Source organism: Lithobates pipiens, unplaced genomic scaffold, assembly GCF_037356315.1.
Source record: "Lithobates pipiens isolate NorthernLeopardFrog02 unplaced genomic scaffold, aLitPip1_a1.2 Scaffold_3, whole genome shotgun sequence".
Classification (NCBI taxonomy): Eukaryota; Metazoa; Chordata; class Amphibia; order Anura; family Ranidae; genus Lithobates; species Lithobates pipiens.
The window spans coordinates 24,553,330-24,625,418 of record NW_027507790.1 but is presented as its reverse complement, the minus strand read 5'-3'; positions in this window follow the sequence as shown (position 1 = coordinate 24,625,418).

The window sequence follows — 72,089 nt, the reverse complement described above, 5'->3', positions numbered from 1 at the left end:
GCGCTTTGAATGACAATTGCGCGGTCATGCTATACTGTACCCAAATGAAATTTTTATCATTTTTTTCCCACAAATAGAGCTTTCTTTTGGTGGTATTTGATCACCTCTGCGGTTTTTATTTTTTGCTAAACAAATAAAAAAATACCGAAAATTTTTTAAAAAAAAAAAGTTTTTTTTTGTTTCAGTTTCAAAACTTTGTAAATAAGTAAATTTTCTCCTTCACTGATGGGCACTGATGGAGTGGCACTGATGAGGTGGCATTGATGGACACTGATATGTGGCACTGATAGGCGGTACTGATGGGCACTGATAGGCGGCACTGATGGGTGGCACTGATGGGCAACATGGATGGGCACTGATGGGTGGCACAAATTGGCACTGATAGCTGGCATGGATGGGCTTGGATGGGCATGGATAGGCGGCACAGGTGGGCATGGGTAGGCGGCACAGGTGGGCATGGGTAGGCGGTGCAGGTGGGCATGGATGGGCACTGATAGGTGGCATGGATGGGCACTGATAGGCGGCACGGATGGGAACTGATAGGCGGCATTGTATTATAATATACTGTACTAATGGATGCCAATCAGTGCCAAACAATATTGCATGCCAATCAGTGATGCCCATTGTGGGCACTGATTGCCATCCATTATGGGCACTGATTGGCATCCATTGTGGCACTGACTGGAATCCCTGGTGGTCTAGGGTGGCATACCTTATCCTGGGCATCCCTGGTGGTCTAGTGGCGTCCCTGGTGGTCCAGTGTGGGCATCCTCGGGGGGGGGGGCTGTGCTGATAATTGATCAGCACAGGCCCCCCCTGTCAGAGGAGCAGCCGATTGGCTCTCCTCTACTCGCGTCTGACAGACGCGAGTGAGGAAAAGCCGATCACCGGCTCTTCCTATTTACACTGTGATCAGCCGTGATTGGACACGGCTGATCACGTGGTAAAGAGTCTCCGTCGGAGACTCTTTACCGAGATTGTAGTTGCAGGGTGTCAGACTGACACCCCGCAACAACGATCGCCGCGATGCACGCCCCTGGGGGCGCGCAGCGGCTCATAATCCTGAGGACGTCATATGACGGCCGATCAGGATTATGAAACCACTTTGCCGCCGTCAATTTGTAATAGGGCGGGCGGCAAGTGGTTAAGCCTATGGCTCTAATCAGGTGCTTCAAAAACACCCCCCGCCACTGTAATTCAGAGGCCCAAAAAGGGGCCGGACACCTAAATATGGGGGTGTCAGTGGTGGCCATAGATAGATTCATGCTATGCATGAAGCTATCCATTGGTCATAGAGGGGGTGGCTGGAGAGAGGGGTCGGTGCCTGTGCGCCCTTATGGATGCACCGCCACTGTTAAACGCATGCATATACATGCACACTCACATGCATACATATGCATACATACATGCACACTCACATACATGCATACACACATGCATGCACACACACAAAGTAGATAGTCTTATAAAAAAATGGCAGTCCTTTACCTTAGCTCTTCCTACCGGGTACTGCACTGTAGGGGGAGACAAAGAGCACAGAACACAATGCTTTCACTAGGTTAATGTGAGAAGCTCCCTGCACAGCGCCGATTACAGTTTGGAATGGGCTGAGTATCGGTGAGCTCGTCTCAGCCGCCCCTGCCGTTCCTCCTATCGAAGAGTACAGGGGGCCCTCAAGGGCCCCCTGCAGCAAGGGGCCCGGCGCCATGGTGATCTCAGCGACCCCTATAATTCCGCCACTGTAGCATAATTATTAACTGACCAACCGTGCTATAGCCAAATGACAGCTACAGCATGGTCCACCAGTTCTAGGAGGCCGTCATATGATGACCTCCCACGGCGCGCTCTGTGATCACGGTGTTGAGGTAAAGAGCCAATCAGTGGCTCTTTACCACGTGATCAGCTCTGTGCAATCACAGCTGATCATGATGTAAACAGAAGCTGGTTATCGGCTTTCCTTTCCTCACACTGATAGCATGAGGAAGGGAGAAGAGAGCCGATAACTGGCTTCTCTCAAAGGGACCTGTACACTGATAATTAGGGCACTAATTATCAGTGCAGTCCCAACAGTGCCGACCAGTGCTGCCAATCTGTGCCCCATCAGTGCCACCTATCAGTGCCCATCTGTGCCACCTCATCATTGCCCAATAATGTAGCCTATCAGTTACACCTCATCAGTGCCTATTAGTATAGCCTATCAGTGCCCCATCAGTGAAGGAGGAAAATTAACCGTTTGAAATATTTTATAGCAAACTATGAAAGTTTTTTTTTTTATTATTTATTTTATTTCTGATCTTTTTTCATTCATTTAGCAAAAAACAAAACAAAAACAGTGGTAATTAACCACTTGGGTACCGCGCTATTGCAAAATGACGGCAATAGCGCGGACCCACATTTTCGGGACTACGTCTATTGACGTAGTCCCGGTTACGAGCGGCCTGCGCGCCCCCTGAGGGGCGCGCGCGGCGCGCTCTGTGATCGGCGAGTCCGTGAGACTCGACTGATCACCGATCCGTGTAAGGGGTCGATCCCGACCCCTTATCACGTGATCAGCTGTCAGCCAATGACAGCTGATCATGTGATAAAACGGAGCCGGTAATCGGCTAGTATTCCTCCTCGCGCTGACAGCGCGAGGAGAAAAAAAAAAAGCCGATCGCCGGCGGCCGTGTTCGGGACATCAGTCCCGATCACGGCCAGCAATTTAAACGGACACCTGCCCCCTGCCAGTGCCCACCTGCCACCCGCAGTGCCATCCTGAAATAAAGTAAGTGCCCCCCTGTCAGTGCCACCCAGCAGTGCCCATAGTGCCCACAGTGCCACCCAGCAGTGCCCACAGTGCCACCCAGCAGTGCCCACAGTGCCACCCAGCAGTGCCACCCACAGTGCCACCCAAAATCTGCCTCAAAGGTGCTGCACCCCAGTGCCGCCCATCAGTGCCCAGCAGTGCCGCCCATCAGTGCCCAGCAGTGCCGCCCATCAGTGCCCAGCAGTGCCACCTATCAGAGCCACCTATCAGTGCCACCTATCAGTGCCCATCAGTCCCATCTATCTGTGGTACCTATCAGTGCCCATCCGTGCCACCCATCCGTGCCACTTATCCGTGCCACCCATCCGTGCCATCTTATCTGTGCCCATCTTTGCCCATCAGTGCCGCCTTATCTGTGCCCATCGGTGCCGCCTTATCTGTGCCTATTAGTGCCGCCTTAACTATGCCTATCAGTGCCCACCAGTGCAGCCTATCAGTGCCCACCAATGCAGCCCATCAGTGCCCACCAATGCAGCCCATCAGTGCCCACCAATGCAGCCCATCAGTGCCCACCAATGCAGCCTATCAGTGCCGCCTAATCAGCGCACTTCAATGAAGGAGAAAAATGACCCGTTTGCAAAATTTTATAACAAACTATTAAAACATGATTTTTTTTTTTTTTTTTTTGCATCTTTTTTTGTTTGTTTAGCAAAAAATAAAACTCCGAGCTGTAACTAAATACCACCAAAAGAAAGCTCTATTTGTGGGAAAAAAATGATAAAAATTTCATTTGGGTACAGTGTTGTATGACCGCGCAATTGTCATTCAAAGTGCATCAGCGCTGAAAGCTGAAAATTGGTCTGGGACTGAGGGGGGTTTAAGTGCCCAGTAAGCAAGTGGTTAAATACCACCAAAGGAAAGCCTTATTTGTGTGAAAAAAATGATAACAATGTTTGTTTGGGTACAGTGTTGCATGATCGCACAATTTTCATTCAAGGTGCAACCGAAAGCTGAAAAGTGGCCTGGACGGGGGTAAAGTGCTCAGTAGGCAAGTGGTTAGTGTGGAAATGTGGAATGTATGTTCCTTGTTAAAGAACATTATTTTTATCAATTTGTTATGGGTAAAGTTCTGCTTTAAATAAACAGCATTACACTATTGGACCTGCCTTTGTCTATCTTTGTAAAAACAAGGAACAGAGGGAGCGCCTACCTTGTGATAGCTTTATTTATATTAAAAAGACAGTTAATGCAAATAAAGCTATCACAAAGATAATGGAAAATTTATATCAAATACTTACCGTAATTTTCCTTTCCTGATGGACTCCATGGCAGCCTATGTATGGGTTAATCCCCGCCTCTCATACCTCATAGGACCCCACTCCCATAAATCTTTGCTTCTAGCCAGAGACTGTGTTCCGTAACTTAGCCTACTCCAGCAAACGGGAGGGAACTCCTGCTGCCATGGAGTCCATCAGGAAAGGAAAATTATGGTAAGTATTTGATATAAATTTTCCATTTTCCTGACAGACTCCATGGCAGCCTACGTATGGGAAATAACTAGCCATACACACCCGGGTGGGCAATTGCTGGACAAAGAAAAAAAGGTTTAATTGGCACCGTCAACAGATAAGATATTCAAACCAAAATTAACCGAAGACAAGGACGCTGGTTCTACACAATAGTGCGTCATAAATGTATTGATTGACGACCATGAAGCCGCTTTACAAATCCCTTCTGGAGAAACGTGACGGGCAGCCGCCCAGGATGTAGAAACGCTCCTAGTAGAATGAGCTGTCACCGCTTCTGGAGGAGCCAAGCCCCTAGCCTTATAAGCCCCTTGGATGGCCTGAACGATCCAAGCTGCAATAGTTCTGGAAGAAGCACGTAAACCCTTATTCTTTCCGTAGAAAAGGATGAACAGATGATCAGATTTCCGGAAAGGAGCTGTGGCTTTCAAATATTGTTTCAAAGCGTCCCCAACATCCAAAGGATGAATACCAGAATCTTCAGAGGCCTGAAAGATTGGAAGCACAATCTCCTGATTTTCATGAAAAACAGGTGACACCTTCGGATTGGACCCTAACATAGGGATCAAAACTGCTCGATCAGGGAAGAAAGTGAGAAACGGCTCCTTGCTAGTGATGGCCGAACGGTTCGCCCGGCGGTCGTTTCGCGGCGAATTTCCGACTTTCGCCGTCCGCGGGTTCGAACGCCTTTTTCCGTCGTTCGCCCCGGCGGACTTACGTGTTTAATGTATACAAGAACTTTAACCTTTCGTGACACGTTTATCATGTGTTACAGGACAACCAATTGAGACATGACAGCTCATGGACACTTGGACATTCCCCCTAACCTATAAATACACCCGATCCGGTGGCCATTTTACATTCTTTCTTCTGTCACTGTAGGGAAAGGATCCTGTGTGGAGTAGGGACAGAGAAAACGCTAGCTATTTGGTACACAAAAGTTCTTTTCAGGACTGGTATAGGTGTTAGGTCAGCAGCCTGAGTTTCTTTTGTCAGTTTAGATAAAGGGACAGAGCGCTGTATGCTGCTATTTTAGGGACAGCTCAGCCAGATTAGTCTTTCTTCATCATCATCATCATCATCATCATTAGCTGTTACTATCAGGTCCACAAAAGAGCTGTTCCAGCTAATCGTTCCAGCCTACTCTTTTTTGCCAATTTGTATAGGGACAGGCAGGAAGCAGTGTGTCAGGCAGTGAGGATAATTTTAAAGACTTGCTGTTACTATTAGTTCCACAAAGGTTCTTTTCAGGACTGGTATCAGTGGTACGGTAATAGGCTTGTACACGTATAATATTCTTTCTTCCAAATATAGAAAGAATATTATACTTGACTGCTGCCCTTCTGCTGCAGTCTGCTAATCATTCACAACTCACTTGTTCCACAAAGCTCTTTATCAGGACTGGTAACTTGGTCTGTCTAGGGTGCTACGGTACATAGGCTTGGGTGCGGTACAGTCTGCTGTTCTGTAAGGACCGCTATCGGTCCACAATACATAGGGTTGCCGTGCACTACTGCTGACCGCTGCCCTATACTGCAGCAGTCCTTCATTGGTATAGGGACTGACGTACAGTCTGCTAATCACTAACACACAACCTGCTTGGTCCACAAAAGTTCTTATAAGGACTGGTAACTTGGTATAGGGTGCTACGGTACATAGGCCTGAGTGCGTTACAGTCTGCTGTTCTGTAAGGACCGCTATCGGTCCACAATACATAGGGTTGCCGTGCACTACTGCTGACCGCTGCCCTATACTGCAGCAGTCCTTCATTGGTATAGGGACTGACGTACAGTCTGCTAATCACTAACACACAACCTGCTTGGTCCACAAAAGTTCTTATAAGGACTGGTAACTTGGTATAGGGTGCTACGGTACATAGGCCTGAGTGCGTTACAGTCTGCTGTTCTGTAAGGACCGCTATCGGTCCACAATACATAGGGTTGCCGTGCACTACTGCTGACCGCTGCCCTATACTGCAGCAGTCCTTCAGCGGTATAGGGACTGACGCACAGTCTGCTAAACACTAACACACAACCTGCTTGGTCCACAAAAGTTTTTATAAGGACTGGTAACTTGGTATAGGGTGCTACGGTACATAGGCCTGAGTGCAGTACAGTCTGCTGTTCTGTAAGGACCGCTATCGGTCCACAATACATAGGGTTGCCGTGCACTACTGCTGACCGCTGCCCTATACTGCAGCAGTCCTTCATTGGTATAGGGACTGACGTACAGTCTGCTAATCACTAACACACAACCTGCTTGGTCCACAAAAGTTCTTATAAGGACTGGTAACTTGGTATAGGGTGCTACGGTACATAGGCCTGAGTGCGTTACAGTCTGCTGTTCTGTAAGGACCGCTATCGGTCCACAATACATAGGGTTGCCGTGCACTACTGCTGACCGCTGCCCTATACTGCAGCAGTCCTTCATTGGTATAGGGACTGACGTACAGTCTGCTAATCACTAACACACAACCTGCTTGGTCCACAAAAGTTCTTATAAGGACTGGTAACTTGGTATAGGGTGCTACGGTACATAGGCCTGAGTGCGTTACAGTCTGCTGTTCTGTAAGGACCGCTATCGGTCCACAATACATAGGGTTGCCGTGCACTACTGCTGACCGCTGCCCTATACTGCAGCAGTCCTTCAGCGGTATAGGGACTGACGCACAGTCTGCTAAACACTAACACACAACCTGCTTGGTCCACAAAAGTTTTTATAAGGACTGGTAACTTGGTATAGGGTGCTACGGTACATAGGCCTGAGTGCAGTACAGTCTGCTGTTCTGTAAGGACCGCTATAGGTCCACAATACATAGGGTTGCCGTGCACTACTGCTGACCGCTGCCCTATACTGCAGCAGTCCTTCATTGGTATAGGGACTGACGTACAGTCTGCTAATCACTAACACACAACCTGCTTGGTCCACAAAAGTTCTTATAAGGACTGGTAACTTGGTATAGGGTGCTACGGTACATAGGCCTGAGTGCGTTACAGTCTGCTGTTCTGTAAGGACCGCTATCGGTCCACAATACATAGGGTTGCCGTGCACTACTGCTGACCGCTGCCCTATACTGCAGCAGTCCTTCATTGGTATAGGGACTGACGTACAGTCTGCTAATCACTAACACACAACCTGCTTGGTCCACAAAAGTTCTTATAAGGACTGGTAACTTGGTATAGGGTGCTACGGTACATAGGCCTGAGTGCGTTACAGTCTGCTGTTCTGTAAGGACCGCTATCGGTCCACAATACATAGGGTTGCCGTGCACTACTGCTGACCGCTGCCCTATACTGCAGCAGTCCTTCATTGGTATAGGGACTGACGTACAGTCTGCTAATCACTAACACACAACCTGCTTGGTCCACAAAAGTTCTTATAAGGACTGGTAACTTGGTATAGGGTGCTACGGTACATAGGCCTGAGTGCGTTACAGTCTGCTGTTCTGTAAGGACCGCTATCGGTCCACAATACATAGGGTTGCCGTGCACTACTGCTGACCGCTGCCCTATACTGCAGCAGTCCTTCAGCGGTATAGGGACTGACGCACAGTCTGCTAAACACTAACACACAACCTGCTTGGTCCACAAAAGTTTTTATAAGGACTGGTAACTTGGTATAGGGTGCTACGGTACATAGGCCTGAGTGCAGTACAGTCTGCTGTTCTGTAAGGACCGCTATCGGTCCACAATACATAGGGTTGCCGTGCACTACTGCTGACCGCTGCCCTATACTGCAGCAGTCCTTCATTGGTATAGGGACTGACGTACAGTCTGCTAATCACTAACACACAACCTGCTTGGTCCACAAAAGTTCTTATAAGGACTGGTAACTTGGTATAGGGTGCTACGGTACATAGGCCTGAGTGCGTTACAGTCTGCTGTTCTGTAAGGACCGCTATCGGTCCACAATACATAGGGTTGCCGTGCACTACTGCTGACCGCTGCCCTATACTGCAGCAGTCCTTCATTGGTATAGGGACTGACGTACAGTCTGCTAATCACTAACACACAACCTGCTTGGTCCACAAAAGTTCTTATAAGGACTGGTAACTTGGTATAGGGTGCTACGGTACATAGGCCTGAGTGCGTTACAGTCTGCTGTTCTGTAAGGACCGCTATCGGTCCACAATACATAGGGTTGCCGTGCACTACTGCTGACCGCTGCCCTATACTGCAGCAGTCCTTCATTGGTATAGGGACTGACGTACAGTCTGCTAATCACTAACACACAACCTGCTTGTTCCACAAAAGTTCTTATAAGGACTGGTAACTTGGTATAGGGTGCTACGGTACATAGGCTTGAGTGCGGTACAGTCTGCTGTTCTGTAAGGACCGCTATCGGTCCACAATAGATAGGGTTGACGTGCACCACTGCTGACCGCTGCCCTATACTGCAGCAGTCCTTCAGCGGTATAGGGACTGACGTACAGTCTGCTAAACACTAATACACAACCTGCTTGGTCCACAAAAGTTCTTATAAGGACTGGTAACTTGGTATAGGGTGCTACGGTACATAGGCTTGAGTGCGGTACAGTCTGCTGTTCTGTAAGGACCGCTATAGGTCCACAATAGATAGGGTTGACGTGCACCACTGCTGACCGCTGCCCTATACTGCAGCAGTCCTTCAGCGGTATAGGGACTGACGTACAGTCTGCTAAACACTAATACACAACCTGCTTGGTCCACAAAAGTTCTTATAAGGACTGGTAACTTGGTATAGGGTGCTACGGTACATAGGCTTGAGTGCGGTACAGTCTGCTGTTCTGTAAGGACCGCTATAGGTCCACAATAGATAGGGTTGACGTGCACCACTGCTGACCGCTCACCTATACTGCAGCAGTCCTTCAGCGGTATAGGGACTAAGAGTTTTGTCACAGGGTCATTTAAAAAATGACATGCAGAGGAAGAGGCAGGCCCTTCCGCAGGGGTGGTAGGGGTAGGGCAGGAGCAACAGGCTTGAGCCAAAGTGGGAAGTTGCAGAAGGTGCGTTCAATTACTTTAAAGGATGCACCAGACTTGGTTGAGTGGCTCGCTCAGCCTTACTCTTCTGCACCCTCCTCATCCTCTCGATCTGCACCCTCTTCTTCACTCTCTGCTATGTGCACCCCCAAAGACACTACCACCAACAACACGACCACCACCACCACCACCACATACCTTCCGCTTGAGTCACTGGAATTATTTTCCGATCCATATCAAGAGGACATTTCTGATGCGCAGCCACTCTTGGTATTGGATCAGGAAGAGGAGGTAGCAACAAGCGCTACTCAGCAGTCTGACGCCAGTACCCAGATCAGCCCAAGGAGGAGGTTGGTCCCCGGTGTTGCTGCCTACTCTACTTATAGCGGTGGGGAAGGTGACGTTGATGATGACGTGTCTAGTGATGTCACGTGGGTGCCCACAAGAGAGGAAGAGGAGGGGAGTTCAGAGGGAGATATGGACCAGCAGATAGGGAGGAGAAGCAGCAATGACTTACATTGCACAGCAGGGACAAAGCAGACTGCAAATGTATCAGGAGCGAGTCATCGACCATGTACGGTCACATCTGGCGCTCCCAGGACACCGGCACATGGCTCCGCAGTGTGGGCTTTTTTTAACGTGTCCGCTGCTGACAATAGCGTTGCCATCTGCAATCTTTGCAGTCAACGCGTTAGTCGCGGTAAGCCCAATACTCACCTAGGGACGACCGCCTTAAGAAGGCACATGAGCAGCCATCACCGAGCCCAGTGGGAGCAACGGAACACACAAAGCCACACTGCAGGCTCTCACCGTCCAGCCTCGTCTTCTACTTCTCCTTCTCCTCTCTCCTCACAATTGTCCTCCACTCCACCTTCCATCACGCCAAGCTCACATTTTTCTGCAAAAAGGCAGGCTTCCGTGGGCCTAATGTTTGAGCGTAAAAAAATGATGACGCCGGATAACCCTCTTGCCCAACGGTTGGCGGCTGGCTTGTCAGAACTCATAGCCCGCCAACTACTGCCATATAAACTGGTGGACTCGGAGGCCTTTCGCAAATTTGTGGCCATTGGAACACCACAATGGAAGGTCCCAGGAAGGAAGTATTTCTCAGAGAAGGGCATCCCAGAGCTATATGGCCATGTTCAGCGGCAAGTGAATGTATCTCTGGCACACAGTGTCGGTGCCAAGATACATCTGACCACAGACACGTGGTCTAGCAAACACGGGCAGGGAAGGTATATCAGTTTTACTGCCCACTGGGTGAACCTTCTGACGGCCGTCAAGCATGTAACCCGTGGCACCCGTGTAGATTTGGTTTTACCGCCACGGATTGCATGCAGGCCTGACTCTTCTTCTCCTCCTCCTACTCCATCCTCCTCCCTCTCCTCCTCAGCTGCCTCCTCCTTTTCCGCTGCTAGCGTCTCTTCCACTGCACCGCCCAAGCTCCCCAGAACCTATTCCACATGCCAGGTGAGACGTTGCCATGCCGTGCTGCGTCTGTTGTGCCTGGAAGCAAAGAGCCACACTGGCCCGGCACTCCTTTCAGCTTTGCGTTCACAGGCAGATGAGTGGCTAACACCGCTCAATTTGACAGTTGGTAAAGTGGTGTGTGACAACGGTGCCAATCTGCTTAGCGCATTGAAACAGGGCAAAATCACGCACGTGCCGTGCATGGCACACGTCTTAAACTTGGTCGTGCAGCGATTCCTTGTCAAATACCCTGGGGTCCAGGACATCTTGCGGCAGGCAAGGAAAATCTCGGCCCATTTCAGAAGATCTTACACGGCCATGGCTCGCCTTGCTGACATTCAGCGGCGACACCATCTGCCGGTCAGACGTCTTATTTGCGATTGCCCGACGCGATGGAACTCAACCTTCTATATGCTTGATAGGCTGCTCCAGCAGAAACGTGCAGTTAACGTCTACCTGTATGAACTCTGCGAAAGAAACGGTTCTGGGGAGCTGGGTTTTTTTTCACCGCGCCAGTGGCTGCTCATGCGCGACACATGCAGACTTCTGCGGCCATTTGAGGAGATCACCAAACTGGTCAGTCGCAGCCATGGCGCCATCAGTGACATGGTACCTTATGCCTTCTTTCTGGAGCGTGCATTGCGTCGTGTCATTGATCAGGCTGTGGAGGAGCAGGAGCGGGAAGATGAGGAAGTCGCAATGCTGGATGAATTCCCAGGGGGGGCTACTCTATCTGAGACAAGTCAACAACAGGAGTCTGATGAGGAGTCAGAGGAGGATGGTGCCGGGGCGGATGAGCAGGAGCAAGAAGAGCATGCTTTAAACCTTTCTGGGATCCCTGTTGTGCGAGGATGGGGAGAGGAGAATGAAGAGGACGACATTATCCTGGATGATGAGCAGGAGCCAGGCCACCACACCGCTTCCACTTTAGTGCAAATGGGGGCCTTCATGCTCCAGTGTTTTAATAGGGACCCCCGTATAAAAAGCATGAGGGTCAAGGACCAGTACTGGGTGGCAACGTACTTAGACCCCCGGTACAAACACAAAATGGCGGAAATGTTACCGCCGTCGCAGAGGGCTGTCAGAATGCAGCACTTCCAGGCCTTGCTTCGAGAAATGCTGCATTCTGCTTTTGCGTGCGCTGGCAGAGGAGCAATTCCCACTCCCAGAGAAGGATTTGCGGGTACCAATCCAACAGCGCCTGCAAGAAGAGGCCGGTTTGAAGATGTGTTGGTGACTTCGGATATGAGGTCATTCTTTCAGCCGACCCATCGACAGGTGTCATCCGGATCCAGCATCAGGGAACGCCTAGACCGTCAGGTGTCCGACTACATTGGGTTAACGGCCGATGTGGACGCTCTGAGGAGTGATGAACCCCTAGACTACTGGGTGGGCAGGCTTGACCTCTGGCCAGAGCTTGCCCAATTTGCAATCGAACTGTTGGCTTGCCCCTCATCCAGTGTCCTGTCCGAAAGGACGTTCAGCGCAGCAGGGGGGATTGTGACCGATAAGCGTACTCGCCTAGCTCACCACAGTGTTAACTACCTCACATTTCTAAAAATGAATGAGGCATGGATCTCGGAGGAATTCAACACATGTGATCAGTAGACCATGTATATGTCTATAAACAATTTTTGGAATCAAGCACACAGACCTTCTTAATTCATTTGGCTCACTTCCCTGACCCAAAAAAGCACACCGTACTATATGCCCCTACCCTCCTCTTTGAAGAGGTTGAGCGGTGTCATATTTCTACTGGGGCTGCTTATTATGAGGGGTTCCCACCATCCCTGTGCTGTGCTGACTTCCTCCTGGGTGTTCTTATTATGAGGGGCTCCCACCATCCCTGTGCTGTGCTGACTTCCTCCTGGGGGTTCTTATTATGAGGGGATCACACCATCCCTGTGCTGTGCTGACTTCCTCCTGGGGCTGCTTACGGTGCTGCTGTCAGCGCTGTATGTCACGGAGCTGCTGTCAGCGCTGTATGTCACGGAGCTGCTGTCAGCGCTGTATGTCACGGAGCTGCTGTCAGCGCTGTATGTCACGGAGCTGCTGTCAGCGCTGTATGTCACGGAGCTGCTGTCAGCGCTGTATGTCACGGAGCTGCTGTCAGCGCTGTATGTCACGGAGCTGCTGTCAGCGCTGTATGTCACGGAGCTGCTGTCAGCGCTGTATGTCACGGAGCTGCTGTCAGCGCTGTATGTCACGGTGCTGCTGTCAGCGCTGTATGTCACGGAGCTGCTGTCAGCGCTGTATGTCACGGAGCTGCTGTCAGCGCTGTATGTCACGGAGCTGCTGTCAGCGCTGTATGTCACGGAGCTGCTGTCAGCGCTGTATGTCACGGAGCTGCTGTCAGCGCTGTATGTCACGGTGCTGCTGTCAGCGCTGTATGTCACGGAGCTGCTGTCAGCGCTGTATGTCACGGAGCTGCTGTCAGCGCTGTATGTCACGGAGCTGCTGTCAGCGCTGTATGTCACGGAGCTGCTGTCAGCGCTGTATGTCACGGAGCTGCTGTCAGCGCTGTATGTCACGGTGCTGATGTCAGTGCTCTGTATTACGGTGCTGCTGTCAGTGCTCTGTATCTCCTGCACCCTCTTGTTTGCCTACCCTGGTCCCTGACCTTCCCTCTCCTCCATTGCCTTCATTAGCTCCATAGTCCTGAATTGTCAGAACAATTTCCCAAATAAAAAAAAAATGCTTGTAGTTATCGATCCCAAATTCACCTCATACATGTATTATGCTATTGTCCAGGTGGTGGGACTACGTGCTACCCCCTAATAATTACCCCGTGGCCGCAAATTCGACCTAAAGGTTTGCGAAATTCGCCTCCCATTGAAGTCAATGGAGCCCGCGGCGAACGGTCGTTTTCGCGAACGTTTGTGCCCGTTCGCGTTTCGCGTTCGCGAAACGTCCCGTCGGAAGTTCGTCCATCACTACTCCTTGCAGCCCAGAGAACTGATCTCCGAAAACCCTCTTGGCTGACGTAATGGCTACTAAGAAGGCAGTTTTACAAGAAAGTTCTTTAATAGATACTTGATCCCCATGATGTAAATCTTTCTCTGAAAAGTAATCCAGGACAAAGGGGAGATCCCACTTAGAAAACCTTGGTTTCCTCTGAGGTCTGAGCCTCATTGCTCCCTTGAAGAACTGTTTTGTGAGAGGGTGCTTGGCTCAGGAGACACCTGAAAAGGCAGATATTGCGGAAAATTGGACCCGCAAGGAGCTCACCAATAAGGACAAGTCCAGGCCTGTCTGAAGAAAGCCAATAACATCCCTCATCTTCGGGTCTATACACGAACCGTTGGTTGTGGACACATAGTCTGCAAATTTTGACCAAATTCTCTGATAGACCCTGTTGGTACCTGGTCTTCTAGCATTCAGTAAAGTAGCGATTGCCGTGTCGGGACAACCTAACGCTTCCAGCCTTTCCCTCTCAAAAACCATGCCATCAGATGGAGCTGGGATGGACATGGGTGAAGAGTCATTCCCTGTGACAAGAGATCCGGTCTGGAGGGCAGAGGAACTGGGTCCTGGAAACTGAGCTGCCACAAGAGTGGGAACCACGGCCTGTTGGGCCAATATGGAAGAACCGCTATTACTTCGACCTTTTCCCACCTGAGCTTCGCCAGAAATCAGAGAATGATCGGAGTCGGGGGAAAGGCATAAGCCTTGTGGAATCTCCACTGGTCCTTCAGGGCATCCACCCCCAAGGCCTGAGGGCAACGACACCTCGTGTAATATTTCTCCAGTTTGAAATTGCACGGGGAGGCAAACAGGTCCACTTCCGGTAGGATCCCCAGAGACAGAATCCAATCGAATACCTCGCTGTGGAGAGACCATTCATTGTTGTCCAGGGAGAATCTTGAAAGAAAATCTGCCTGGACATTTTGAACTCCTGGGAGATAAACCGCCATCAGATCCCTCAGATTTGACTGGGCCCAGGACATAATCGGGCTTACTTCCCTCAGTAAAGAGAGACTGCGAGTACCCCCCTGTCTTTTGACGTAGGATACAGCTGTTGTATTGTCCATTCGAAGGAGAACTGAAGCTCCTGATGTCAGGTGAAGAAAGGTTTGCAGTGCTTGGAAGGCGGCTCGTAGTTCCAGCACGTTCGATACCACGCTCTGGGCAGGGAAATCCCAACTGCCTTGGGCTACTTCCGAGAGACAGAGAGCACCCCAACCTCTGCTGCTGGCATCCGTTGTCACTGTGACCCAGGAAACAGGTGCTATGGAATGACAATGAAGAAGATTTTTCCGCTGTAGCCACCAAGGGAGACTCTCCCGCATGGAAGGGGTTATCCGGACGAGATGATCTCGAGCCCTTGGATCCCACTGTTGGAGGAACCCTTTCTGAAAGGGATGCATCTTCCATTGTGCCCACTTCAACATAGGGGCTGTGGCTACCATAGTGCCGATTATCTTTTGACATTGAGAGACCCTGAGGAGAGAAGATGACATTGCAAGCCGAATCCTGTTTCGGATCACCGGAATTTTCTCCAGGGGTAAGGAGATGGTGCTCATTTCCGTATTGAACTGGGCTCCGAGAAAGATTAGAGACTGTGTTGGCTCTAGATGGCTCTTCTCCTTGTTCAGGAGCCAGCTGAACTCCGTTAGGGTAGAAATAACCTGTTCCCGATGAGACAACAGTTGCTCTTTGTCTTGAGAAAGTAGGAGCAGATCGTCCAGGTAGTGATGTAACCGGATGCGTCTGATCCTGATTAAAGCCACGACCGCCAGTAAGAGTTTTGAAAATACTCGTGGCGAAGTGGAGAGCCCAAACGGGAGACATGTAAACTGAAGATGCACCTGAACTACTGAAAACCTGAGGTACTTCTGGTAATCTTCTGCAATCGGTATGTGGAAATAGGCATCCTTGAGGTCTATTGAGATAAGCCAGTCGCCTGGTTGAATAGCCCGGCGTATTGTTAGTAGAGACTCCATTTTGTATTTTTCCTTTTTTATGAAGTAGTTTAGATGTGTCAGTTTGATGACCGGTCTCCAGGAGCCATTCTTTTTGAGGACCATGAAAAGAGGGGAGTAAACTCCTTGAAACCTTTCCTCGGCTGGAACCGTGATGGCGGCTCCTTGAGCCATCAATGATTCTGTGTATGATACGAGAATCTGTCTTTTTTCTTCTGAATGAGGAAGAACCGTTGGGATAAACTGGTGAATGGGTGGATTGTTGATGACCCATGAATGTCCTGGGGAGACCGTTTTGATGGTCCAGTAGTCCTGAATCGAGACTGCCCAGACGTGCTGAAAACAGAGTAAACGAGCCCCGACTTGCTCCGTCTGGACAGACCCCATATCAAAAGGACTTCGAAGCCTCCCGACCACCAGAAGAAGAGGCTTTTGAGGACTTTTGACCTGAAGGCTGGCTTCTTTTCCAGTTTTTCCTAAACTCGCGTCCAGGTCTGTAACGACGTGTGTCCCTAGCATGTTCCAGTTCTTGCCTGGGGAGAACTCTTCTCTGACCCATGAGGCGGCGATCCTGGGGCAGAAAACCCGATTTACCCCCGGTAGCATGGGTAATAGCTGAGTCAAGCTTGTTCCCAAAGAGGGAAGATCCCTCAAAAGGAATTTTACACCATGCCTGCTTAGAGGCAGGATCCGCAACCCATGGACGCAACCACAGGGCACGTTTTGCCGTGACCGAAGAGAGCATTACGCGAGCTACCAGACGAATTATGTCCAGGGATGCCTCCACCAGGAGGGTCGAGGCCATCTTCAGTTCATGCACTGGTGAGCTCTTGACCAGCTCTTCAGAAATGCTTCCTAAGGTCGTACCTATATCATCAGTCCATGATTCCATGGCCTTAGATAACGCAGCAAGGGCTAGGGCTGGTTTACAAGCCATGCCTGCAGTAATGTAGATGCGCTTGAGGTCCGTATCTATCTTCCTTTCCAGACCATCTTTAAAGGAAACGGAATCTTCCAGAGGGAGAGTAACATGCCTCACCAACCTCATCAAAGCGGCATCAATAAGAGGGGCCGACTCAAGATGTTTGACCTCATCGCTCTTGAAAGGATACATTTTTGCTACCTTAGAGATCAAGGAATTTTTCCTCTCAACCTTGTTCCCCTCATCAGAAATAATTTCACCAAGTTCTTCCAAAAAAGGAAAATTTGGGCGGTCTTTCTTGAGATGCTTGAAGTATTTCCTTTGCTTAGAGGGAGCTTCCACTGGTTCATCCCATTTTAAAGCATCTTTGACTGCTCTAACCAGGAACGGAACCTGAGAAAATTCAAAACCTGTGCCAGGTTCATCCGTCTCCACCTCGCTATCGGAGGATCCACTAATAGAAAGACTGTGATGAGAGGGGCCTGGAGCCTCAGGATCAACCACCTCAGTAACTAGGGCTGGGAGCGAAGGAGGATTGTAAGTATGGCTGGAATCCGACTTATTCATGGATTCTTGGATCACCTTCCTGAATAGACACATGCTGATCTTCAGATCCTCTTTCCTTCATAGCCCGAGAGTAACATAACTCGCAGAGAGATTTACCCTCTGGGACCTGAGTTTTACATCCCAGCAAGTCCTTTACACAGGACGGCTGGAATGGCGGTAAGAATGGTGTCCAGAACCAGACTTTGAGCCTTCCCTCCTATGTCTGGAGGATGATCCGGTATGTCTAGTGCTTGAAGACGAATTATGGCGTTGTGACCTAGATTTGTCACTATCACCGTGTGTCAAGACTTGAGATTCAGACCTAGAGGGGCTGAAAAAAGAGTATAAATGGTTAACTTGCTCCAGAAACCCAAATACAAACAGGCAGAGGGAAAAAAAATTCCATCCTACCTGTGGCATAAGGGTTGGCCACTAGGGGCCGGTGACACATCCATCGCAGCAGAGATTTAAATGGCTAAAACAAACACAATTCAAATAAGCATGTAAAAGGTAGGAACATAGAGAGAGCAATGATATGCACACTACCACACAATAATACTCCCCCCTCCCCCACCTTGAGCAGAAAAGCTACGAGCACAGGAAGTAGCTGCCTTGCTTGGAAACCTTCCAAAGCATAGCTGTCTCTGACAGCTATTTAAATCTGCCACCATGATGATGTCATTACGTTAGCAGCGCACCTGCGTTGTAACTACCGCCACTCCTACGGCGTCCGCGCGCATGCGCGACCGCCGCCATTTTGTCCCAACTGCGCACGCGCTAACCAAGCCTCGATCTCAGTCGAAGCCACGCAGCTGCGCAGAGAGAGCGAATAGCGGCGGACTGGAACGCAAAGCGTTCCAGCCGCCATGGCTACACCGGAGCAGGTAAAGACAAACAAACACACAAAAACAGGCTGCCATGAAAATGTTATACATCACCACACTGAAGCCAGCACAATCCATCCTGGGACTGGGAGGGTCGATACACTCTCTGCACGATCGGCACATTAATAAAGGGCCTCCCGCTAATAGCTAGGACGAATGGCCATGATGCAATCTGTCAACCAATGGATGACTTTAAGATCTTCACAGCATCGCTCTTCAGTGCCTGTGTCCTCCCTGCTAATAGCTGGGAAATATGGTCTCCGAAAATAACCGGCATCATCATCAACGTGCAAACCACCAGGATAGGATTAAAGCTTCCGACAGGTAAGAAAACACCTTGGTCCTAGGAGGAGGACAAAAAAGGAACACAATCTCTGGCTAGAAGCAAAGATTTATGGGAGTGGGGTCCTATGAGGTATGAGAGGCGGGGATTAACCCATACGTAGGCTGCCATGGAGTCTGTCAGGAAAATGCGATAGGTTGGTGCACCTTCTGTTCCTTGTTTTTGCAATATTTCCTTTGGGTTTTTCCGACCCTGGGGCAGCAAAGCCTGCACAATTAATGGGTCAGCTGAGGACTGTGGATTGTCTTTTGAAGGTGTTACACCACAGTTTCTCTTTGGAGATGCATCCTCGGTGATTGTTACTTGTTTGTTTTGGACTATATATATAAGGAATATAGGCTTATTGTGATTTTTTTTTTTACCAAAAATATGTAGAAAAATACATATTGGCCAGCATCGATGAAGACTTTTTTTTTTTTTTGGATATGTATGATAGCAGAAAGTAAAAAAAATTGTTATTTTTTTCTAAATTTTAACTTGTGGGGGAAAAAAGACCACCAATTTTGTTTGGGTACAACTGCAGAATTGCACAATTGTCAGTTAAAGCAACACAGTGCCATATCGCAAAAAATTGCCTGGTCATTAAGGGGATAAATCCTTCCAGGGCTGAAGTCGTTAAACAGTATTGAACTTTTATATTGAAAAGGTTATCTTCTGGTGAGTTTGACTTTGTTTTATCAATTGGTTAGTCAGGCATCAGAATCCTTTTGGCAATATGTAGTAGTGTATGTTTAAGGATCTGCTGCCCTCTACTGTCTGAATTTGTAAATAGCTTTTGTTTGTTAATTACCATAGATATAAGTGGTTACAGACAGGTACTTCCTGTCCCTTCTGGCTGGGTCAGAAAACCTCATTGGTGAACTGTGAGATTATATAAAGTGGAGTTTCCAGGAAGAAGACATACATAATTGAGCCACATGATTGTATACATGCAGAAGCTGCTGTTACTGTTGTATATCACCCAGGCCAGTAGCAGAGACTATTAGGTAAGAATTCCTATGTTCTAATAGTTTAACTACAGCTGCCCATATCTTCTTGAGTGTATATTTTAAATAAATCCTTGTGACAGACGTATCTCTGGTCTTTTGTTATTATCTCACATGTACACTGCCAGATAGCTAGGTCTGTACTACTGCATGTGTGTATTACCCAACTTCCAGTATATTAGTAGGTGAACCATTTTCTGGACTGGGATTATATTACTAGTTTTAGATTGGGGCTCAATAACCAGCATAGGCTAGAGCCCAGTTAGGCATCTGAAGGCCACTTATGGTAGTTAGAGGTCCAGTTTTATGACAGATTATACACTACTACGGACTAAGTGCAGGGTAGCCTGACTCTGAATTTCAGTGTTACACCACAGTTTCTCTTGGTGAAAAGCTACATTCCAGGCTGGTTGGACAACAGCTGGAAGGTCTTCTTATCACTGCAGATCTTGTCTTCAGATCTCTGATACAAGATGGACGATGCATCATGATCATACTCAGGGGCCCCTGCAACTGGAATTTGCTGCAACATTCATCCGGAGGTATATATATATTAATAACTATTTAAACCTAGGCATACCTATACCCTAAACCCAGGATATGTGCACAATTCCACCAGGACTTTTATTGGGCTTTTTGCTGATGATACCTGTTTGCACTTTTGATGTATAGTATGTACAATAAAATAATCTTTACTTGTAAAGATTGTATTATTTCCATATGGTCATGGATGTGGTGCATCATGTGCAGACAGGGCACGGGTATCATTTTTTGGGTGCTGACTTGCTATACAGCCAGATCATGCAGAAAAGGTGGAGAAGTGGCTAGCCAAGCCTTCACTGTCCTCCTCTGTCACTTAGGAGCAGGTTAGCTCACATTCTACTGAAACTTTAACTGCTTGCCGACCACTTCACGCCGATATACGTTGGCAGAAGGGCTCGTACAGGTAGAATCATATACCTGTTCATGGCACTTAAAGAGGTGGACTCTCAACATTCAGCTCACTGGGAACAGGTCCCGATGCTTGAGACAAACGTAAGTTCGTCTTGAACATCGGGTGTTTGTTCACAAACCAACTGAACATATGGGGTGTTCACCGTAAATTAGAGCACCGAGGAGCGCCCCATAATGCACTGTGTGATCACAGTGCATCGATGGCTGCTGATTGGCCAAAGCATGCAACTGACCTGCATGCTTTGGCCAATCACAGTGCGATCTTCTGTGAGAGCCATGATTGGCTAAAGGCAGGGTGCCTTTAGCCAATCATGGCTCAGGGGGCTAAGTCCATGCCTAGCACTATATAAGGCGGCCTTATTTAGTGTGACTAAAGTGTAGTGTGTGAACAAAATGAGCTGCGCTAAAAACAAATTAAAAATTAAAAATTAATCAAACACCTAAAACCTAATCAAAACCTATACAAGATAAGCATGAAAAACAATATTAAATAAACAAAAAATGTGATTAGTAAATAGTATACATGAATACTATCATATCATCATAGAGTGAATAAAGTGTATACTAGATCTGAAATGAAATTAGTATAAATAATATAGAAAACACCCACAATAATTAATGTAAATTGAAACAAAAATAATAATGTGTGCTAAATCTAAACGAATAATATTAACAAAAATAATATTCAAAAACCATAAAGAGTTCATATGTGATGAAGAAAAAAATAATTTTTTTAGTCCAAAAATATTATTGATTCTTCAAACTTGATATTAAGGTGCAAAAATATCCACAAATGCGTGTATGTAGAAAATATTCAAAACAATCCTCCACCAGTGAGAAGAGGGGCCGCTTACCAGAGCTTTAGATCCCAGTGTTAGTGAGATCAATAAGGCAACAGCACAGGGGTTTCTGGGTGAACCGTCACAGGCATCCCACCATCTACATCTCCAATACGAAGGCTCCAATACGAAGGCTCCAATCGAGGAACGAAGGTGTCGTAGATTGCTGACACCACGCTGTCTCTATCTCCAGTACGAAGCCTCCAGTCAGGGAACGAGGGTATCGTGGATCATATATAAAAGATCAAAGACACTCGCATAGCGTAAAACCACTTGGTTTAATAAAGTAGAATTTAAAAAATTTACACTCACATACGTAAAGAAAAAACGATCACATAATAAACGAGCCGGCCGGACTCGTGTGCCGCCCGCACTTCCTGGTTGGGCGTAGAACCCTCCGCGTTCTACGCCCAACCAGGAAGTGCGGGCGGCACACGAGTCCGGCCGGCTCGTTTTTTATGTGATCGTTTTTTCTTTACGTATGTGAGTGTAAATTTTTTAAATTCTACTTTATTAAACCAAGTGGTTTTACGCTATGCGAGTGTCTTTGATCTTTTATATATGATCCACGATACCCTCGTTCCCTGACTGGAGGCTTCGTACTGGAGATAGAGACAGCGTGGTGTCAGCAATCTACGACACCTTCGTTCCTCGATTGGAGCCTTCGTATTGGAGCCTTCGTATTGGAGATGTAGATGGTGGGATGCCTGTGACGGTTCACCCAGAAACCCCTGTGCTGTTGCCTTATTGATCTCACTAACACTGGGATCTAAAGCTCTGGTAAGCGGCCCCTCTTCTCACTGGTGGAGGATTGTTTTGAATATTTTCTACATACACGCATTTGTGGATATTTTTGCACCTTAATATCAAGTTTGAAGAATCAATAATATTTTTGGACTAAAAAAATTATTTTTTTCTTCATCACATATGAACTCTTTATGGTTTTTGAATATTATTTTTGTTAATATTATTCGTTTAGATTTAGCACACATTATTATTTTTGTTTCAATTTACATTAATTATTGTGGGTGTTTTCTATATTATTTATACTAATTTCATTTCAGATCTAGTATACACTTTATTCACTCTATGATGATATGATAGTATTCATGTATACTATTTACTAATCACATTTTTTGTTTATTTAATATTGTTTTTCATGCTTATCTTGTATAGGTTTTGATTAGGTTTTAGGTGTTTGATTAATTTTTAATTTTTAATTTGTTTTTAGCGCAGCTCATTTTGTTCACCTATTTAGTTTGATATCGGAGTATTACGATTAGGGTTGCTGCTTATAGGTTGCTTTCTTTTGTTGTTTGAGTAGCGCGGTTTACCCTTTGTACCGTGTAAAGTGTAGTGTGACATGGAAATTGACAGAATTAAAGCTAGATTAGACAGGTTAGTTAGTGGCATGCAGGCGGTTTTGTGTGTGTGTGTGTGTGTGTGTGTGTGCATATATTTTATACAGTTGTGCTCATAAGTTTACATACCCTAGCAGAATTTATGATTTCTTGGTCATTTTTCAGAGAATTTGAATGATAACACAAAAACTTTTCTTTCACTAATGGTTAGTGTTTGACTGAAGCCATATACAGGTAAATCAACTGTATTTACTCTTTTAAAATCATAATTGTAGTGCTCTCTACATTTAGGTAGGTGCTTAGTGATGTTTTTTTGACAGTATAGAATATAGAGACAGGTAAATTTAGCCAAGGCCCTGCTCTTTACTAGGCCTGGTTGTTTATTTAGGGATGGGAGTGTCAGAGTAGAAGAGGGTGTGACCGCCTACAGTTGAGCTCAGGGATACCTCCTCTGCTTGACAGTGGATTCTGCTGGAAAGAGAGGATGGGCTTAGACACCCATGTGAGAGAATTGACCAATGGTTAATTTATATGGTCAATGGGAGGTCTCTCATTAAAAAGTGGGGTTACATGCTCTGGGGAAGCCAGGAGTTTGAGGTCTGGAGGTTCAGGTCCAGAGGCCCGGGAGTTCAGAGATCCCGGAGCCTCTGGGTGGAGGCTTGAGGCCCGGGAGTTCAGAGATGCTGGAACCAGATAGCTGGAGGCGAGTCCAGAGAGGCCGAAGTCTGGCCCCTGGAGAAGAAGTCAGCATGAAGTGCTGGAGGAAGACCGGCGTCCCATGCGGGGATGTACCAGACAGCGAGGAGGAGGAGAAGGAAGTAGGAACTAAGTGGAAGGAGAAAACTAGGAATCGACTTTCTGTAAGTAGAACATGGACTGTTGATTAGGAGTAGGGATGAGCTTCGTGTTCGAGTCGAACATACGTTCGACTCGAACATCGGCTGTTCGCCCGTTCGGCAAAGTCCGAATGTTTTGGTCCGTTCGCGCCAAATTCGTGTGGCGCTCACGGCCCACAATGCACTGCGATGGCGCAGTGCATTGCTGGCTCATGATTGGCCAAGCATGCACTGTGACCCCGCATGCTTGGCCAATCGCAGCACCAGCAGCGAGGAGAGCCATGATTGGCCACAGGCAGGATGCCTGTGGCTAATCATAGCTCAGGCTGTGTAGTGCACGCCCCACACTATATAAGGCCGCCAGCACGGCGGCCTTGTGTAGTGTGTTGGCGTCTGAAGCAGTGGGTGTTCTGTGTACCTTCAACACAGTACACACCGATCGTTTTCTGCCGATTTTCGATCTTGCTGTTGTGTAGTGGTTGTTGTCTGCGTGCCCTGACCGCAATATACACCGCTATATTCACCTCACCTATATAGCTAGTGATCTATCTTTTATAATAGAGCTTGCAGTCAGTAGTGTTAGGAGCTAGTGCGTGCTGTCTGCGTGCTCTGTACCCAGTACATACCGCTATATCCACCTACATAGCTCTTCTCTATTTGAGCCCACTTGCCATCTGCAGGAGTTATTGGAAGTTGTGTGTGCCTCCAGCACAGCACAGTATACATCTGTATATACCCCTTTATCTCTGGTGTTCTATAATAAAGGCATCTGCAGGAGTTAGTGGGTGTTCTGCGTACCTTCAACACAGTACACACCGATCGTTTTCGGACGATTTTCGATCTTGCTGTTGTGTAGTGGTTGTTGTCTGCGTGCCCTGACCGCAGTATACACCGCTATATTCACCTCACCTATATAGCTAGTGATCTATCTTTTATAATAGAGCTTGCAGTCAGTAGTGTTAGGAGCTAGTGTGTGCTGTCTGCGTGCTCTGTACCCAGTACATACCGCTATATCCACCTATATAGCTCTTTTCTATTTGAGCCCACTTGCCATCTGCAGGAGTTATTGGAAGTTGTGTGTGCCTCCAGCACAGCACAGTATACATCTGTATATACCCCTTTATCTCTGGTGTTCTATAATAAAGGCATCTGCAGGAGTTAGTGGGTGGTCTGTGTACCTTCAACACAGTACACACCGATCGTTTTTGGACGATTTTCGATCTTGCTGTTGTGTAGTGGTTGTTGTCTGCGTGCCCTGACCGCAGTATACACCGCTATATTCACCTCACCTATATAGCTAGTGATCTATCTTTTATAATAGAGCTTGCAGTCAGTAGTGTTAGGAGCTAGTGCGTGCTGTCTGCGTGCTCTGTACCCAGTACATACCGCTATATCCACCTACATAGCTCTTCTCTATTTGAGCCCACTTGCCATTTGCAGGAGTTATTGGAAGTTGTGTGTGCCTCCAGCACAGCACAGTATACATCTGTATATACCCCTTTATCTCTAGTGTTCTATAATAAAGGCATCTGCAGGAGTTAGTGGGTGTTCTGTGTACCTTCAACACAGTACACACCGATCGTTTTCGGACGATTTTCGATCTTGCTGTTGTGTAGTGGTTGTTGGCTGCGTGCCCTGACCGCAGTATACACCGCTATATTCACCTCACCTATATAGCTAGTGATCTATCTTTTATAATAGAGCTTGCAGTCAGTAGTGTTAGGAGCTAGTGCGTGCTGTCTGCGTGCTCTGTACCCAGTACATACCGCTATATCCACCTACATAGCTCTTCTCTATTTGAGCCCACTTGCCATCTGCAGGAGTTATTGGAAGTTGTGTGTGCCTCCAGCACAGCACAGTATACATCTGTATATACCCCTTTATCTCTGGTGTTCTATAATAAAGGCATCTGCAGGAGTTAGTGGGTGTTCTGTGTACCTTCAACACAGTACACACCGATCGTTTTCGGACGATTTTCAATCTTGCTGTTGTGTAGTGGTTGTTGTCTGCGTGCCCTGACCGCAGTATACACCGCTATATTCACCTCACCTATATAGCTAGTGATCTATCTTTTATAATAGAGCTTGCAGTCAGTAGTGTTAGGAGCTTGTGCGTGCTGTCTGTGTGCTCTGTACCCAGTACATACCGCTATATCCACCTACATAGCTCTTCTCTATTTGAGACCGCTTGCCATCTGCAGGAGTTATTGGAAGTTGTGTGTCCCTCCAGCACAGCACAGTATACATCTGTATATACCCCTTTATCTCTGGTGTTCTATAATAAAGGCATCTGCAGGAGTTAGTGGGTGTTGTGTGCCTCTAGCACAATATACACTACCCAACTGCTTTTTTACCCACCTCCCTTCAGGCCATTACCATGTCTGGAAGGCCAGCAAGGAGAGGCAGACAGGCGCGAGCCGATAAAAGAGGGCAAGCAGGCTCTGTGTCTAGAGACAACAGTGCTGGTCATGGACGCGGTGCATTGTCATCAGCACGTGGCCATGGGACACGCTTGTCCTTCTTTTCGGCAGCTGGACATGTTGAGCCGCAACATGACAACGACTTGGTAGAGTGGATGACCAAGCCCTCTTCATCCTCCTCATCCTCTCTCACCCAGTCTCAGGGTACTAGCAAAGCAGCTGGCAACGTATCGTCTTCCCTCCTCTCAATGTCATCATCAGTGACTCCTTCCCTGGACCCACCACATCCTCCTGAGGAGTCTCCTGAACTCTTTGAGCACAGTGTTGGGTACATGCTCCAGGAGGATGCCCAGTGTTTTGTAGCCTCTGATGATGACACTCAGCTAGAGGAAGGTAGTAGCGTGAATGCAGAGAGAGGGGATGCTCAAGAAGGACAGCAATCTGGCAGTCATGTTCCACAAGCTGCAACATACTGCCAGGTTTGCTACAGCGATGAAGAGGGAGGGGATGATGAGGGCACTGACTCCACGTGGGTGCCTGGTAGGAGAGAGGAGGAGGAGGAGGAGGAGGCGCATGTCCAACGAGGCAGGATGCCCTCCGGGGGCCAGCTTAGGTGCAGCACACTGACTGAATCACACCGCAGAGCTCCGCCTGTGCAGGACGAGTGCATCAGATCGCACCGCTGCTATTTGCAACATATGTCTCAAGCGTATCTCGCGTGGCCAAAACATCAGCCGCTTGGGCACCACAGGCTTGACCAGACATATGTTGACCGGCCATGCAGCTCATTGGCAAGCGTACCTCAAAGACCCACACCAAAGAACAAAGCGGCCCTCTCCTTGCTCCTCATCAGCTGGCATCTCCAACCCCACTAGACCTTCAGTCCTCTCTGAAACCTGCTCTGAGAGGAATGAAGGTGTAGAATTAGGTGTGTCACAACCAAGTGCTTCCGGGCACTCTGCTAGCAGTACACCCATGTCCAATTATAGCAGGCAAATGTCCCTGCCCCAGCTGCTGGACCAGCGAAAGAAGTTCACTCCCAGCCATCCACATACCCAGCGGTTGAATGCTAGCTTGGCTAAATTGCTAGCACTTCCACTGCTGCCTTTTCAGTTGGTAGACTCGGCCCCCTTCCGTGAGTTTGTACAATGTGCGGTTCCTCAGTGGCAGGTCCCCAAACGCCACTTTTTCTCACGGAAGGCGATTCCGGCTCTCTACTGGCATGTGGAAGGCAATGTCCTTGCCTCGCATATTACCGCTGACTCATGGTCCAGCAGGCATGGACAGGGACGTTACCTGTCTTTCACAGCCCATTGGGTCACTCTTCTGGCAGCTGGGAAGGATGCAGGACAAGGTGCAGTAGTGTTGGAGGTTGTTCCGCCACCACGCCTCCAAAATGCTACTATTGGTTGTGACACACCTCTCTCCTCCACCCCCTCCTCTTCTTCTTCCTCCATGGCCTCTTCCAGTGCTCTGTCCTCAGAACCAGCGGTGCTCCGTAGGCGTTCCAGGGGCTACGCAAGTAAGCAGGCAAAACTATGCCATGCCCTGCTTGCGCTGGTTTGTTTGGGGGACAGGAGCCACACTGGGGCGGATGTTTTGTCAGCTCTGCAGGGGCAGGCCGAGAGGTGGTTGACACCACGCCAGCTTAAGCCAGGAATGGTGGTTTGCGACAATGGCACCAACCTCCTCTCCGCCCTCCGACAGGGACAACTGACCCATGTGCCCTGTGTAGCTCACGTCCTTAACCTGGTGGTGCAGCGGTTCTTGGGCAGGTACCCCGGCTTACAGGATGTCCTGAAGCAGGCCAGGAAAGTCTGTGTGCATTTCCGCCGATCATTTAATGCCTGTGCTCGGCTGGCTGAGCTCCAAAAGGAGTTGAACCTGCCCAAGAACCGCCTTATATGTGACATGCCCACCAGGTGGAACTCAACGTTGGCCATGCTGCAGCGGCTGCACACGCAGCAGAGGGCCATCAATGAGTACCTGTGCGACTACGGCACCAGGACAGGGTCAGGGGAGCTTGGATTTTTCTCACCACGCCAGTGGGGCATGATCAGGGATGCATGCACTGTCCTGTCACCGTTTGAGGAGGCCACAAGGATGGTGAGCAGTGACAGTGCATGCATCAGTGACACTGTACCTCTTGTCCACCTCTTGGAGCATACGCTGCGTGGAATAATGGACAGGGCACTTGAGGCAGAACAGAGGCAGGAAGAGGAGGACTTCCTTGCCTCTCAAGGCCCCCTTTATCCAGACAGTGTTCCTGCTGTGCCACCTATCACACAGGAAGAGGATGAGGAGGAGGAAGAGGAGGAGGAGGATGATTGTGTCAGCATGGAGGTGGAGGCTGGCACTCAGCATAAGCAGCAGCAGTCTTGTAGGGATGATTTACAGTCCCAAGAAACATGTGGACTTGTACGTGGCTGGGAGGAGGTAGCTGCGGATCATGTTGTCCTTAGTGACCCAGAGGACTCCGGACTGAATGCCTCAGCTAACCTACGCTGCATGGCCTCCCTGATCCTGCAAAGCCTGCGGAAGGATCCTCGTATTCTTCGGATCAAGGAGAGGGACCATTACTGGCTGGCCACTCTCCTTGATCCACGGTACAAGGGTAAGGTTGCCGACCTTATCTTGCCATCGCAGAGGGAGCAGAGGATGAGACATCTCCGGGAGGCCTTGTAGAAAGGTCTGTGCAACGCATTCCCAGAGACTGTGAAGTTACAAACTCCTGGTCCTGGACAACGTGTTGCTGAGGCATCGGTCAGAAGGAGCGGTGGAGAAGGTGGCCGTCTGACTGATGCTTTCAGACAATTTTTTAGTCCGCAGCCCCAAGGTATGATCAGTTCCAGCAACCATCGCCAGCATCTGATTTACATGGTGCAGGAATACCTAGGGGCAAGGTCAGACTTGGACACCTTTCCCACCGAAAATCCTCTGGCTTACTGGGTCTTGAGGATGGATCACTGGCCAGAGCTTGCACAGTATGCAATTGAGCTACTGGCCTGTCCAGCATCCAGCGTTCTTTCGGAACGCACATTCAGTGCTGCTGGTGGCTTTGTTACCGATCACAGGGTGCGGCTGTCTACCGAATCAGTTGATCGACTGACCTTCATCAAGATGAATCAGTCTTGGATCACCCACAGCTACCAAGCACCTGAAGCTGATGTAACCGAATAATTTTTTTTGAAATATCACATCCCTTCAAGACTGCCTATGCTGATGCTGAGTGACTGTCCTGTTATGTTGATTGTCTATCCTCTTCCTCCTCCGATGATATGTTGGAAGAACATTTCTGTTTCTGGGTGATGCCATCAGCCCAATTTTTCTGCCCCTGTTTAACAGGGGCGTTTAAGTACAATTTTTGAAGCAATGCTTTGCAGCAGGGCTAATTCCTGCAATAAAACAAGAGTATATGGGAGAGGTTGCAGTGTTGTGGCACCAGCACCAGTGCCTAAGGCCCAATTTTTCTGCCCCTGTTTAACAGGGGCGTTTAAGTACAATTTTTGATGCAATGCTTTGCAGCAGGGCTAATTCCTGCAATAAAACTAGAGCAGCTTTAAATGACGTTATTTCCGTTAAATGTAATTTTGTGCAGGGACTGTTCTAAACACGGGAAGCAGGTGGCACTTCACAGGCATACTACAGACACCCCCCAGGCACCATATTTAAAGGAATATTTCACTTTTTTTTCCCACTTTAATCGTCATTAAAATCAGTGCTCCCGCCATAACGGCCATTTTTAAAACTTTTTTTTGCATTGACCCATGTCACCTGGGGCAGGAGCCAGGTCCCCAAACCCTTTTTAGGACAGTATCTTGCATATTAGCCGTTAAAATTAGCACTTTTAATTTCGAACGTTCGAGTCCCATAAACTTCAATGGGGTTCTAACGTTCGTACGAATTTGGGGTCCGTTCGAAAGTTCTGGTGCAAACCGAACCGGGGGGTGTTCGACTCATCCCTAATTAGGAGAGAGCAATGGGAGTGCAACCCAGTAGAGCTACTCAGTAACTTCATACTGTGTATCCAAGGACCACAGTAGCAAGCACTTTCCAGGATTGAAGGAAGTTTGACAACACAAGTCATGGAAATAGGCAGTGTGGCCTGTGACTTTGAGGTCAACATCCACAGCATTATTCAGAGTGATGCTTATCTGTCCATATTGGGAGTGCTACATAGGAGAGACTTGCAACCAGGAAAGGATTGTTTTAAGGGACTTAATCAGCAAAAGCCACGGCCACAGATTAATACCCTTTTGACCTAAAACTGGGGTCAGATAGGGCATCTCATATACCCTATTTTACAGGCCACCGATTTATACCCAGAATAAAGCATTATAAAATTCAGTCTTGACTGTTTGGTGTTGTGTAATTGCATAGGGGATCTGAAGCGGAGCCATCTGACAAAAGGTAATGAACAAACTCAGCAGCCCCCATGGGGGTACCACTACATAATGAAAACAGAAACTACCCAAATGACCTTTATCAAAAGTTTACATACCCCAGTTCTTAATACCGTGTATTTCCCCTTTAACATCAATGACAGCTTGAAGTCTTTTGAAGAATTTGTGGATGAAGCTCTTTATCTTCTCAGATGGTAAAGCTGTCCAATCCTCTTTGCAAAAAGCCTCCATTTTCTGTAAATTCTTGGGCTGTCTTGTATGAACTGCACGTTTGAGATCTCCCCAGAGTGGCTCAATGATATTGAGGTCAGGAGACTGGGATAGCCAGTCCAGAACCTTCACCTTATTCTGTTGTAGTCAATGACAGGTCAACTTGGCCTTATGTTTTGGGTCATTGTCATGTTGGAGTAGGCCCGGACTGGGACAAAAAATAGGCCCGGGCAATTTAGACTGAGCAGCCAATTTTCCAGCAACCGCCCGTTTGCGAGGGCAGTTGGTGATGAGATAATCACGGAGTCAGTCCTCTGTAATTTAATGGGGGCACTGTGATATAAAGGGGACTGCAATGTAAATGAAACTGTAATGATTACAGTCCCCCTTTACAGTGCAGTTCCCTTTTCATCAAAATGCCCCTACCAATCACAGCCTTCCATTACAGTGCCCCTTGCAGTCATGCCCCCTAATTTTTCTCTGTAATCGCAGTGGCCCCTGTTACTGTCTGCCTCCCCTGCACAATCCTACCTTTGGCAGGGCAGAGGCAGGACTCAGCCTGCATGTCCTCTACCATCTCTCCCATCCCTCCAACGATGTCATCCTATAAGCAGAGTAGGGAGCTGAAGGAGCTGTAGATCAGGATTATATTAACAAACGGGTGATTACCTGCTTGTTGTTATTAAAAGACTCCCACTTTATTGAACCTGTATTACCATCGATTAGGTCTTTCTGCACCAAGGCTTTGTTCTCTTCTTTTTTCACCTATAATATTTTAGGTTTTCCCATTTTCTATTTTTCTTTTTTTTCTTATTCCGGTTTCTTACTCTTCGTGTTCTTTCATTTTTATCCTTTATTTTTTATTTCTCCTTTTTTTCCTTTTCTTTTATTATTATTTATATTTTTGTATTTATGTTTTATTTATTTTTTTCACACTTTATTTTTTATTACTTAGGTAATTTTCTTGTTTTTTTTTGTTTTGTTTTTTTAACGTTTATTTTCATACATTTTTCTCAGTTGTACCTTATCCTCTTAAATTGTCTCCTTTTCCCACTAATTTATTCCTTTTTTCCTATTTTCATTTCTCTATTATCTTTATCCTTTTTTTATTTTTCACTGTTATTTTTCTCTAATTTTCCTCTCCTTTTTCTGTTTCTTTTTTCCTTGTTTTTCCCCTTTCTTTTCATATATCCCCCCTTTTTTATATCTGTTCTTCTTCCTTCCTCCTCCTTTTCTTCCCCCTTTCTTATCTCCTTTTTGCCGCCATTCATTTTCATCTATTTACACTTTCCTAGTTTTTCTTAGTTTCTGTCAGTAAATTTTGTAAATGAATGTGGCACTAATGAAAAGGCACTGATATGTGGCACTGATGAGCACAGCATGGCACTTGTGGGCACTGATGGGTGGCACTAGTGGGCACTGATAGTCGGCACAGATAGGCAGCATGAATAGGCAGCACTGATGGGCATTGATGGACAGCACTGATAGTCAGCACTGATTGGCATCACTAATGGCCACTGATTGCTGACAGTGGTGGGCACTCATTGCTGGCACTAGTTGGCACTGTGGGGGCTTTATTGTAATCAGGGCACTGATGATCAGTGCCCTGATTAAATACCTAGATGTTCTCTGCCAGGAGATGCCGCTGATCGGCTCTCCTCTCCTAACACTGTGTCATGTTTGCATGTGGACACAGCCGATCACATGGTTAAAGAGCCGTGGCCACAGCTCTTTACGGAGATCAGGACATACTTGTCCTTTTTTTTATGGTGCTGGCCATGTTGAGCCATAATATGCAGAAGAGTTGGTGGAGTGGATAAATAAGCCGTCCTCATCCTCCTCATCCTCTGTCACCCAGGCTCATACTAGTTTGCCTTCCAATGCAGCTGTAAAAGCAGACTTTTTCCACCGGTTCCTTGTCCACAGTTACTGCTTCCATAGCCCCACCATCATGCACAGAGGAGTCAACCTAATTATTCGATGTGTCAGTTACATGCTGCTGAAGGATGCACAGCAATTTTAAGGCTCTGATGTTGGTTCCCAGGTTGAGGAAGCGAGTAAAATGAGCCTAGCTAGAGGGAGTGTCACAGAAGAACAAGAAACTAGCAGTCATGTTCCCCCAGCTGCAGCATACTGCCAAGTTTCCTCCAGTGACAAAGAGGGAGGGGATGATGAGGTCACTGACTGTACTTGGGTGCCTGAGAGAAGAGAGGAGAAAAGTGAGGAGGAGGAGGAGGCACAACTCCAACGAAGCAAGGGGTCAGCTTAAGGGCAGCCACCCTATTGCACTGATGACTCCCCGCTGACTTCCAAAATTTCATTGGTGTGGGCTGTTTGCAATCTATGATTGGAGTGAATCAAGCATGTCCAGAACAGCAGCCTCTTGGGCCCCACATGCTTGACAAGACATATGACGACCTGCCATGCAGTCCATTGACAACAGCACCTGAACGACCCACAAAAAAAAAAAAAAGGCAGACTTCTCCTTGCTCCTCATCTGTGATCTCAACCCCTACTATACCTTCAGTCCTCTCAAAAAACAGCACTGAGAGGAATGAAGGTATAGCAATAGGTGCCACAAGTACTTGCAGCCAATCTGCCAGCAGTATACCACCAGTTGATATCAGTAGGCCTTTCCTGCATGGCTCACTGGGTTACTCTGCTGACAGCCTATGAAGAATGCAGGACAGGGTTCAGTGTTGGAGCTTGTTCCGCCACCATGCCTCCAAAAAGCTGGTGGTGATTCTGCCAAATATCTTTCCTCCACCCCCCCCCCCCTTCTTCCTCTATGGCCTCTTCTGCAGAATTGTCCTCTGAACCACCTATGCTCTGTAAGCTTTCAAGAGGATATGCAAGTACTCAGGCTAAAAGATGCCATCTGTGCTTCAGTTGGTCTGCCTAGGGGACAGGAGCCACACTGGGGCAAAGATTCTGTCAACTCTCTAGGGGAAGGCTCTGAGGTGGTTGACAGCATGGCAGCTTCAACCAGGAATGGTGGTATACGACAATGGCACCAACCTCCTCTCCATCCTCCGACAGGGCCACTTGACCCATGTTCCATGTTTGGCACACATCCTGAATTTGGTGGTGCAGCGTTTCTTGACCAGATACCCAGGCTACAAGATCTCCTGAGGCAGGCCACAAAAGTGTGTGGTCATTGTGGTCATACAATGCCAGTGCTCAACTGGCTGACATTCAAAGGGAATGCAACCCACCCACCAACCGCCTCATTTGTGACATGACCACCAGGTGGAACTCAATGTTGGCAATGCTGCAGCGGCTGCACACACAGCAGAGGGCCATCAATGAGTACCTGTGTGAGTATGGAACCAGGACAGGTTTAGGGGAGTTTGGCTTCTTTTTGCCACGGCAGTGGCTACTGATAAAGGATGCATGCGCTGTCCTGTCACCATTTGAAGAGGCCACAAGGATGGTGAGCAGAGACAATGCACGCATCAGTGACACTGTCCCTCTAGTCTTTCTGCTGGAGCACACGCTTCATGGAATCATGGACAGGGCACTTGAGGCAGAACAGCGGGAAGAAGAGGAGGACTTTCTTTCCTCTCAAGGCCCCCTTTACGCAGATAGAATTCCTGCAGGCTGTCAAACACACAGGAAGAAGAGAAGGAGGATTGTGTCAGCATGGATGTAGAGGAGCAGCAGGTATAATTTTCAGTCCCCATAAACCAAAGGAGTTGTACATGGCTGAGAGGAGGTAGTTCCTGACAATGTCATCCTTAGTGACCCAGAGGACTCAGAATCGAATGCCTCTGCAAACATATGCTGCATTGGCTCCCTGATCCTGCAAAGCCTACGAAAGGACCCTAGGATTTGTGGTATCAAGGAGAGGCATAGTTACTGGCTGGCAACCCTTTTTGATCCACATTACAAGGGTAAAGTTGCGGAGCTCATCCTGCCTTCGCAGAGGGAGCAGAGGATAAAATATCTTCGGGAGGCCTTGAAGAAAAGTCTGTGTAATGCCTTTCCACACCCTGGGAGGTTACCATTTCCTGGTGTAGGGATGAGCCAAACAACCCCCCCGGGTTGGTTTGCATCAGAACATGCAAACAGGAAAAAAATGTGTGCGAACACCATTAAAGTCTATGGGACATGGACATGAAAAATCAAAAATGCTCGTTTTAAAGGCTTATATGGAAGTTATTGCCATAAAAATGTGTATGAGGACCCGGGTACTGCCCCAGAGGACATGTATTAATGCAAAAAAAGTTTTAAAAGCGGCCATTTTTCAGGAGCAGGGATTTTAATAATGTTTAAAGATGAAATATTCCTTTATATATCATGCCTGGGGTGTACCCTTAGTCTGCCTGTAAAGTAGCACATCTTTCCCATGTTCATAACAGTCCTGCAGCAAAACAATATTTCTAAAGAATGAAATGTAATTTAAAATTACTCGTGGCTGTAATGTATTGCCAGATCTCGGCAATATACATAAAAAATAATTGAAAAAAAGGACATTGCTTCCCCCAGTCCATTACCATCTTCTTCGGGGGACCCCATGCAAAAATAAAAACATGGCGTGGGGGTCCCCCCAAAATCCATACTAGGCCCTTCAGGTCTGGTATGGATATAAAGAGGAACCCTGTGCCAAGATTTAAAAAATAAATGTTGTGAGGGTCCCCCAGGCACTATATACTCTGAACTGCAGTATATACAATATACGAAATGCACTATATACTCTGCAGAAAAATTTTGTTATTCTTGATGGGCACAGGAACGGGCCCTGCTATTAAACATTTTTTCAAAAATTGTAATCACATGCCAATGTTAAACAGGGGCAGAAAAATTGGGCCTTGGGTGGTGGTGGTGCCCTAAACCAAAAATATTGTTGGAAGATAGCATCATCAACATACAGGAGGAATAGGATAGGCAGCATAGGCAGTCTTCAAGGGATCCCAGATCCATAGCAAATTAAATCAGTTACATCAGCATCAGGTGCTTGTGAGCCGATCAATGGAGTCTGTGGAAAGGCACACTCTTTGATCCATTACAAACCCTCCAGTAGCACTGAATGTACATTCAGAAAGCATGCTGGATGCAGGACAGGCCAGTAGCTCAATTGCATATTGACCATGTTCTGTCCAACTGTCCATCCTCAAAACCCAGTAACCCAGTGGATGCTCTGTTGGAAAGGTCTCCATGTCTGCTCTTTCCCCTAGATATTCCTGCACCATATAATGCAGATGCTGGCGATGGTTGCTTGGCACTGAGTACTGAAAAATTATTTAAAGGCATCGGTAAGCAGGCCACCTTCTCCACCGCTCTTCCTCTGCCCCAACGAAGCCTCAGAAACACGTTGTCCAGCACCAGGAAACAGTAACCTCAAAGGGCCTGGAAATGTGTTACACAAACTTTTCGTCAAGCCCTCCTGAAGGTGTTTAATTATCTGCTCCCTCTGCAAAGGCAGGATGAGTTCTGCAACTTTACTCTTGTAATGTCGATCAAGAAGGGTTGCCAGCCAGTAATGATCCCTTTTGATACCACAAATCCTAGGGTTTTCGCAGGCTTTGCAGAATCAGGGAGGCCATGCAGTGTAAGGATCACATTATTTGTAACCATCTCCTTCCAGCCACGTACAACTCCTTGGGTTTCTGGGGACTGAAAACCATCCCTTGAAGATTGCTGCATGTTATCCTCTACATCCATGCTGATACAATCCTCCTCCTCCTTTTCTTCATGCATGTTTGGCAGCCCCGCAGGAATGCTATTTGGATAAAGGAGGCCTTGAGAGGAAAATAAGTCCTCTTCCTCCCGCTGTTCTGCCTCAAGTGCCTTGTCCACGATTCCACAAAGTGTGTGCTCCAGCAGGAAGACTAGAGGGACAGTGCATGCACTGTCGCTGTTCACCATCCTTGTGGCCTCCACAAATGGTGACAGGACAGTGCATGCATCCTTTATCAGTAGCCAATGGCATGGCGAAAAGAAGTATAGCTCCTCTGACCCTGTCCTGGTGCCATACTCACACAGGTACTCATTGATGGCCCTCTGCTGTGTGTGCAGCCGCTGCAGCATTGCCAACATTGAGTTCCACCTGGTGGGCATGTCACAAATGAGGCGGTTGGTGGGTGGGTTGCATTCCCTTTGAATGTCAGCCAGTTGAGCACTGGTATTGTATGACCTCCAGAAATGACCACAGACTTTTCTGGCATGCCTCAGGAGATCTTGTAAACCTGGGTACCTGGTTATGAAACGCTGCACCATCAAATTCAGGATGTGTGCCAAATATGGAACATGGGGCAAGTGTCCCTATCGGAGGGCAGAGAAGGTTGGTGTTATTGACTCATACAATCATTCCTGGCTGAAGCTGGTATGGCGTCAACCCCCTCGGAGCTGACAGAATCTCTGCCACAGTGTGGATCCTGTGGGCAGACCAACTCAAGCACTGCAGGGCATATTTTAGCCTGACTGCTTGCGAAGCCCCTTCAGCTACTGAGCACTGGTGGTTCAGAGGACAATTCTGCAGAAGAGGCCATAGAGGAAGAAGAGGGGATGAAACAAAGACTGAACTCTTTAGCCTGAATGGCAAGCATTATGTCTGAAGGAAACAAGGCAGCGCTCATCACCTGGCCAATATCATCCCTATAGTGATGCATGTTGGTGGTAGCATACTGTGGGGATGTTTTCAGTGCCAGGAACTAGGAGACTAGTCACGATCGAGGGAAAGATTAATGCAGCAATGTACAGAGACAGACATCCTTGATAAAAACCTGCTCCAGAGCGCTCTGGACCTCAGACTGGGGTGAAGGTCCATCTTCCAAGAGGACAACGACCCAATGCACAAAGCGGCTACGGTACAACTCGGTGAATGTCCTTGTGTGGCCAAGCCAGAACCTAGACTTAAACCCAATTTAACATCTCCGGAGAGATCTAAAAATGGTTGTGCATCATGGCCCCCCATCCATCCTGATGGAGCTTGAGAGGTCCTGCAAAGAAGAATGGGAGAAACTGCCCAAAAATTGGTGTGACAGGCTCGTAGCATCATACTAAAACCTTGAGGCTGTAATTGGTGCCAAAGGGGCTTCAACAAAATATTGAGCAAAGGCTGTGAATGCTTATGTACAAGGGATTTTTTTATTTTTTTTATTTTTAACAAATTTGCAAAGATTTAAAAAAATGTCTTTCACATTGTCATTATGGGGTATTTTGAGGAAAATAATTAATTTAATCCATTTTTAAATAAGGCTGTAACATAACAAAATGTGGAAAAAAAGAAGCGCTGTGAATACCTTCCGGATGTACTGTATGATTTGTGGAGAATAAAGATACCATTAGTATCACTTTAAATGTTCCACCTCAAGGCTTTAGGTTCATACATTACAATACAGATTATCTTTATATATATATATATATGCCAATTTAGCTTTTTTTAAATGACATGCATTTTTATTTGTTTCCAATAATTGTTTATTGATAATACGTGGACTTCTGTTGAATCCAACAATCCAATAAATGTGTAAATAAATGTGTGTACAAGAAAAATGTCATTCTCCAGCAGTACTCTACAGTGTCCACAAGATGACACCAGAACACTGTTCAAGCTGTAACAAATGTTAGCATAGTGAAGTTGATTTTTGATTCCAAATTCATCTAGTGGGTGCTAAATGATTTATCTATGTAATAACATTGCAGTGGTATATAGTTCACAGATAATATGCCCATTGTCATGTATATAAAAGGGACTTACCAGTTAGTACAGTTTAGGGACTGCCTTTACACTAGGCTCACACTATTGTGAGTCTGCAAACTGTGTTTTGCACGGCATAGCAGCCCATTAATTTGAATGGGCTGCCGTGCCTCCTGAAATGCAGGGAAATGGTCCCTGCAGCATTTTATAAATTGCAGCCCTCACGGGAACTGCAAGTGCAACACGGTTCCCAGTGCAGGAGTGCGGTTAGGATTAATGGCACCCACATGCATCTCCTGCGATATACTGTGCAGGTGGTTGTGGCTGTGTGAACAGGTGCGGACCTGCAGCAGGAACCACCCACACAAGTGTGAACCTAGCCTTAAAGTGATTGTAAAGGAAATGTTTTATCTAAAAAAAATAACAAACATGTTATACTTATCCGTTCTGTGCAGTGGTTTTGCACAGAGCAGACCAGATCCTCCTCTTCTCAGGTCCCCTGCCAGTGCCTGGGCCTCATGTGTCCCAAAAGCGAACCACTGGTTGTGGGGGCATTCATGCATGCTTTCTCCCGAGCTGGATCTTTGTGCCCACAAGACACAGCGCAGATCAGCCCTGCCCCACACTCCCGCATTACTGGTAGTGATTGACAATCACCATTGCCAATGGCTCCTGCTGCCGCACCTCAGCTAATCACTAGGACTAGATCTGGGAGAGCCTCGGGTCTTGTGCACATTGCTGGATCAAGATCGGGCTTAGATAAGTATTAGGGGAGGCTATGGAGGGAGCTGCATACAATGCATGAAGGGAAAAAAACTGCAGCCTTTACAACCACTCTAAGTATACATGCCTAGTGTGTGGTTAAACAATTGCATGCTACAAATATCAGTTTGCCTCTACTACAAATATATTTTGTAAGACTGAGGATTATGAAAATTATAGGCAATTGAACATTTTTGTAAATATTTTCATGTGACAGCACTGAAGAAATGACACTTTGCTACAATGTAATGTAGTGGTTTACAGCTTGTATAACAGTGTAAATTTGCTTTCCCCTCAAACTAACTTAACACAGCCATTAATGTCTAAACCACTGGCAACAAAAGTGAGTACACCCCTAAGTGGAAATGTCAAAATTGGGCCCAATTAGCCATTTTCCTTCCCCAGTGTCATGAGACTTGTTAGCGTTACAAGGTCTCAGGTATGAATGGGGAGCAGGTGTGTTAAATTTGGTGTTATCGCTCTTACTCTCTCCTACTGGTACATGGCACCTCATGGCAAAGAACTCTCTAAGGATCTGAAAAAAAAAGAATCGTTGCTCTACTTAAAGATGCTCTACTTAAAGATGACCTAGGCTATAAGAAGATTGCCAAGATCCTGAAATTGAGCTGCAGCGTGGTGGCCAAGACCATACAGTGGTTTAACAGGACAGGTTCCACTCAGAACAGTTCTTGTCATGGTCGACCAAAGTGGTTGAGTACCTTTTGCTCAGTGCTCAGTGGGGGTCAGCCTGTCAGTGCTCAGACCATAGACTGCACACAGTATCAAATTGGTCTGCATGTCTGTATTCCCAGAAGGAAGACTCTTCTAAAGATGATGACAAACAGTTTGCTGAAGACAAGCAGACTAAGGACATGGATTACTTGAACCATGTCCTGTGGTCTGATGAGACCAAGATAAACTTATTTGATTCAGATGGTGTCGAGTGTGTGTGGAGGCAACCAGGTGAGGATTAGAAAGTCACGTGTGTCTTGCCTACAGTCAAGCATGGTGGTGGGAGTGCCATGGTCTGGGGCTGCATGAGCACTGCTAGCACTGGGGAGCTACAGTTCATTGAGGGAACCATGAATGCCAACACGTACTGTGACATACTGAAGCAGAGCATGATCCCCTCCCTTTCAGAGACTGGGCTGCAGGGCAGTATTCCAACATAACGACCCCAAACACACCTTCAAGATGACCACTGCCTTGCTAAAGAAGCTGAGGGTAAAGGTAATGGACTGGCCAAGCATGTCTCCATACCAAAACCCTATTGAGCATCTGTGTGGCATCCTCAAATGGAAGGTGGAGGAGCACAAGATCTCTAACATCCACCAGCTCTGTGATGTCATCATGGATGAGTGGAAGAAGACTCCAGTGGCAACCTGTGAAGCTCTGGCTCCATAGCAGTGCTGGAAAATAATGGTGGCCACACAAAATATTGACACTTTGGGCCCAATTTGGACATTTTCACTTAGGGGTGTACGCACTTGTTGCCAGCGGTTTAGACATTAATGGCTGTGTGTTGAGTTATTTTGAGGGGACTGAAAATTTAAACTATTATACAACTCACTACTTTACATTGTAGCAGAGTGTAATTTCTTCAGTGTTGTCACATGAAAAGATATAATAAAATATTTACAAAAATGTGAGGGGTGTGGCCTGGAGGCCCCAAGCAACAGGGTATGTTGCTTTCCCTAGATATACAAAAGGCGTTCGACTCAGTCTCCTGGCAGTATATTTTCATGCTCTTAGAACGATGGGGGTTTGGCGAGCGCTTTATAGGAATCATAAAAGCTCTGTATTCTACACCCACAGCTATTATCAGATCGCAGGGATATCTGTCCGCCCCAATCGAAATTGCTAGAGGCACGAGGCAGGGCTGCCCTATATCCCCACTAATATTCGGAATAGCGATTGAAACACTAGCGATAGCGATCCAGACGAATCCCGACATCAGGGGGCATCCTGCAGTGCCCAGGAGCACAAATGCGGCCTTTTCGCGGATGCTTAATACTCTTCGTCACCTCCCCACTTATTTCCCTCCCTAACTTATGCAAGACCTTAACCTCTTTTGCCAACGTTTCTGGCCTGCAAGTAAACTACTCCAAATCCCAAACCCTTAATATCTCTCTCACTCCCGCAATGGTCGCTTTACTCAAATTAAACTTTCAATTTGACTGGAAGGACTCTGCTATTAAATATGTGGGCATACACCTTACAAATTTGAATCTCTCTACTCTAAAAACTACCCTCCCATTTACCATAAATTAGAACAAGACCTTAAATCCTGGTCCACACAAAATCTTTCCTGGCTAGGAAAAATAAATGCAGTGAAGATGACCCTGATGCCCAGGCTACTCTACCTATTCCGAGCCCTCCCTATCCCACTAAGGTTGGATCACCTCAGATCCTTCCAAAGCAAAATTTTAAAATTTGTCTGGGGTGGCTCAGGGTATAGGTTAATACAACAAACTCTCTACTTATCATGTAAACAAGGTGGGCTTGACCTCCCACATCTCCATAAATACTACCTTGCTGCCAGACTGGCCCAATTCTCAGTGATCTATTCCAACAGGGATAAACCAGACTGGACACAGATAGAACGCCAAGCTGTACCACAAAACACCCTAGACTTTCTACTATGGACTCCCCCAAAAAATAGACCCCCTTATCATGGCCCCCACACTCTCTCATTCCTTCACGATGTGGGACAAATTAAAGTCAAACCCAAACCTCTCCTCTGAACTGAAACCCTTGTCTCATATTTTCCGTAATCCAAAATTCCCACCAGGGCTGGACATAAAGTCCTTCCAATGGTGGCTTGACAAGGGGCTGTACCGAATAGGGCACTTTTTCACATCTAAGGGACCCCTCTCCCTTGCACATCTCATTAGTAATCTAGACCTCCCACAATCGGAAAGGTTCCTGTTTAACCAAATCAACCATTTCCTTCACAGCATATGGTTAGATAAACCAAACCCCCCACAATTCTCCAACTATGAACTCTGGTGCAGTCAAGCTATGGAGCAGAGAGGAGGGATCTCAATCATCTAAGCGTAACTTTCCCAACCCCAAGGCAAGTCCTCTTACATGCTGGCTTGGGAGGAGGACCTCCAAATCCAGTGGAGCCTGGAGTCCTGGCAGTCTGCTTTGTCCCCTGCATACAAAGGAATTTTAAACACTTCCCTAATGGAAGAAAATATAAAAATAATAACCAGGTGGTACTTGACACCTGCCAAACTGGCAAAAATCTTCCCAACAGCTGATCCTCTATGTTTCAGGGGATGCCAACTTATTGGCACCATCCCACATGTGTGGTGGGAGTGCCCCAGAGTCAGGCATTTCTGGAAGAAAATATTTAACATTATCAAAAAAGTGACGGGCTGCGAGATTCCCAGGTCCCCAGAAATCACCTTACTGAATGCACACTTCCCAAGCACCTCCAAATATAAACGCAAATTGATACACTACATTCTTTTAGGTGCCAAAATAACATTGGCTAAAGCCTGGAAACAACCCTCAGTCTCAGCTAGGTCAGCCACCAGGAAAATCTCCTGGATCATGACCCAGGAAAAACTGGCGGGCATTCTCAACGACTCAACACAAAAATGTGAGATGACCTGGGAACCATGGGCCCAATTCATGGGTATACCCATCACCCCAGGAATCCTCCCGTCGAAAGCCAGAACCAATATTGATCCATGCGAACCTTATAACCCCCCTCTCTTCTTTCCTTCCCCTTTCTCCTCACTTGCTCTTTCTTCTGGGGGTCTATCCCCATCTTTCCACAGAGTTCCTGATCAACTTAAATGGCAGTCCACCACAAATTGTTTCTGGTGTCCGAGAGATCCGACCGGGAACTACCTTTAGGACTGGAGGGGGTCCCTCCCCCCGGCGCAGTTTGATCCCATCGGGGGCGCCGGGGCGATGGCTCCCACTGTGTCTGGCCCCTAACGGGCCGCGGCTTCCATCTTGATGATCTCTAGATCCTACAAAGAGGAGAGTTATGTGGTCGCTTTCGGTTTAAACCTTCTCCAGCAGCGGAAGGATTGAATGTTCATTAATTTGTGTACCGCTTTATTTCACTACGTATCTTCGAGTCTTCTATAGAAACCGCCAGGGTTGATGAAAATAAAATACTTTGAAAGTAAAAATGTGAGGGGTGTACTCACTTTTGTGAGATACTGTACATGCAATTTTAATATTCATTCTCCTTGGTGACAACATCCAGTCACAACATTATGCATATGTTTATCTCATGCCACAGGCTTCCAGTTACATTTTTGTTTTGGGTAAGAAGCCACTAGGCCCAGACATCCTGTACTGTCACTGTGGCCCAGACTCCTTATTCCTCTTCTACATATATGTGCATGCATTTAGACCAAGAAGTGCAGGTCTTTAGATAAATTCTGACTGAGCACCTGCTGTGATCCACAGCCTCGTCATTTGGAAAAATACCCTTTTACCTTTTGCAGCCTCATAATAATTGGTGGCTTTATTTGTGATCTTGATCTTGGTAGCCACTGGCTTTTTAATATTACTCACTCATTCTCCACCTGATCGTAAGGCATGTGGAAAAGGTTAGAAGTAGGGATGAGCCCGAACACGGAACATGCGAACAGGCAAAAGTGCTAATGTTAAAGCCTTATATGCATGTTATTGCGAAAAAAAGTGTTTGGGGACCCAGGTCCTGCCCCAGGAGACATGTATCAATGCAAAAAAAAGTAAAAAAAAAAAAAGTTTTTCGGGAGCAGTGATTTTAATAATGCTTAAAGCGAAACAATACAAATTAAATATTCCTTTAACCGGTTCCGGACCAGCGGACGACGATGTACGTCGACAGAATGGCACAGGCAGGCATATTGGCATACAGGTACGTCCAATCTTCAATGCCGCCCTGCCATCGGGAGCACGCTGCCAGCGGCGCGCTCCCGCGCTGGTCGGGACCCCCGTGAGTCCGGCTGAATGGAGGAAAGGCCATGTAAACAGCATTTCTCCATTCTGCCTAGCAACTAGTGACGCTGATCTCTGCTCCATGTGATTGGAGCAGAGATCAGTGTTCACTAAATGAAAGCCCAACCCCCCCACAGTTAGTAACACACCCCTAGGAACACTTAACCCCTACACTGCCACCCACTGGTTAACCCCTTCACTGCCAGTGTCATTTACATAGGAATCACTGCATTTATATAGCAGTGATTACTGTATAAATGACAATGGTCCCAAAAATGTGTCAAAAATGTCCGATGGGTCCCCCACAATGTCGCAGTCACAATAAAAATCGCTGATCGCCGCCATTACTAGTAAAAAAAAAAATAATAAAAATTATTAATAAAAATGCTATAAAACTATCCCTATTTTGTAAATGCTATAACTTTTGCGCAAACCAATCAATAATCACTTATTGCGATTTTTTTTTTTACCAAAAATATGTAGAAGAATACGTATCGGCCTAAACTGAGGGAAAAAATGTGTTTTTATATATTTTTGGGGGATATTTATTATAACGCTCTATTTTTGTTTATAGCGCAAAAAATAAAAACCGCAGGGGTGATCAAATACCACCAAAAGAAAGCTCTATTTGTGGGGAAAAAAGGACGTCAATTTTGTTTGGGAGCCACGTCGCACAACCGCGCAATTGTCAGTTAAAGCGACGCAGTGCCGAATCTCAAAAATTGGTCTGGTCTTTGACCAGCAAAATGGTCCGGTCTGTAAGTGGTTAAATATCATGCCTGGGGGGTGTCCTTAGTATGCTTGTAAAATAGCATATCTTTCCCATATAACAGTGCCCCAGCAAAATTACCTTTCTAAAGGTAAAATGTCATTTAAAACTGCTCGCGGCTGTAATGTATTGTGGTGAAAATGGTGTGGATGCCCCCCCTCCCCCCAAATCCATACCAGGCCCTAGGCCTGATATTAATATTTTTAATACAAACGTTTTATTGGGTGAGAAAGAAAAACAAGAACAGTAAACAATTACATTGTCATATCAGAATGTATCAAATAGGATACTTCAAGTCGGATGTTAGAGATCAGCATCTCAAAAGAGAGACGTAAAAAACTAAAATAATTACACGTAATAATGTAAAATAGGCGAGGTACAGCATATATCCATCCAACAGATCTTCAGAGTGCTGCTATAACAATGAACAGACTAATCAGACTGACCTTATATGAAAGAAACAGTAAAAGGATTAAGCCAATACCTTCATGAGGAGCTTTTCCCTAGGTTAGTGTACACAGAGACCTGAAACCACATTATTGGGATTAACAAATAATGGCAATAGTTGCCATTATGTCCCACCCCCACTGCAACCCACAAATCCGACCTAGACAAAATCACCATCGGGGGAAAGGGGGGGGGGCACCACAGTATGAACGTGCATAGTATCCATGATCATGTGGTGGATCCGTTACATGAGATTAATAGTTTCCATCCTCTGGAGAACCTGGGTCCAGGGGATTAAATGGGAGTGCCAATTCAGGGCTATAGCCCACTGAATGGCGCAAAACATAGTGTTGATCAGTCGTTGGGAAGACTGGGGGATCTCCAGAATCGAGGCAAACAATAAGCATCTTGGGGCCGTCAGCTCGATCCCAGAGCCTACGATTGTAGCTACCTTGGCTGAAGCTTGATCCCAGATGGATCAGAGTTGTGGGCAGCTCCAGAAAATGTGCAGTAGGGTACCAACTGTTTAGCAGCCCCTGAAACACAGGCCAGGGACCATTGGGTAAAATGTATGAACCCTTTCAGGTGTGAGATACCACCAAGTATGTAATTTCACTGTAGTGTCTTTTAAAGCCATTGAGCTGGAACACCCATGCATGTTCAGGAGCATATCCTGCCAATCTTCAGAGGAGAACTCAGTGGCTAAATCAGATTCCCATAGACGCATAGCCTGTGACTTCTCAGGCTGGGAGATCCCAATTAAGTATCTATATATGGTTGAAATAATGCCCCTTGTCTCTGGCGTGACCGCAACATATTTATTCAAATTGTGTGGCCGTGGGGTCCTGTGGGGGTTTGTAGCATGACTGAAAGAAATGTTGAATTTGAAGGAACTTATGAAATTCCTCTTTTGGAATATTATATTGTGTCTGAAGTTGTGAGAAAGAGATAAAATTGGTGTTATTAGAGAGTGATTGTAGAGTGATTAGAGATTTTTGCATCCACCAATGGAAGGTTCTGGGTGTTTCAAAAGCCAGGGGGAATCTCTTATCTCCTAAAAACGATGCCAACCGGGGTCTATTAGGGCGTAATTTAAACTTTTGATAGTAAAGTGACCAAAGATAAAGAGACCGGCTGACTATACTATTAAGGGAGGCCAGTTCTCTAGGTCTCAAGCCTTCCTGCCACAGGATGCCTGGGAGATAGTATGGACGTATTGACTGGGTTTCAAATTGTAACCAAGGCACCCCACCAGTAGGAGCATGCCATTGCGCTGTCTTGGCTAGCCTTGCCGCCAGATAGTATAGCCATAACTCAGGCAAACCCAGCCCACCCTGGGGCATAGGACGATGCACCAGGGATTTCCCAAATTTGTGCCTTTTGTTTTGCCATATGAATGCATTAATGTCACGCTGTATCAAAATAAGGGTTTGGTGTGAAACATATAAGGGGAGGGCTCTGAAGAAGTACAGCAGCTTTGGCAGAATCGACATTTTAATAGCCACAACTCTACCAAGCAGGGAAATACAGTATGTAGACCATAGTCTCAACCATCATTTGATCCTAACAAAGGCTGGTGGATAGTTGGCATTATACATGGCTTTTAGGGAAGGGGCTAAGTGAACACCAAGGTATTGCAGTGTAGGGCTAGATAAAGAGAGGCCGAATGAATTTTTAAGATTTGAAATATTTTAAGGAGGGAAATTAATAGGGGGGGGCGAACATTTAGCAAGGTTAACACCTAAACCCGAGAGTCCCCGAAAGGTTACGAGGGTCTCAAGAAGGTTTGGGAGCGACACCAGTGGGTCAGGTAAAAATAGGAGGACATCGTCCGCATATAGACTTAACTTATACTCCCCGTCCCCCTTTTTGTAACCCCTAATGTTCGGATTGGATATGATCGCCCTGACCAAGGGCTCCAAGGCCAGGGCGAACACAAGAGGGGACAGTCCTGCCGGGTGCCCCTGCCCAAAGCACCCAGGGAGCTTAATTCTAGTTTGGGGACTGTGGTACAATGCCTTTAACCCATTCACAAACTCCCCTCTAAACCCGAATTTAACGAGAATCATATCTAAATATGCCCAGAGGACACTGTTGAAGACTGTATGTATATCCAAGCCCAGAATCAAGACTTTACGAGAGAAAAGGTTTGCGTCCTGTACGATATTCGTGGCCAATCTTATATTATCGGTAATCTGTCTATTGGGAATAAAGCCTGTTTGTTCTGGGCCAACTAACGAAGTGATTATAGGGGCTAATCTATTTGCCAAAATTTTTCCTAAGATTTTAATATCATTATTGAGAACCAAAATAGGTCTATAATTTTGGGGCATAGAATGGTCTGTGTTCGGTTTCGGTATCAATGTCATATTGGCACAAAGCATTTCATCTGGAAGTTTGTGTCCTTGCAGTGTCTGGTTGATAAGCTTCGTTAGTTTAGGGTTGTGATCTAGTTGTGATTCTGAAGGGATGGGAGGCGTAGTGAGTTGAGCCACTGATCCAGACCATTAGCTATGGGTTTCGGAGGAGGGGATAGTAAAGTCTGGTAAAAGGATGAAAAGATTTGTAATACTTCTTTGGGGTGCGTAACTATTTGGCCAGAGCTGTTTTTTACTTTATATGAGTGGGTTGCAGGGATTAGTGGAGTTTACGAGAAAACATACCCAAGGCTGTATTACTATGTAATATAAATCTGGCTTTAGACCAACGTAAGGATTTCTCTGTGCGTTCCGAGAGTATAGTGTCCAGTTCGGCTCTCTTTTGATTAATTTGTAGTAGGATATCCGGGGAATGAGTTTGGGAATGGGATTGGTATAGTCTATTCAAATCACGGGTAAGAGTCTGGATCAACGCACCTTTCTGTCTTTTTTTGGTGACTGCCATTTCAATTAGGTAGCCTCATAATACCGCTTTATGGGCTGTCCACAGGATCTGAGGGGAAATACCATCATTGTCATTAAGTCTAAAGTAATCTTCCAGGTGATCGGCAATTCGGGTGAAAGATTCTGGGTCTGTTAAAAGGGAGTCGTTCAACCTCCTTGAGGCTATTGCTGGGGAAAGTCCTACATGTGACGTGTGGAAAGATACTATTTGGTGGTCTGACCATGGGCAAGTGTGAATGGTCGCTAAAGCTGAATTGGCATCTGATATTAATATTAAGGGGAACCCTGCACCAATTTTTTTTGTAAATGGCGTGAGGATCCACCGGGCCCCCAGACACTATAAACTATGAACAGCAGTATATATACACTATACGACCCACCCTATATATGCTGAAGAAAAACTGGGCCTTAGGTGTTGTTCGTACCAGAACACTGTAAGCCCTCACGGTTAAGTGCAGGAATGGGCCCTGCTGTGAAATATTATATCAAAAACTAATTACATGGTCATGTTAAACAGGGGCAGAAAAATTGGGCCTTTTGGGTTTGGTAGCACCAGCACACTGTAAGCCCTCACAGTTACTGTTGTTGGGTGCAGGAACGGGCCCTGCATTGAAATATTATATAAAAAATTTTTCATTACAAGCCCATATTATACATGGGCAGTAAAATTGGGCCTTGGGTGGTGATGGTGGTTCCCTAAACAAAAAATATTATTGGAAGCTAGCATCATCAAGATTGAGGAGGAATAGAATAATCATCATAGGCAGTCTTCAAGCGATCCCACATCCATAGCAAATTCAATTAGTTATATCAGCATCAGGTGCTTGATAGCTGCTGATCCAAGACTGATACATTTTTATGAATGTAAGCCAATCAATGGAGTCTGTGAACAGGCACACTCTTTGATCTGTTACAAACCCTCCAGCAGCACTGAATGTGTGTTCAAAAAGCACTCTGGATGCAGGACAGGCCAGTAGCTTGATTGCATATTGAGCAAGTTCTGGCTAGTGGTCAATCCTCCAGACCCAGTAACCCAGTGGATGCTCTGTTGGAAAGGTCTCCAAGTCTGCTCTTGCCCCTAGATATTCCTGCACCATATAATACAGACTCTGGCGATGGTTGCTTTGACCAATCAGAACTTAGGACTGAAAAAAAAGGCATCGGTCAGCTGGCTACATTCTCCACTGCTCTTCCTCTGACTGAACGAAGCCTCAGCAACACGTTGTCCAGCACCAAGAAATGGTAACCTCCCAGGGTCTGGAAATGCATTGCACAAACCTTTCTTCGAGGCCTCCTGAAGATGTTTCTTCCTCTGCTCCCTCTGCGAAGGCAGGATGAGCTCTGCAACCTTACCCTTGTAACATGGATCAAGAAGGGTTACCGGCCAGTAAAGATCTCTCTCCTTGATACCACAAATCCTAGGGTTCTTTTGCAGGCATTCAATACTGAGTCTTCTGGGTCACTAAGGATCACATTATCCGTAACTACCTCCTCCCAACCACGTATAACTTGGGTTTCTGAGGACTGAAAACCATCCCTGAAAACCATCCCTTGAAGACTGCTGGTGAATGTTATCCTCTACATCCATGCTGACACAATCCTCCTCTTCTTCTTCCTGTGTGTTTGGTGGGCCCGCAGGAATGCTATCTGGACAAAGGGGGCCTTGAGGGGAAAGGAAGTCTTTCTCCTGCTGTTCTGCCTCAAGTGCCCTGTCCATGATTCCATGAAGTGTGTGCTCCAGCAGGAAGACTAGAGGGGCAGTGTCACTGATGCATGCATTGTCGCTGCTCACCATCCTTGTGGCCTCCTCAAATGGTGACAGGACAGTGCATGCCCTCTTCTGTGTGTGCAGCCTCTGCATCATTGCCAATGTTGAGTTCCACCTGGTGGGCATGTCATAAATGAGGTGGTTGATGGGCAGGTTGCATTTCCTATGAATGTCAGCCAGCCGAGCACTGGCATTGTATGACCGCAGAAATGACCACAGCCTCTTCTGGCCTGCCTCAGGAGATCTTGTAAGCCTGGGTACCTGCTCAAGAACCACCAAATTCTGGATGTGTGCCAAACATGGAACATGGATCAAGTGTCCCCGTTGGAGGGCGGAGACAATGTTGGTGCCATTGTCACCTACAACCATTCCTGGCATCAACCACCTCTAAGCCTGCCCCTGTAGAACTGACAGAATCTCTGCCCCAGTGTGATACTGGCCCCTAGGCAGACCAACTCAAGCACTGCATGGAATCATTTAGCCTGACTGCTTGCATAATTCCTTGAACGCTTATGGAGCACTGCTGGTTCAGAGGACCAATCTACAAAAGAGGTCATAGAGGAAGAAGAAGAGGGGGGTGGAGGAAAGAGCTGTGGCAGAATCACCACTAGCATTTTGGAGGTGTGGTGGTAGAACAAGCTCCAACAACACTGAACCCTGTCCTGCATCCTTCCCAGCTGCCAGAAGAGTTACCCAGTGGCCTGTGAACTAAAGGCAACATCCTTGCCCATGCCTGCTGGATCATGAGTCAATGGTAATGTGAACCTTATTGCTAACCGCCCTGTCCAACAGGGCCAAAACATTGCCTTCCACATGCAGCCGATAGAGAGCCGGAATGGCCTTCTGTGAAAGAAATGGAGTTTTGGAACCTGCCACTGAGGTATAGCGTTTTCCACAAATTTACGAAAGGGGGCAGGGTCTACCAACTGAAAAAGCAGCAGTAGCAGTGCCAGCAATTTGGCCAAGCTAGCATTTGGACACTGAGCATGTGGATGGCTGGGAACAAATTTATTTTTACGGTTCAGCAACTGCTTGATCCACTTCAGACATAGGTTGCAAACAGCAACAGTGCGATCTGCTGCACACGTGTCGAAAAGGCCCACACCAAGAAACTTTTAAAAGTCAGTGGGGAGTCAGAAGCGCCCTGCACCTGCAGAGCTCTGCAGTGTGATACAATAGGGTGGCTGCCCTTAAGCTGTCCCCTAGAAGACATCCTGCCTCGTTGGTGTTGTGCCTCCTCCTTGTCATTAACTTTCCACTCTCTTCTCTCAGGCACCCAAGTACAGTCAGTGACCTTATCATCTCCTCCCTCCCCATCACTGGAGCAAGCTTGGCAGTATGCTGCAGCTGGGGGAACATGACTGCCAGTTTCTTGTCCTTCTGTGGCACCCCCTCTCTAGGCTCACGTTACTCCCTTCCTCAACCTGTGAACAAAGATCATTGCCTTCAAATCACTTGGCATCCTCCAGCAACATATAACCGACACTGTGGTTGAATAATTCTGGGGACTCCTCTGTGCATGATGGTGGGGTTACGGAAGGAGTGGCTGTGGATAAGGAGCCATTGGAATAGGCCGCTTTGACAGCTGCATTGGAAGTTGCTGTGTTGGAAGTTGCTAAGCACGTGTACTCAATTTCTTTGGTCGACCATGGCGAGGCCTGTTCTGAGTGGAACCTGTCCTGTTATATGGCTGTATGGCCACCATGCTGCAGCTCCATTTCAGGATCTTGGCAATATTCCTATAGCCAAGACCATCTTTATGTAGAGCAACAATTCTTTTTTCAGATTCTCAAAGAGGTGTTTGCTATGAGGTGCTGTGTTGAACTTCCAGTGACCAGTATGAGAGAGTGAGAGCAATAACATCAAATTTAACACACTTGCTCCCCATTCACACCTGAGACATTGTAACACTAACGAGTCACATGACATCGGGGAGGGAAAATGGCTAATTGGGCCCAATTTGGAAACTTTCACTTAGGAGTTTACTTACTTTTGGTGCCAGCAGTTTAGATGAATGGCTGTGTGTTGAGTTATTTTAAGGGAAGAGCAAATTTGTGTAATTGTGTAATTTCTTCTGTGTTGTCACATGAAAAGATGTATAATAAAATATTTACAAAAATGTGAGGGGTGGGTTTGCTTTTGCGAGATATTGTTCCTCAGTCCCTACTCTCAAGGAACTTACAAATGAAGGTCCCTATCTTACATGCATTCCTACTACCTACCACCATTAAAACTACCAGCATGTCTTTAACCACTTCAGCCCCGGAAGGTTTTCCCCCCTTCCTTACCAGAGCACTGTTTGCGATTCGGCACTGTGTCACTTTAACTGACAATTGTGCGGTCGTGCAACGTTGCACCCAAACAAAATTGACGCAATTCTTTGTCCCACAAATAGAGCTTTCTTTTGGTGGTATTTGATCACCTCTGGGGTGTTTATTTTTTGCGCTATAAACAAAAGAAGAGTGACAATTTTGAAAAAACACAATATTTTTTAATTTTTGCTATAATAAATATCCAATTTAAAAAAAAAAAAAAAATGTTTTCCTCAGTTTAGGCCGATACGTATTCTTCTACATATTTTGATTAAAAAAACGCAATAAGCGTATATTGATTGGTTTGCGCAAAAGTTATAGCGTCTACAAAATAGGGGATAGATTTATGACTTTTTTTTTTTAGTAGTAATGGCGGCGATCTGCGATTTGTGACGGACATATCTGTCACTTTTGACACATTTTTGGGACCATTCACATTTACACAGCGATTGGTGCTATAAAATTGCACCGATTACTGTGTAAATGTGACTGACAGGGAAGGGGTTAACACTGGGGGGCGCTGCAGAGGTTAATTATGTTCCCTGGAAGTGTTTCTAACTGTGGGGGGGACTCACAAGGGGAGGAGACCGATTGGTGTTCCTCTGTACTGGGAACACACCATCGGTCTCCTCTCCTCTGACAGGACAGTCCTGCTGTGTTCCCAGCGGACATCGCAGCCGCCGGGCACGCGCACTGGGTCCCGAGCGATGACGCACACGCGCCCACTAGATGGCGGGGAATAGGAGTACGTCAAATGATGACCCGCCCAGGATGGAAGATCCCATCTGTGGGTGTCATATTACTATGGGCAGGTAGGGAAGTGGTTAAAAGGTTGGTTCACCTTTTCAGAAAAATAAATAAAAAAGGTGAACTAACATTGTTCACTCTACCTACCCCCTACCTAGCCCCTCTTGTACTTACCTCCATGTGTAATGATCTTTCGATGCCTATGCACTGGAATAGTGTCTCTTCTTCTTCACTCTGCAGCCTTCCAGGATGGATCAGAGTGCTTTGTGACTGCACTGACCAGTTAGAATTTCCCTGATCTGTCCTGGAAGGCCTGCAAAAGGAATGAAGAGAAAAGTGAAGATTTAAAATTCTTGAATCACTACACCGGCTTTGTGAACACTGATACAGAGGTAAGTACAAATGGTATCAAAGAAAGGGAAGGGTGTACAGTGTTAGTGTTCAACTTTTTCATTTTTTTAACAGTAAATTTTGACTTTAAAGTGTGGGAAGAAACCAGAAAACCCAGAGGAAAACCAACGAATCACATGAAGAACACTCAAACTGCATGCAGATAGTGTCCTGGTTGAGATTAAAACCAAGGACCCTAGTCGTACAAGGCAGAAATGACAAACACAAAGCCACTGTTTCATTCATCTGCAAATAAAAGTTTTGTACGTCAATCTGCATATGATGTCAGTTAATCAATCTAACAAGCAGAAAAAAAATGTTTAATCTCTTACTAACCTTTACCCGAAAAAGAAAAGAATTTGGGACTTTAGATGAGGCCTCTGAAGTAGGAATCAGAGGTACCGCCATCCCGGCTTTTGTGCAGCAAAAAGAGAGAAAGGGTTTAGGACTTTGAGTGAAGCATGCAGCTGGAGAGCAAGGAGGCACTGAAGGTTATCAAAATTAATTTTATTCCATAAATACAACATACAATACAATACATTACTGGCACAGAGATACATTGAGATCCACAAGCCATCTTAATTTAAGTTTCATAATTTATAATATGCAATATAAATACGTAAACATAAGATACAATTGTATATGACGTCCCATACATTAGTGATAAAATAGTCACTGACTGCAAAACATAAGGTAGCAGCATTGTTGGCTCAAACAACTGGATGTATAACCATGATTGTAGCATCTATAGCTTGACACGTTTCATGACTAACTGTCACTCATCAGGAGCAGACACTGTAGGGATGTCTATAAAATTGAAAGGTGAACTGTGAGTAAACTGAACACACATAAGATGGGGAAGGGGGAATGATGGAACATTCACCCATACTTACAGGTCAACAATGAACGTGGAGTGCGGCGGTGGATGCCAAAGCGAAGCTGCGGACAATTGTCTCCCACAGGAGCAGAGGTGGCAAAAACAATGGCAAAACAACGGGGAATCCTGAAGGGTGAGGTGTGACTGGGGGAGTGGACCCCACCAAAATCCATGTATGTGCATGGTTTGTGAATGAAAACGTCTGTAAATAAATATAAAAGTGTGTATAAATATATGAGCAGTATGTGAGATATTATTATATTACGGGTGAAGCAGTAATCCAAATCTATTATAAGAAAGTGGTAAAAGATGTGGGAAGTAAACGTAAATGTGGAATAGAATGTGAAAAAAACATGAAAAAAAACCTAAACACTATAAAGGAAAGACCAATATTGTTGATGTGCCTGAACTTAAATGAGATGGGTGAAAAGATGAATGGAGATAAAAAACTACAAAGGCAAGAAAACTAAAAAAGCAGGGATGAAAGATGAAAATTACCTCTTAAGTGGATGTACATGTATGTGAAATAGCCGTGGATAACCCAGAGAGCTCCAGCCCAAACAGAGAGTGCCTGTTCAAACAGTGGAAGTATGAATACTCCACTGCAGCCATTGTTTGCCACCAACATCACGCCGGTAGATATGAGAGAGAGGGAAGGCGTCAACCAGAGTGATAACCGGCCACACTCACTCATCCAAAACGCTGCATGTAAAGCCCAGGAAGCCAGCGCACTGATGTCATTTCGACGTCATGCACCCGGGGCTGGGGGCGTGGTGTCAACGTGCAGCGGAACGCCCATCCGACCCCTCCACTAATGGAGTAGGAAGGGGGGACCCCTGGTGCACATTGCAGCTCCCAGGGCATGACCAACCACAGCCGCACCAAGCAATCCACTCAGACCACACGCCAAGAAACATTGTGCCATGAATGTATGAGTGTATGCTGCATATCTGTATATGTATGACATGTTAATGACTGCCTATTTTATTTATCTTGACCCATGAGTATGCAAGGGAAAATGAGTAGGGTTGTCCAAAAATTGCTGTCCCTGCATACATGAACCTTTACCTAAGCCCCGGTTCACACCAGTGCGGCTTTGAAATTGCGCTACTTAAGTGCAATTTCAAAGCTGCAGATCAGTGTGATTTGCATCTCCGATTTCCTTGTGGCTTGTGACTTCATTTAACAGAAGTCTATAAAATTCACAATGAAATTCCAAAACAGTAGCTCAGGAACCTTTCTTAAAGTAGCTGTGACCTGAGTCACAATATTTTGAATAGTTCCATTGCCAGCAATGGGGTGTAAATTGTCAAGTGATTTTGAACTGTCAAATTGCATGACAAATCACACCAGTTTGAACCAGGGCTAATAAGTCCTACTTAAATACCTCTCCCCCTTCTCCCTATAGCTATTTTTGATATTTGTTTTCTAACCATTTATATTTAAATGGGGAGGGTGCAACTCTGCTGGGAAAAAAGATGGCAAAGAAATTGTAGGGGCTTTAAACTAGGTGTTGGTGGGGTGGGGGGGTTCAGAGGAAGTGATAGCTGGCAGTAAGCAAAAGACAGAGGGCACTAGTGGAGGCACTAGTGATAATATACTGTATCCATAACATCTAATTCCGTGGTAAATGAGAAATTAATATGCACCCATACAATACTGAGAGGCATATACCAAACACCAGGAGCCTAGCTAACAAAACGTAAGAACTGGAGCTGCTGTTACATGAGGAGGATTTCAACTTTGTGGAAATAACAGAAACAAAAACTTTGTGGGAACAACAGAAACAAGATTTGACAGTTCATACGATTGGCTGACAACTATCCAGGGGTATTCCTTGTATCGGAAGGATAGAGTGGGTAGAAGAGAGGGAGGGGTGTGTCTATATATCAAGAATGATTCATTGGTGGAAGAGAGGAGTGACAATGGAAATTTGGGCTGGGGGAAGGGGGGGGGGGTGGAATCCATGTGTGTTGAGCTTCAAAGGGAAGAAGCAAGTGGGAAATTAATAGTGGGGGTATGTTACCAGCCCCCCAACCTGAAGCAGGAGGAGAAGCTGGATCTCCTATCACAGTTAGAAATGGCAGCAAGGCAGGGAAATGTCATTATAACTTCAACTATCCCGATATTGACTGGGCAGAGCGGGCAGCTCACTCTTTAAAAAACCTTTCAATAAGTATGCCAAAACAATGAATAAACCCGCCCTGTTTGCACACTTCTCTGCGCTTATGAATGGAATGAATAAATAAATAAACAAACTGATAAAAAAACAAATAAAACTGGTCAAATAATTAATTGAATCAATACTATAAAATAATTGAATCAAAAGTAGCTGCTGCTTTTTAGTAAAAGAACCTGTAAAAAGAATATACAAAAAAATTGTCCCAATAAAGAGTCCACTTTCTCATATATAGCAGCGCTTTGTCACTTTCCTCTGAATGAGAGATAGTAAATTTCTTTCTGAGTTTATAACAGCGGTGCTCAGTAGTGATTCAACAGATGTTATCATGATTAAATGAAGGAACAGCTTCCACCAAACGATTCATCACTCGTGATTCAAACGTACCCCTTATGGGGATGCACTCACCAAAACGTCAGAAAAATAGAGTCTTCAGTATAACATCAGTCATAAGTGAACTCCTTCTTGGCCACTAGATGTCTCTGTTACTGTAATGGGGCTTCGGCGTACCATATAAAAGGAATAAAATATGCAACCATAGCGTAATTCCGTTTTATACCCTTTATTATTCCTATTCCTAGCGAACGCCTGCTAGGCTTCCGGCAGTCTTGGATCAGGATAAAGGCACAGTACACATATATTTTAAAAAAGCTGTCTTTATATACTATTTTTGGTATGCATATTTTGTATTGGGGGGCTATTGGAATAATAAAGGGTATAAAACGGAATTACGCTATGGTTGCATATTTTATTCCTTTTATATGGTACACCGGAGCCCCATTACAGTAATAGAGACATCTAGTGGCCAAGAAGGAGTTCACTTATGACTGATGTTATACTGAAGGCTCTATTTTTCTGGCGTTTTGGTGAGTGCATCCCCATAAGGGGTATGTTTGAATCACGAGTGGTGAATCATTTGGTGGAAGCTGTTCCTTCATTTAATCACGATAACGTCTGTTGAATCACTACTGAGCACCGCTGTTATAAACTCAGAAAGAAATGTACTATCTCTCATTCAGAGAAAAGTGACAAACCGCTGCTATATATGAGAAAGTGGACTCTTTCTTGGGACATTTATTTTGTATATTCTTTTTACAGCTCACTCATTAAAGGCCCATCATTTATTAACCACTTCCCACCCGGCCAATGCACATATACGGCCAGGTGGGAGCCGTCTACTTCTGATAGGACGTTCAGGAACGTCCTTCAGAAGGAGCGGGATCGTGCCCGCGCAGCGGCACGATCCCGATGTGCTCGTGTCACCCGGACACGGCGCATCTCAGATTGGCAGGAGGGCTCTGTGATTGGCCCTCCTGATCACATGACGGCCGACGGCTGAAGCTGGCTGATGATCAGTGAGTATGAGCTGTTTTTTACAGCTTTTTACTCACTGATCATCAGTCTAGTGTAAACACACAACACCACACAGTATAAACACAATGTCCCCACATATGTCCCCAAAACACACATGTCCCCAAAACATACATGTCCCCAAATAATAAAAACACATGTCCCTAATAATAAAAACATGTCCCCCACATATGTCCCACTAAAATCACATGTTCCAATGATTATCTGCACACATATGTACGTGATCACCTGCACATATATGTACATGATCATTTGCGTATATATTAACGTGATCACACAAACCAATTATTATACACTTACTTACTATACAACGGATTTTTTTTTTACCAAAAACATGTAGCAGAATACATTTTGGCTTAAATTTATGACAACATTTGATTTTATTGGATTTCTTTTAAAATATAAAAAAAAAATATTGTTTTTTTTTCCAAATTTCTAATTTTTTTGCGCTTATATCGCAAAAAAAAAACGGAGTCGTGAATAAATAACACCAAAATAAAGCTCTATTTGTGCGAACAAAATGATAAAAATTTCATTTGGGTACAGTGTAGCATGACCGCGCAATTGTCACTGAAAGCGCTAGAGCGATGAAAGCTGAAAATTGGGCTGTCAAGGAAGGGGGCGAAAGTGCCCTGTATTGAAGTGGTTAAATGTCTTACAGGATAACTTCATGTCCCAATTGATGGATTCCCCCAACTAAAAATAATGCATTACTAGATCTATTAATTACGAATGATTTAAATCTGATCTCAGATTTGGAAATAAGGGACAACCTGGGATCTAGCAATCACAGAATGATCACATTTAGCTTTAACCACTTCAGCCCCAAAAGGTTTTACCCCCTTTTCTGACCAGAGCACTTTTTACAATTTGGCACTGAGCTGCTTTAACTGGTAATTGCGCAGTCATGCAATTCTGTACCCAAACAAAATTTGCATCCTTTTTTCCCACAAATAGAGCTTTCTTTTGGTGGTATATGATCACCTCTTCAGTTTTTATTTTTCGCAATCTAAACGAAAAAAGACCAAAAATTTTTAAATAAAAAGATATTTTCTACTTTTTGTTATGAAAAAGATACAATAAACTAAATTGTAGTCATACATTTAGGGCAAAAAGCATTCAGCCACATGTCTTGGGTAAAAAAAAAAATAACTAAGCGTACATTTATTGGTTTTCGCAAAAGTTATGGTGTCTACAAACTAGGGTACATTTTCTGGAATTTACGCAGCTTTTAGTTTATGACTGCCCATCTCATTTCTTGAGGTGCTAAAACAACAAGGCGGTACAAAACCCTCCCAAATGACCCAATTTTGGAAAGTAGACACCCCAAGGAATTTGTTGAGAGGCTTGTTGAGCACATTGAATATTTTATTTTTTGTCAGTGATTAAAAAATGACAAAAAAAATAATTACATAAAGTTATATATTGCTCAAACATATGTGAATTGACACCCCAAAATACATCCTGCGGCTTCTCCTGAGTATGGGGATGCCACCTATCACAGTTTCAGAGGCCATGAAATGCCCAGATAGAACAACCCCCCCCATGACCCCATTTTGGAAACTAGACACCCAAGAGGCATGTTGAGTTCATGGAATATTTTATATTTTGTCACAAGTTTCAGGAAAATGACAATCCATTTTTTTTTTCACAAAGTTGTCACTAAATTATATATTGCTCAAACATGCCATGGGTATATGTGAAATTACACCCCAAAATACATTCTGCTGCTTCTCCTGAGAACAGGGATAACACATGTGTGAGACTTTTTGGCAGTCTAGCCACGTACAGAACCTCAAAAACCAATCACTGCCTTCAGGCTTTCTAAAGCCTCGTACACACAATCGGAATTGTGTGATGACAGGCTGTTGGCGGAAAATCCGACCGTTTGTATGCTCCATCAGAAAATTGTTGTCGGATTTTACACAGACAAATGTTGGATGGCAGGCTTTTAAAATTTTCCACAGACAAATGTCTGTTGTCGGATTTTCTCGAAAGCAAGGGCGAGCTGGAAGTGGTCATGTAAACTAGCGTTCGTAATGGAGAATTAACATTTATGATGTGGCAAATTATGAAAATCTCGAAATGCAGCGTACATTCTCTTCTTCTTTAATGGGATAATAATGAAGCTGATTTGATGGTGATACTGATGGAGTTATGTATGGCAAACACATTTTCAAAGGCTTTTTTTTTCTAGTGATATCAAGAATAATATTATTATGCTTGTTATTTATATATTTATTTATTTATTTATTTTTTTGGTGCAAGTTACCACAGCACCATTATCCTGTAGTTTTTAAGATCCAAGATACAACTATGTTGGTGTTCCTTGTTAATTTTACATTGTATTTTTTTTAAATGTAACTGCCTACTCCCAAACTGTCATTTTGAAGTAAAACAAATAGCCAAGTATTATACTCCACAATTTTTGTATTGTGCATAAAAAAAACAAATAATATTAGACATGCTATCTGCCAATATAACTTAACCAAAAAGTGCATTCTATGCATCTAAAAATATAGAAAATATACCAATTCAAATCATTATTGCAGGGGTCCGTCATCCAGAGATAATTCAGAAAATCATGTATTTTTCTCCGGAAGCTCCCGCAGCAAAGGCATATGACATAATTGGTCACGATTAATAAAGCAACCAATTTTTCCAATAAATTCTCCTCTTCCCGTTCCTGGACTGGACTTGGGTCAAAGAAATAACTCCAAGGCCAATACACCTTATATCCTCCGATTTCGCAACATGCCTGGTTGACGAACGGCTGTTCACAAACAAACTGAAAAGCGCGAAATAAAAAGCATGAATAAACACTCTCCAAACTTCTACTAACACAAAATTAACAGAAGGAGCCCAAAGGGTGGCACTAAAGAGCTGAAAAAAACACATAGTACATCATTATGTTTGTGTTTGTTGGCCAGCAATTGTGTGCCGTTTGTATGCAAGACAAGTTTTGGGCCAACGCCCTTTAGACAAAAGTCTGTGGTTTCGCCTGTGGAAAATCTGATTGTGTGTATGAGGCTTAAGGGTGTAAATTCTTAATTTCACTCTTCACTGCCTGTAAGCCCACGTACACACGGTCGGAGATTTTGCCAACCAAATCCATCGGATTTTGCCCGTCGGATTTAGTCCGACGGATTGTGTCCAAAACTGTTGCATACACACGGTCGGGCCAAGTTGGCGAAAAATCCGATCGTTCAGAACGTGATGACGTAATTTCGTTACGATGGGACTACATTCAGGCTAGTAGCCAATAGCTTTGATGTAGGAATTTGATCTGAGCATGCGTGGCACTTGGTCCGATGAAAATGCTCTACACATGATCGGATTAGGTCCGTCCGGCCCAGTTGGTCGGGAAATCTTTCCAACATGTTGGAAAATTGGGTCGGACGGAGATTCGGACGGAATCAGTCCGATGCATACCACACACAGTCGGATTATCTGACGACGCGGTCTGATAAGACTCATTTCGACAGATTCTCCGACCGTGTGTACAAGGGCTTACAGTTTCCAAGGCCATGAAATAATGCCCAGACAGCACAACCCCCCCCCCCCCCCCAAATGACCCCATTTTGGGAAGTAGACACCCCAAGCAATTTGCTGAGAGCTATGTTGAGTATTTTGAAGATCTCACTTTTTGTCACAAAGTTTTGAAAATAGAAAAAAAAAATTCCTTTCCTTTCTTTATTTTCAAAAACAAATGAGACCTGCAAAATACTAACCATGCCTCTTTGCAAATACCTTGGGGTGTCTACTTTCCAAAATTGGGTCATTTGGGAGGGTTTTTGCTATCTGGACATTTCAGGGCCTCCGTATCTGTGATAGGTAGTGAAGAGTGAAATCAAAAATTTACAACCTTAGAAAGCCTGAAGGTGGTGATTGAATTTCGGGGTCCTTTACGTGAGTAAGCTCCCAAAAAGTCTCACACATGTGGTATCCCCGAACTCAGGAAAAGCAACAGAATGTACTTTGGGGTGTAATTCCACGTATGCCCATGGCATGTTTGAGCAATATATGATTTAGTGACAACTTTGTGAAAAAAAAAAGGTATTGTAATTTTTCCAAAACTTGTGGCAAAATATAAAATATTCCATGGACTCAACATCCTGAAATGGATATTTTGATATGATAGTGTGTCCGGCACTAGGCTCACAGCAGCTGATTCCTATGTCATCAATTTAACACATGTGCTTTTTCTTTGTCTCCAGCCTCCTCCAATAGAGGCAATAAGGTGGCTGGATTCAAATGTACGCATTTTTCATTGTTAGATTTGTACATAAACAAAACAAATTCACATTTTGAACCTTTCATTAGACAAACACTTAATTAGCTATATATTTGCTGTACAGAATGTCGGACTATTAAAAATTAAATATTCAACCAAAATAATATCTGTAACTTTGTCTAATAGCAACTTTGCATAAAGCTACAGCTCTGATATATCGTGGTGAACCCTTCATTACTGGGTCCAGCTTGCATAAATATAACAATGGCTTTTTCCTATCATGCTGTTTGTGTAAGAACTCCAGTTTCATGTTTCAAAAAGACAACTTTTTCCTGGCAATATTATAATAAATGATAAGAATACCCTGCAGTCATGCATAAATCCAAAATATTCTTCTACTTATACCCACTGCACTTACAAGGAAAAGGGGCACATCATTTCACAATCATCACATTCTGCTTTGGTTTTCAAAAATAAAAATACATAAAAATAAAAGGACCAACAATATGTATGACGGACCAGAAAGCACTTGGCCATCAAAAACTATAAACCAACTGGCTGCAGGCAGCAGCTATCCTAGCAGGGTGTGTGGACTTGATGTGATGGGTCTGTTATATTTAAATGTTATTATTACTCTCACATCATGGACCGCACATCAAGTTATTATCAGACTTTAAGATTTCATTTCTGTAGAAAAACTTCCTTATGTATCCCATCCATCTTGGCTTTGTTAAACATTATTGCAGCTGTATTCAAATTAACAACCTCATCTTAATCTTTTTTTTTTCCTTCCACTCAATAAATGTAAAATTACAAAATTGTTATCTTAATCTAAACTAATTCCATTTTTACCAATTTCCCCATTAACCTGGATTTCATTTCCAACCAAAGGTTGTCTAAACCAGTTTCAATATATCTATATTTATTAATAAAATTGTTAAACTCATATTAGAAATTAATACTCATATGATAATTTCAATATCACACACTAATATATATGTACAGATAAATGTCCTTAAAGGGGGACATATTACTTAATTTTACTCAATTTCTCTCTTTTTTTTTTTTTCCACTATCAAAAGATATTCAATTAGTGTAAGACATGGTTAAATGTAACCTTGATTTTACCATGTTTGGAAAACAGATTCAAAAATAATTGTGATCACATTGTTTATCATTAGATTCGTTAACCCGGCACATTTTGTTATAAATGTTTTGTCTAAAAAACTGAAATTGGCATGGTGTTCTTCCAGCTTATCACCAATCTCTCATGTCAGCCACATTCTTTCAGGAGAGCACAAAGGAGGGGGTCACATTTGCGTACATGACACACACAAGTGATAGAACTAAAGGTTCCAGCATTCACAAACATACTCAAATATATCTCTAAAATTGCTGTGCATATCATTCTCTCACTTTCTTTTAACGCTTTTTATTACTTTCTTGCTTAAATTTCTGCTTTCTTTATTTTGTTCTGATATCCTTTGCATCCAATGTATTGTAATTCCATACTTCACATACTGTACCTTCTATGATCAGACGGGCAGCTATAGTGCTCATCCCATCTTCCCTCTCTGACAACATATAAAGCATTCTGTTTTAACTCTCATTACTGTTTCTTGACTCTACTAGTTGTAATGCCTGACCCCAAATTCATCCCTCAACTTAACATCAAAAAGTCCCTTTCTGTCTAGTGTCACTAGTGTCTAATGTCACTCTTGATCCATCCTGCTCACATAAATAGCTGTTTCTCTAGCTGTATACTCTGCATGATTCTTTGTCCCTGTGGACTTTGGTGGTAACCCAGTTACCCTTTGTGGATCCCTGTCCACTTTAACCCTTAATCTAGGAGCTCAGTATAGGCGGAACCGCACCTTCGGTTCATTTATAGCGCTCCTCTTGCGCTGGGCATTTTTGAGGGTCTCTTACCCATCATTCCCTTACTTAATTTAATGCCCATAATGACTGGCCAGTCTTCTCTACGTGTGCCTATACCCTCTTGCCTCTAAACTACTTTATCTAGCAGATGTACTACATTATACTCTGTGAACAGCACTATTCTTCCCTTTCTCTATAACACTCTGATGGACAGTAGACAGTGACATCATAACATATAACCACTAATCAATACAGTTCGATTAAGGGGAGTAAAATAGGTACCCTTTGTCCCAAAAATGCCTTACCGATCAAGGAAGTCTGATAACTCAAATGTAAGCAAAAGGCTTACCTCAGCCGACTGATTATCAGAAATTCCCGGATCGTCTCAAGCTCCTCGTTTCGGATACTCAGGGTCACCTGATAACCCCTGCTGAGCTGGCTCGCCACCTGAAATTGATATTTTGATGATAGGCAACTCCTATCCTCATATTAATTAGTGGTTCCAAATTAATAACTACTGCAGTAGGGAACAGACACAAAAGATACGCTCAGCATCTTTCCAAATAACCGTTCTCCTTTATTATGACGCAGGTGAAGGTTTTTATACACATGATTACGTAGGTATCACATTAATTTTACAATTGTACGTTTATGGTAACAAGGGGCGTTACATAGGCAGGCTTATTCTAATCAGAACTCGAAAGAATGCAAAACATGTACTGAAAACATTATTAGTGCCGTGTGCACAGTGAGGGCATTGTGCAATACATATAAAATAGAATACAATTATATACAGAACCTACAAAAAATCTGAAAATAACTTGTGGTGTCTACTTTCCAAAAATCATATGGGGGGGTTGATCTGTCCTGGTATTTTATACATAACATTATAAGTTTATGCCAAACATCTCCCACTCTTCTAACCACTTGAAGACAAAGCCCTGTCTGACACTTATTGTTTACATATGTAATATGTAGCGTTTTTAGTGTTCATATTTTTCTTTTGCTATAAAATTAATTCGAACCCCCAAATATTATATATTTTTTTTAAAGAAAAGGACATACATATTAAAATGGGGGGGTTGTAATTTTTTTTTCACACATTATTTGCACAGCGATTTTTCAAACACAATTTTTTTTTGGGGAAAAAAAACACTTTTTTCGAATTTTAATGCACTAAAATACACTATATTGCCCATATATACAGTGGTGTGAAAAAGTGTTTTCCCCCTTCCTCATTTCCTGTTCCTTTGCATGTTTGTCACACTTAAGTGTTTCGGAACATCAAACCAATTTAAACAATAGTCAAGGACAACACAAGTAAACACAAAATGCAATTTGTAAATGAAGGTGTTTATTATTAAAGGTGAAAAAAAATCCAAACCATCATGGCCCTGTGTGAAAAAGTGATTGCCCCCTAAACCTAATAACTGGTTGGGCCACCCTTAGCAGCAACAACTGCAACCAAGCGTTTGCGATAACGTGCAATGAGGCTTTTACAGCGTCCTGGAGGAATTTTGGCCCACTCATCTTTGCAGAATTGTCCTAATTCAGCTACATTAGAGGGTTTTCGAGCATGAACGGCCTTTTTATGGTCATACCACAACATCTCAATAGGATTCAGGTCAGGACTTTGGCTAGGCCACTCCAAAGTCTTCATTTTGTTTTTCTTCAGCCATTCGGTGGTGGACTTGCTGGTGTGTTTAGGATCATTGTCCTGCTGCAGAACCCAAGTTCGTTTCAGCTTGAGTACACGAACAGATGGTCGGACATTCTCCTTCAGGATCTCTTGGTAGACAGCAGAATTCATAGTTCCTTTTATCACGGCAAGTCTTCCAGGTCCTGAAGCAGCAAAACAGCCCCAGACCATCACACTACCACCACCATATTTTACTGTTGGTATAATGTTCTTTTTATGAAATGCAGTGTTCCTTCTACGCCAGATATACTTGGACACACACCTTCCAAAGAGTTCCACTTTTGTCTCATAGGTCCACAGAATGTTGTCCCAAAAGTCTTGGGGATCATCAAGATGTGTTGTGGAGAAATTGGGACGAGCTTTGATGTTCTTTTTGCTCAGCAGTGGTTTTCTCCTTGGAACTCTGCCATGCAGGCCATTTTTGCCCAGTCTTTTCCTGATGGTGGAGGCATGAACGCTGACCTTAACTGAGGCAAGTGAGGCCTGCAGTTCCTTGGACGTTGTTGTGGGGTCTTTTGTGACCTCTTGGATGAGTCGTCGCTGCGCTCTTGGGGTAATTTTGGGCGGCCGGCCACTCCTGGGAAGGTTCACCACTGTTCCATGTCTTCGCCATTTGTGGATAATGGCTCTCACTGTGGTTCGCTGGATTCCCAAAGCTTTGGAAATGGCTTTATAACCCTTTCCAGACTGATAGATCTCAATTACTTTCTTTCTCAATTGTTCCTGAATTTCTTTGGGTCTCGGCATGATGTGTAGCTTTTAAGGATCTTCTGGTGGACCTTACTGTGTCAAGCAGCTCCTATTTAAGTGATGCCTTGATTGTGAACAGGTGTGGCAATAATCAGGCCTGGGTGTGGCTAGAGAAATTGAACTCAGGTGTGGACAACCACAGTTATAGTATGTTTTAACAAAGGGGGCAATCACTTTTTCACACAGGGCCATGATGGTTTGGATTTTTTTTCACCTTTAATAATAAACACCTTCATTTACAAATTGCATTTTGTGTTTACTTGTGTTGTCCTTGACTATTGTTTAAATTGGTTTGATGTTCCGAAACACTTAAGTGTGACAAACATGCAAAGGAACAGGAAATGAGGAAGGGGGCAAACACTTTTTCACACCACTGTATATATATATATATATATATATATATATATATATATATATATATATATATATATATATATATGCTGCCCTTGCGTCATATTTGGTCCATTGGACTAGCACACAGATGAACGTTTTTTTCAATTTTTAGTCGGACTTGAGTCCGTTGGATAGATTTGAAACATGTTTTATTTCTAGGTCCGTCTGATTTTTGGGAAAAAAAGTCTGCTGTAGCCCACACACGTTCGAATTGTCCGACGAATTTCGGTCCGCCGGACCAAGTCTGCCGGAAAGTCTGATCGCGTGTCCGTGGCATAAAAGTAACGGTTCCAGGTTTGGGTCTCTAAAAATGCAATGGCATCTTTGGAGACCCTGTGAAAGTGTGTCCAAGTCTGTGCAGTGCTGTACCCTATGCTAATATTCCACTAGCGTGTGGTAGCAAAGTGAGCCAGAAGTGGGAGCGGGTACCTGTCAAAACCAGGGAGGAGGCAGACAAGCGGAGCTTCCCCTTTTTGGTGTATATCTTTGGTAAAAAAAGGGGGGAGTGCATTACTAGAATAAAAACTGAATTAAAATAAAAGCTTGATAACAGTGATTAGGGGCGCTCTACAAATAAACATTACCTACACCACTAATTTACAGAAACTGTGGAAAAATTTTTTAAGACAATATAATAATCACTAGAGTGAAAATATGCACATATAAAGATAACATTCATTACCCTAAAAAAGTAATAATAGTGAACATTGGTGAACCACCATAAATAATTCAAATAATTAGCAAAGTCCAAAAAGACGTGTCTCTACAATAAATTCTGCTGATCCAGAATATGGAAAACAAATATTGATCGTGATAAAACAGTAAGTCGGGAAAAAGGCTTGCGACTCCCTCCACCATAAACGCAGCACTACACCAGTTGTGAAGATGCAAGTCCAAACTGCTTACCAGATTCGTTTGACCACTTTAATTAAAAAGTAAGTCAAATAACGCTTGTACAGGATAATGCCTGCTCATACGGATAGTGATGCAAATGACAGTAGCTGGTACGTCTTTCTTCACAGACTCAAGCGGCAAATGTGGAAGAATACAAAAAGATCCGTAGCATAATACTGACTTTAATAAAAAATATGTAAAAAAACAGACAGCCAAAAGGCTCCTTACATGGTTATGTGCCCGACCTGGCACTGGGACTTACGTTTATCAGCAGAATTTATTGTAGAGAAACGCCTTTTTGGACTTTACTTTGCTAATTATTTAAATTATTTATACCTCTCTTTATTTGGCAATTTTGAGCCAAGATCATAATGTCCATGCATTCAAAAACACTCCCTTTGTAAGACAGAGCTGGGAGTAAAAAACACTTTCCTGACAGACTCCATGGCAGCCTACGTATGGGTTAATCCCGCCTCTCATACCTCATAGGACCCCACTCCCATAAATCTTTGCTTCTGAACAGAGACTGTGTTCCTTTTTTGTCCTCCTCCTAGGACCAAGGTGTTTGCTTACCTTATGAAGAGTTCCGGTCCAGTCCTGTTTGCACGAAGATCCTGATGGTGGTTATGGATTCCAGCAGTCCCAGCTATTAGCCGGGTGGAGACGGGCGATTTATGCGATGCCATGAAGAGCTTACTAACCTGCCATTACCAGGCAAGCGGCAATTTGGCCATACATCCTTTGCTATTAGCAGGAGGCCTCTGTTTTTGATGTCCCGTTCGTGCAGTGGGTGGAGTAACCCCAGTCAGGAGGGATCGGGATCGTGCCGTGGCGGTATCATATTGATTTAATCATTTATCATTATGGCAGCCTGTTTTTGTGTGTTGTTTGTCATCTCCTTTTTTTTCCATTTCCTGGTTCGTATGGCGGCTGGAGCGCATCTACGTTCCAGTTCGCCGCCTCTTCCGTTCGTTCTGCGCAGGCACATGCCTCGTTCGGATCGAGGCTTGGTCCGAACGTGCGCAGTTTTCGGAAGACGGCGGTGATCGCGCATGCGTGCGAACTCTGCTGACCGACGCCGGGGGGCGTGGTGATGTCACCATCGGCGCCAACATTTAAATAGCCATCAGATACAGCTATGGTTGGGATTTCTCTGCGGGAGAGCGGCGGCTTCCCGGTGTGCCGTGTGTCTTGCTTGGAGGTATGTTCTGTTCGCCAGTAAGCTCTACTATTTGATTCCTGTTGGATGCTTATGGTGTTTTCGAATCTCTCCAGCATACAGACTTTTTCATTATGGACGTATCATCGCCACCAGTGGCCAACCCTTATGCTGCAGGTAGGAATATTATTTCCTTCTGCTGGTTTTATTTTGGGTAATTACTTTTGTTTTTTTTCTTGCTGTAGTCTTTTTCTTCTCTATTTAGCCCTTCTAGGTCTGAACGTCATTTGTCGGCACGCAAAGATACTGACAAGTCTAGGCTACAACATCGTCATTCTACGTCATTTTCTAGACGCTCTAGATCACCCTCCAGACACCATAAAGATAGGTCAAGATCTGGATCTGGTCGTCATTCAACCCACCGTTCCAGCCGCTCAGAGAAAGCCTGCTGGGGTTGTAAAACTCATGTTCCAGGGGGTAAATCTCTCTGTGAGTCTTGTTATTCTAGAGCTATGAAGGAAAGAGGAGCCGGAGACCAGCAAGTGGAAGCATTGGTCAGGAAGGTGGTTCAAGAATCTCTGAACAAAGCAGAGTCTGATCGGATGTTTAATCCTCCTTCCGTTACAGCTCTAGTTGATGTAGACGCAGACCCTGCAATTCCGGGTCCCTCCAGACACAGTGTCTCTCCAAGTGAGTCTTCAGACAGTGAGATTGATGATTCGACTGCAGGTTTCGATTTTTCTCTTGTTCCGCAGCTGGTCAGAGTGGTCAAGGATGCTCTAAAATGGGAAGAGCCAGCTGAAGCACCCTCTAAACAGAGGAAGTACTTTAAACACCTTAAGAAGGATCGCCCGAATTTCCCCTTCTTGGGTGAGCTCGGTGAGATTATTTCAGACGAATGGGGAAAAGTGGAGAGGAAGAACTCCTTGATTTCCAAGATTGCCAAAATGTACCCGTTTAAAAGTGAAGACCCTCTTATTGATGCAGCACTAATGCGTCTGGTCAGGCATGTTACACTCCCTTTTGAAGATACCGTTTCGTTCAAAGATGGTTTAGAGAGGAAGATTGACACCGACCTAAAGCGTATTTATATCACTGCAGGCATGGCCTGTAAGCCAGCTCTGGCTCTTGCAGCATTGTCTAAAGCCATGGAGTCTTGGACGGATGATGTTGGTGCGGCTTTGGGAAGCGTTTCGGAAGAACTTATCCGGAGTTCACCAGTGCATGAACTGAAGTTAGCATCAGTCTTTTTGGGAGAAGCATCCCTTGATATTATCCGCCTAGTGGCACGTGTCATGCTCTCCTCAGTTACTGCGAAGTGCGCTTTGTGGCTTCGTCCGTGGGTTGCAGATCCTGCCTCTAAGCAGGCATGGTGTAAGATTCCCTTTGAGGGGTCCTCCCTCTTCGGGAATAAGCTTGATTCTGCCATTACCCGTGCTACTGGAAGTAAATCAGGGTTCCTACCCCAGGATCGTCGCCTCTTGAATCAGAGGAAAGTTCAGCCCAGACAAGAACAGGAGCGTGCTAGAGATGCTTGCCGTTACAGACCTGGTCGGGAATTTAGGAAGAACTGCAGAAGAACTCAGTCTTCAGGCCAAAATCCCTCTAAGTCAACTACATCAGGGGGTAGAGAGGCTTCTAAGTCCTTTTGATGTGGGGCCTGTCCAGACGGAGCAAGTAGGGGCTCGGCTATTCCATTTCCGGAACGTCTGGGCATCCTCGATTCAAGACTATTGGACTGTCAAGACGGTCTCCTCAGGTCATTCTTGGGTGTTCAACAGTCCGCCTATTTATCAGTTTGTTCCTACAATCCTACCACTCGTGGAAGATAAAAGAAAGGTACTCCTGTCTTACACAGACTCCCTGTTGGCCCAAGGTGCTGCCATTTCAGTCCCAACCAAGGAGAGATTTCAAGGGGTCTACTCCCCCTTTTTATGGTCCTCAAAAAGAATGGCTCCTGGAGACCAGTCATCGACTTAACGCATCTGAACTCCTTCATCAAGAAGGAAAAATTCAAGATGGAGACATTACTAACAATACGTCAGTCAATACAACCAGGCGAATGGTTGATTTCCATAGACTTGAAGGATGCTTATTTCCATGTTCCGATCGCAAAAAAAGTTTCAGAGGTACCTTCAGTTCGCAGTGGGCCAATTACATCTTCAATTTGTATGTCTCCCGTTCGGGCTTACAACATCGCCTCAAGTGTTTTCGAAGCTCTTACTGGCTGTAGAAGCACTAATCAGGATCAAAGGTATACGATTACACCATTACCTAGACGATCTACTGTTGCTTTCCCAAGACAGAGAACAGCTGCTGTTACATCGAACTCAAGTCATCTTGACACTCACGGAATTCGGTTGGCTGTTGAACGGGGAAAAAAGTCATTTGGATCCAACTCAGTCTCAGATTTTTCTCGGAGCCCAGTTCAACACGGTAAAAAGTACCATTTCCCTGCCAGGGGAGAAAATTCCAGTGATCCGAGACAGGATTCAGCTTGCATTGCATTCTCCTCTTTTCAGAGCCTCGCAGTGCCTCAAGATAATTGGCACTATGGTATCCACAGCCCCCATGATAAAGTGGGCACAATGGAGGATGCGTCCCTTTCAGAGGGGTTTTCTTCTACAATGGGACCAGGGGTCTCGAGACCATCTGGTCAGGATAACCCCCTCCATGCGGGAGAGTCTCCTCTGGTGGCTGCAATGAAAGAACCTCCTCAATTGCCATTCCATAGCACCCGTCTCTTGGATCACGGTAACGACGGATGCCAGCAACAGGGGCTGGGGCGCCCTGTGTCTGTCAGAAATAGCCCAGGGCCTATAGGAATTTCCAGCCGAGATGTAGTTTAGAATGTTCTAGAGCTTCGTGCTGCTCTCCGTGCTCTTCAAGCTTTTTCCTGATTTCGGGGACCTCAGTTCTCCTAAGGCTGGACAACACGACAGCAGTATCTTATATCAAGAGACAAGGAGGCACCCGCAGTCTCTCTCTGCTGAAGGAAGTAAGCCAGATCATGTCTTGGGCTCAGATGAACTTGACAAATCTGACGGCGGTTTACCTCCCCGGAATTCAGAATGTCCAGGCGGACTTCCTCTCAAGGTTCTCCCTGGACAACAACAAGTGGTCTCTCCATCCCTAGATATTCACATGGATTCTGTCTCTGGGGATCTTGCCAGAAGTGGACCTGTTTGCCTCCCCGTGCAATTTCAAGCTGGAGAAATATTATACGAGGTGTCGTTGTCCCCAGGCCTTCGGTATGGATGCACTGATGGATCAATGGAGGTTTCGCACAGCTTATGCCTTTCCCCCAGGTCATCCTGCGATTCCTTTCAAGACTTAGGTGGGAGAAAGTCAAGGTGGTGACAGTTGCTCCATTTTGGCCCAACAGGCCGTGGTTTCCGCTCCTAATGCAGCTGAGTTTTCGGGATCTAGTTCCTCTCCCTTCCAGGGCAGATCTCCTGCTACAAGTAACATCTCTTCACCCATGCCCGGCCCATCTTCATCTGATGGTCTGGTTCTTGAAAGGGGAAGGTTGGAAGCATTAGGGTGTCCAAGTACTGCTATCGCTACTCTACTGAACGCTAGAAGGCCAGGTACTAATAAGGTCTATCAAAGAATCTGGGCGAAGTTTGCGGACTATATTTCTTCCGCTGGCAGT